At 46.2% G+C, this 72,089-nt stretch overlaps 1 protein-coding gene, 1 non-coding gene and 1 pseudogene across 2 annotated transcripts; 2 read left to right on the top strand and 1 right to left on the bottom strand.

Moving 5' to 3' along the window:
- Window positions 1-12,002: 12,002 nt before the first annotated feature.
- Window positions 12,003-38,663, top strand: LOC137302352 (CD209 antigen-like protein E). The gene is made up of 6 exons (XM_067971986.1): window positions 12,003-12,201; window positions 22,945-23,040; window positions 24,058-24,186; window positions 24,769-24,920; window positions 31,883-31,989; window positions 37,925-38,663. The coding sequence occupies exons 1-6, from the start codon at window positions 12,114-12,116 to the stop codon at window positions 38,079-38,081; spliced, it is 729 nt and encodes a 242-aa protein (XP_067828087.1). The 5' UTR covers window positions 12,003-12,113; the 3' UTR covers window positions 38,082-38,663.
- A 4,671-nt stretch (window positions 38,664-43,334) lies between these two features.
- On the bottom strand, window positions 43,335-43,407 carry trnaf-gaa (transfer RNA phenylalanine (anticodon GAA)). Its single transcript has one exon. It is a non-coding gene; the product is annotated as a tRNA-Phe (tRNA).
- Window positions 43,408-62,294: 18,887 nt separating this feature from the next.
- LOC137302603 (U2 spliceosomal RNA) lies at window positions 62,295-62,466 on the top strand (annotated as a pseudogene).
- The last annotated feature ends 9,623 nt before the right edge of the window (window positions 62,467-72,089 follow it).

The raw sequence follows: 72,089 nt of genomic DNA, 5'->3' as shown, positions 1-72,089 counted from the left end.
CACCGGATTTGAAACAATCTGTTGGAAAATACTTGAGGCCGACTGGAAGCCTCTTTGGATGTTCACACGGCCGGGAGGCACCAAGACAATTCGATGAGACTGTGAAAGATGTCAAGTGAAATCAGGGACATGGCGAGCAACGGTGTGAAGGTAACTGGGGGATCCCCGGGGTAATGCCCAGTCTGTTCAGGTGGGCCGTTTAAAAGGAAATGGAACAGTGCAGGGGAGAAAGTTGTCTGGGGACCGGAAACAGAGGGTCCGGGTTAATGGGAGTTGCTGAGATTGGAGAAGGGTTGGAAGTGGTTCCCCCAGGGGTCAGTGCTGGGCCCACTTTTATTCTCCTTATTTATGGACCATTTAGAATTACATAGAATTTACAGCACAGAAACAGGCCATTCGGCTCAACTGGTCTGTGCTGGTGTTTATGCTTCACACGAGCCTCCTCACACCTCTCTTCATCTGTCCCTATCTGTATATCCTTCTGTTCCTTTCTCCCTCATGTACTTACTGAGCTTCCCCTTAAAAGCATCTGTGCTATTTGCCTCAACAACTCCATGTGATAGCAAGTTCCACATTCTAACCACTCTCTGGGTAAATAATTTCCTTCTGAATTCCTTACTGGATTTATTAGTGACTATTTTATTTTCATGGCCCCAAGTTCTGGTCTCCCCCACAAGTGGAAACTTCTTCTCCACCTCTACCCTATCAAACCCTTTCATAATCTTAAAAACCTCTATCAAGTGCACCCCCCCCGCATCAGCCTTCTCCTTTGTCGAGAAAAGAGCCCCAGTCTGTTCACTTTTTCCTGATAGGTTTAACCTCTCGGTTCTGGTATCATCCTAGTAAATCTTTTTTGCACCTTCTCCGGTGCCTCTGTATCATTTTTATATGAACCCAAGTGCCTTGTTTGCTTTTTTAATGCCTTATTAACCTGCTTTGCTACTTTTAATTATTTATGTCCCTGTACCCCTAAATTCCTTTGCTCCTCTACCCCATTTAGACTCTTATTATCCAAGCAGTATGCGGCCTCCTTATTCTTCCGACCAAAATGTACCACCTCACACTGATCTACATTGAAATTCATTTGCCAATTACACGTCCATTTTGCAAATTTATTAATGGTTTCCTGTATTTTGTCGCAGTCCTCTTCAGCATTAACTATACCTCCCAATTGGGTGTCGTCAGCAAATTTTGAAATTGTACTCCCGATTCCTGAGTCCAAATCATTTATGCAAATGGTGAACAACAGTGTTCCCAGCACCGATCCCTGTGGAACACCACTTCCCACCTTTTGCCAATCTGAGTAACTACCTTTAATCCCTACTGTCTGTTTTCTGTTTTGTAGCCAGCTTGCTATCCATTCTGCTACCTGTCCCCTGACTCCACAAGCTCTGACCTTGGTCATGAGTCCACTATGCGATACCTTATCGAAGGCCTTTCAAGGTTTTCTTTTACAGATATTTATTCACTTCCTTTTTAAATTCTGCTTCCCTCGGTGTTTCTGGTCAGACATTCCATTGTCCGAACAACCCTCTGCATCAAAAAGAAAACCAACCTCTCACTTCATTCTTTTGGTCTTAATTTGATGCCCTCCAGTTACCGACTCACAAACTGGTGGAAATAGATTTCCCTCATTTACTTTATCAAAACCCCCTCATAATTTTGATCCCCACTCTCAGATCTTATTTAAACTTCTCTGCTCTCATGAAAAGTTATGTGAAGACTCTCATCCTTGGGATCATCTTAGTGAATCTCTTCTGCCCCTCTCCATGGCCGCGACATTCTTACGAAAGTAATGCACCAAAAACTGGACACAATATTCTGACTGTGGCCTAACCAATGATTTGTCCAGGTGTAACATTAACTCTTTCCTTTTATACTCTATGCCCCTATTTATAAATCCTCGGATCCCATGGGGGTTTTTGTAAAACAGCTTTATCAACTTGTCCTCCCACTTTTAAAGATTTGTGTATCTGAATCACTAAATCTCTCTGCTCCTCTACTCCTTTTACAGTTTTACAGTATAGTGTCTATTTCCTCTCCTTATTCTTCTCACCTCACATCTCTCCCCATTAAATTCCATCTCACATCTACCTGCCCAATCTGCTCACCTGTCTGCCTCCTCCTGAAGTTGTTGACAATCCTCTTCATGGTTAATCTCACTCCTTATCTTTGTGGCAGCTGTGAAGGTCCAGATCATTTCTATCCACAGATATTGAGAAAAGCAATGGTGCCAACACTGACCCCGGGGATCACCACGGTTTGAACCCTTCCAGTGCAAGAAACATCTGTAAACCACAACTCCCAATTTTCTGTCCTTTACCCATCCCCTCTCTCTCATTTCTCCTCTCCAGCTTCTCATATTTCTATCCATCAGTTCTCATACACAAACAGACTCTCTTCCCCTTTCCTCTCTTTCATACACACAGACTGTTTCTCTCCCTTGTCTCCTGTATCCTCTCTTTTCCTTTCTCACTCTTATATACAAACACCATGGGGTCAATTTTAGGATGGCCGATCGGGTGCGTTCATGGCGTGGGGGGTTCCTAAAATTGGGGAACCCCGGAGCGGGTCCGGAGCCCGGCTCCAACCTGCCCACTTCTGGTTTCCCCAATGACGCGAATCGGTGCGTGCGCAGCCCCCGCGTGCGGGCCTCCCACCGCCAATTAAAGCCGGCGGGATGACAGTTTAGATAGTTAGGGAGGTACTTGAGGTCGTTGACACACCTCATTGGGAAGAGATTTTAGCAGGGATGTGATTTTGGACTCTCCTCAGCGTGTTTCCCATGCTGTGGGAAATACTCCCTGTTGTTGCAGACGTGTTTCAGTCAGCAGCCATTGGGAGATGCAGAGGATTCCTTGACAGTTGTGGGGAATACCTCATTCATTGCAGCAGGGCACTCTGTCACCTCAGACAAAGTTTTGTCTGCCACACCGTTGTCTCCACACTCAAAATTATTACATCATCCCCTAAACTCTGCTGTCCAAACACATTTGCCGACTTTGCGGACCCCCTCACACTCACAGCGTCAGGATGGGGGTGGGGGGTTCCATAGCTGCATTCATCACTCCATTGGAGGACGAGCAACATCACCAGCCTCGCCAGGCACGCCGTCCACCTCTGCCACATGGAGCGACACAACACAGTGCTGCGCAACAGGCACCTGCACAAAGTAGTCATGCAACTACACAGACACCCACTGTAGGGTGACCGAATGGGTGGCATCAAGGGTGTTCATGGAGAACCTCATGAAAGGGCCTTATTGGACAAGCCAGTCAGGAATGGCCAAGATGTAGCAGTAGTGATGACAATATAATATGTAATGTGAGTTGATCAGAAATCAAATATAAGTAAAAACCATGACAAACCCTCAAACACCCTTGTGCATCCCCTTCATGCTCACGACACGTTTGCCTTATGCTTCCAACTACACATACGTGATACATGCCCTGTAGCTGCAGCACAGGTAGTGGCAGGTGGGGAGAGACTGACCGTGAAAGAGATGCATGAGAGGGTGAGTATGAGACAGAGCCATGAGATTGTTTACAGATTGGGTTGAGTGGTAGTGGTGAGATAAATACTGGGGAAATGAGGAAGTGCATGTAAGATGAGGATGAGGGTTCAGTGGGTGTGAGGAGTGATGTGATTGAGAAGTGTTGGCAGTACAGAAGGAGATGTGGGGTGGGGGCGGTGATGTGGCAGACGGAGTGTCGGGGAATGAGTAAGAGTACTCACTTCGGCTGACCTGGTTAGGTCACTGAAGCGCCTCCTGCACTGTGTGCAGGTGGGCGATATGTTGGTGGTGCTGGTCACCTCCTCTGCTACCTTGAGCCAGGCCTTCGTGGTGGCAGAGGCAGGCCACTTCCTCCTGTCCGCCGGGTGGAAGATCTCCCTCCTCCTCCTCCTCCTCACCCCATCCAGTAAGACCTGGAGTGAGGCATCATTAAACCTGGGAGCAACCTTCCCCCTGGACTGCTCCATGCTGTAATTTTGCCTATTTTCTGCAGCATCAGTCAGTGGAGGATTGCCCCTTTTAAATCGGGCTCCTCCAGCTGACAGCCTATGATGCGGGTGTGCAGTCCACCCACTGTGCAGCTTTCCAGCATGAAACCCAGAAGCCAAGGTAAGTTGCTTCAATTTACTTACGACCACGTGCCAAACCCACATATTTCACTGGGTGGGTTACCCACGCGCCCAGTCGACCCCCCACTGCCAACCCTCCTCCCTCCTAATAGCGGGCCCCATATCTCCCTTATCCACCTCCAGACTCTCTGAGAATCTGTCTCACAGACTCACTCCCTCATACACAGACTCTCTGAGACTCACTCCCTCATACACAGACTCTGAGACTCACTCCCTCATACACAGCCTCTCTGAGACTCACTCCCTCATACACAGCCTCTCTGAGACTCACTCCCTCATACACAGACTCTCTGAGACTCACTCCCTCATACACAGACTCTCTGAGACTCACTCCCTCATACACAGACTCTCTGAGACTCACTCCCTCATACACAGACTCTGAGACTCACTCCCTCATACACAGACTCTGAGACTCACTCCCTCATACACAGACTCTCTGAGACTCACTCCCTCATACACAGACTCTGAGACTCACTCCCTCATACACAGACTCTCTGAGACTCACTCCCTCATACACAGACTCTGAGACTCACTCCCTCATACACAGACTCTCTGAGACTCACTCCCTCATACACAGACTCTGAGACTCACTCCCTCATACACAGACTCTCTGAGACTCACTCCCTCATACACAGACTCTGAGACTCACTCCCTCATACACAGACTCTCTGAGACTCACTCCCTCATACACAGACTCTGAGACTCACTCCCTCATACACAGACTCTCTGAGACTCACTCCCTCATACACAGACTCTGAGACTCACTCCCTCATACACAGACTCTCTGAGACTCACTCCCTCATACACAGACTCTCTGAGACTCACTCCCTCATACACAGACTCTCTGAGACTCACTATCTCACACTGTTGTACTCAGGTCCTCGGTCTCCTCTTTTAGACACAGATTCTCTCTCCCATGTCTTGCACAGACACCTCGGGGGATGATTTTAAACCCCAAGAATCGGCCGGTTGGGGATTGGTGGGAGTTGAAAATAGTTGTTTTTTTGGGTCGCAACCGCAACATTTTCGGACTTTGCATCCCCAATGGGAAGCCTGTACTTTTACACGCCGGCGCTCAACCCGGAAATAAAGCCGAGTTGCGGTCACGACCCAAAAAACTACTTTCAACTCCCACCCGCCCCCAACCCACCCGTTCTTGGGGTTTAAAATCAACCCCCTGCTTTCAACCTCCTTTCATACACCCTGACTTGTTCTCCCCTTCGCTCTGACACACAAGCTCTCTGTCCCTTCTTTCACTCATACACTGTCTCCCCTTCTCTCTCAGATTCTGCCTCCTCTTTTCTCTCTCTCTCACACACAGACTCTCTCTCCACCAATTCCATTATACACACAGACTCTCTCTCCACCAATTCCATTATACACACAGACTCTCTCTCTCCACCAATTCCATTATACACACAGACTCTCTCTCTCCACCAATTCCATTATACACACAGACTCTCTCTCCACCAATTCCATTATACACACAGACTCTCTCTCTCCACCAATTCCATTATACACACAGACTCTCTCTCCACCAATTCCATTATACACACAGACTCTCTCTCCACCAATTCCATTATACACACAGACTCTCTCTCTCTCTCCACCAATTCCATTATACACACAGACTCTCTCCACCAATTCCATTATACACACAGACTCTCTCCACCAATTCCATTATACACACAGACTCTCTCTCTCCACCAATTCCATTATACACACAGACTCTCTCTCCACCAATTCCATTATACACACAGACTCTCTCCACCAATTCCATTATACACACAGACTCTCTCCACCAATTCCATTATACACACAGACTCTCTCTCCACCAATTCCATTATACACACAGACTCTCTCTCCACCAATTCCATTACACACACAGACTCTCTCTCCACCAATTCCATTATACACACAGACTCTCTCTCCACCAATTCCATTATACACACAGACTCTCTCTCCACCAATTACATTATACACACAGACTCTCTCTCCACCAATTCCATTATACACACAGACTCTCTCTCTCCACCAATTCCATTAAACACACAGACTCTCTCTCCACCAATTCCATTATACACACAGACTCTCTCTCCACCAATTCCATTAAACACACAGACTCTCTCTCCACCAATTCCATTATACACACAGACTCTCTCTCCACCAATTCCATTAAACACACAGACTCTCTCTCCACCAATTCCATTATACACACAGACTCTCTCTCTCCACCAATTCCATTATACACACAGACTCTCTCTCTCCACCAATTCCATTATACACACAGACTCTCTCTCCACCAATTCCATTAAACACACAGACTCTCTCTCCACCAATTCCATTACACACACAGACTCTCTCTCTCCACCAATTCCATTACACACACAGACTCTCTCCACCAATTCCATTATACACACAGACTCTCTCTCCACCAATTCCATTAAACACACAGACTCTCTCTCCACGAATTCCATTATACACACAGACTCTCTCTCTCCACCAATTCCATTAGACACACAGACTCTCTCTCCACCAATTCCATTATACACACAGACTCTCTCTCTCCACCAATTCCATTATACACACAGACTCTCTCTCTCCACCAATTCCATTATACACACAGACTCTCTCTCCACCAATTCCATTATACACACAGACTCTCTCTCCACCAATTCCATTATACACACAGACTCTCTCTCCACCAATTCCATTATACACACAGACTCTCTCTCTCCACCAATTCCATTATACACACAGACTCTCTCTCCACCAATTCCATTATACACACAGACTCTCTCTCCACCAATTCCATTGTACACACAGACTCTCTCTCCACCAATTCCATTAAACACACAGACTCTCTCTCTCCACCAATTCCATTATACACACAGACTCTCTCTCCATCTTTTCTGTTACCTGTGCCCATCTCTCCCACAACCCCAGGACCCGATGGTTTCCATCCCAGTGTAGGTGAGGAAATTGTTGATGCTTCAAGATCTTCCAAAACTCTCTTGATTCAGGAATTGTTCCCTTGGATTGGAAAACTGCCAATATAACTCCATTGTTTAAGGGTAGGGGAAATAAACTGGGAAGTTACAGACCTATTGGTCCAACGTCAGTAGTGGGGAAGTTACTAGAATCTCTTGTTAGGGACAGAGTGACTGAGCATTTGAACAAGTATGAGCTGATCAGAGAAAGCCAGCATGGATTTGTAAAGGGTAAGTCATGTTTAATGAACCGAGTTGAGTTTTATGAGGCGGTAACAAAAGTGGTAGATAAAGGAGTCTCTGTTGATATTTAAATAGACTTCCAGAAGGCAATAGACAAGGTTCCACATAAGAGAAAGTTAACTAAAGTGAGAGCGCGTGGGATTGGTGGCAACTCATTGGCTTGGACAGGGAATTGGTCAGGAGGTAGCAGACAGAGTAGGGATAATGGGTATGTGCTCAAATTGTCAAGATGTGACTAGTGCTGTCACCCAGGGATCTGTCCTGGGGCCGCAGCTTTTCATTGTATTTATAAATGACTTGGATGAAGGAATAGAGAGCCGTATATCTAAGTTTGCTGACGACACTAAGTTAGGTCGCACTAAATAGTGCAGATGGGAACAGAAAGTTGCAAAAGGGTATTGATAGATTAAGTGAGTGGGCAAAACAGTGGCAGATGGAGTTCAACGTGGGAAAGTGCAGGGTCATCAATTTTGGCCCTAAGAAAGATAGATCAGAGTATTATCTAAATGGTGAGAAGCTCGGAACTGGATTGGCAGAGAGATTTAGGGATCCAAGTACGAACATCACTAAAATCTTGCGGACAGGTATTACAAATAATTTAAATGTTTGCCTTTATCTCAAGAGGGCTGGAATTCAAAGGGTTGGAAGTTATGTTCTAGCTGTCGAGTGCTATGGTTGGACCCCATCTGGAGGACTGCATTCAGCTCTGGGCAGTGCACCTCAGGAAGGATGTATTGACCTTGGAGGGGGTGCAGTGCAGATTCACCAGAATGATACCGGACCTAAAAGGGTTAATATTGAGGACAGGTTATATAGATTAGGCCTGTATTCTCTTAAGTATAGAAGATTATGGGGTGATCTAATTGGGGTGTTTAAGATGATCAAAGGAGTTGATAGGGTAGAGAGAGAGAAAGTATTTCCTCTGGTGGGGAGCGGGGCAGGCGGGGAGTCCAAAACAAGGGGGCATAACCTTTAAATTAGAGCTAGGCCATTTAGGGCTGATGTCAGAAAGCATTTCTTCACATAAAGGGCAGTGGAAATTGGGAAATCTCTCCCCCAAAAAGCTGTTGAGGCTGGGGGTCAATTGAAAATGTCAAAACTGAGAGTGATAGATTTTTGTTAGGAAAGAATATTAAGGATTATGGAACTGATGCGTGTTTTTTTTTATTCGTTCAAGGGATGAGCAATAAATGCCTGGCGAGGCCGGCATTTATTGCCCATCCTGAATTGCCCTTTAGAAGGTGGTGGTGAGCCGCCTTCTTAAACCGCTGCAATCCGTGTGGTGAAGGTTCTCCCACAGTGCTGTTAGGAAGGGAGTTCCAGGATTTTGACCCAGCGATGATGAAGGAACGGCGATATATTTCCAAGTCGGGATGGTGTGTGACTTGGAGGGGAACGTGCAGGTGGTGGTGTTCCCATGTGCCTGCTGCTCTTGTCCTTCTAGGTGGTAGAGGTCGCGGGTTTGGGAGGTGCTGTCGAAGAAGCCTTGGCGAGTTGCTTCAGTGCATCCTGTGGATGGTACACACTGCAGCCACATGCGCCGGCGGTGAAGGGAGTGAATGTTTAGGGTGGTGGATGGGGTGCCAATCAAGCGGGCTGCTTTGTCCTGTATTGGTGTCGAGCTTCTTGAGTGTTGTTGGAGCTGCACTCGTCCAGGCAAGTGGAGAGTATTCCATCACACTCCTGACTTGTGCCTTGTAGATGGTGGAAAGGCTTTCGGGAGTCAGGAGGTGAGTCACTCGCCGCAGAATACCCAGCCTCTGACCTGCTCTTGTAGCCATGGTATTTATATGGCTGGTCCAGTTAAGTGCCTGGTCAATGGTGACCCCCAGGATGTTGATGGTGGGGGATTCGGCGATGGTAATGCCGTTGAATGTCAAGGGGAAGTGGTTAGACTCTCTCTTGTTGGAGATGGTCATTGCCTGGTAGATGGAGTTAAGATACAGGTCAGCCATGATCTAATTGAATGCTGGAACAGGCTTGAGGGGCTGAATGGCCTACTCCTGTTACTATGTTTAAACCCCTCCAATCAGGTTTCCACTCCTGCCGCAGCACTGAAACGGCCCTCACAAAGTCACAAATGACATCCTATGTGAGTGTGACCATGGTGAACTATCCCTACTCATCCTTCTCGACCTGTCTGCAGCCTTTGACACGGTTGACCACACCATCCTCCACCAATGCCTCTCCTCCATTGTCTAGCTGGGTGGGACTGCCATTTTCTGGTTCCATTCCTATCTATCCAGTCATAGCCAGAGAATCGCCTGCAGTGGCTTCTCTTCCCACTCCCGAACCATTACCTCTGGAGTCCCCCAAAGATCTATCCTTGGCCCCCTCCTGTTTCTCATCCATATGCTGCCCCTCGGTGACATCAACCGAAAACACAATGCCGATTCTTCACGTAAACTGACAACACCCACCTCTACCCCTAAACTTTGAAGGGTAGTGAACAGTGAGGAGGATAGTGATAGACTTCAAGAGGATATAGACAGGCTCGTGGCGTGGGCGGACACGTGGCAGATGAAATTTAACGTGGAAAAATGCGAAGTGATACATTTCAGTAGGAAGAACGAGGAGAGGCAGTATAAACTAGAGGGCACAATTCTAAAAGGGGTACAGGAACAGAGGGATCTGGGGGTTTATGTGCAAAAATTGTTGAAGGTGGCAGGGCCAGTTGAGAAAGCGGTTAAAAAAGCATACGGGATCCTGTGCTTTGTAAGTAGAGGCATAGAGTACAAAAACAAGGAAGTCATGATGAACCTTTTATAAAACACTGGTTCGGCCACAACTGGAGTATTGTGTCCAGTTCTGGGCACCGCACTTTAGGAAAGATGTGAAGGCCTTAGGGAGGGTGCAGAAGAGATTTACTGGAATGATTCCAGGGATGAGGGACTTTAGTTACTTGGATAGACTGGAGAAGCTGGTGCTCCTTGGAACAGAGAAGGTTGAGAGGAGATTTGATCGAGGTATTCAAAATCATGAAGGGTTTAGACAGAGTAGATACAGAGAAACTGTTGCCAATGGCAGAAGGGTCAAGAACCAGAGGACATAGATTTAAGGTGATTGGCAAAAGAACCAAAGGTGACATGAGGAAAAGCTTTTTTACACAGCGAGTGGTTATGATCTGGACTGCACTGCCCGAGGGGGTGGTGGAGACAGATTCAATCATGGCCTTCAAAAAGGAACTGGATCAGTACTTGAAAGGAAAAAAAAATTCAGGGCTACGGGGATAGGGCGGGTGAGTGGGACTAGCTGGATTGCTCTTGCATAGAGCCGGCGTGGAATCAATGGGCTGAACGGCCTCCTTCCGTGCTGTAACCTTTCTATGATTTGATGACACCTCATAGAATCACAGAATCATAGAATGGTTACAGCGCAGAGGAGGCAATTTGGCCCATCGAGCCAGTGCCGGGTCTTTGTAAGAGCAATCCAGTTAGTCCCATTCCCCCGCTCTTTCCCCGTCACCCTGCAATTTTTTTTACCTTCAAGTATTTATCCAATTCCTTTTTGAAAGCCACGATTGAATTTGCTTCCAACACCCTTTCAGGCAGTGCATTCCTGATCATAATCACTCGCTGCATTAAAAAAAAGATTTTCCTCATGTCGCCTTTGGTTCTTATGCCAATCACCTGATATCTGTGTGCACTGGTCTCGACCCTTCCGCCAATGGGAACAATTTCTCTTTATCTAAACTTTTCATGATTTTGAACACTCCTATCAAATCTCCTCTCAACCGTCTCCGTTCTAAGGAGAACAACCCCAGCTTCTCCAGTCTATCTACGTAACAGAAGGCCCTCATCCCTGGAACCATTCCAGTAAATCTTTTCTGCACCCTCTCGAAGGCCTTCACACCTTTCCTAAAGTGCGGTGCCCAGAATTGGACACAATACTCCAGTTGTGGTCGAAGCAGTGTTTTATAAAGATGCATTATGACTTTGTTGCTTTTGTACTCCTAATGTATAAATAGAGGCATAATGAGGATTCTCGCCTCTCCATGTTGGGCTAATCGAACACCACTAAACCCACCACTGTGAAACCGATGACAGGCGCGTACGCAGCGGGGTGGGGTCACGTTCCCTGTTATTTCATTTTTAATCCCCCCCCACCGTCGTGACGGGGGCGGGGGGGGGGTTCGGGGCGTGGGTGGCTCTGGATGGGGGGGAGGCGTTTGGGGTTAATATCGAGGGGGGACGTGGGGGTGTTAATATCGAGGGGGGAGGTGGGGGCGTAATATTGGGGGGTTGAGGCCGTGGCGGGGGTTTAATATCGGGGGGGGGGGCAGGCGGGGGTTAATATCGGTGGGTGGGGGTTAATATCGAGGGGGTAGGTGGGGTAGTTTATGTCGGGGGGGTGGTCGGCCGTGGTGGGGGTTAATATCGGGGGCTGGGGGTTAAAATCGTGGCCGATGGAACTGTACGTGTGGCGGGGCCTGGAACCGCTGGTTTTGAGCCACCGCTCGAGTGAATTTCTCCCCCCATGATGTTTATAATGAAGTAAAATCTAATAATTATAACCGTGTTCTGTTACATTTCAATGAAACAAAACTGGTCTCTGCTGCAACAAATGTTCGAGACACTTGTAAAACCTCCAAAAACCCGTCACATCTTCAGCATAGGAGAGAAAAGTAGAAATAGTGAAACCCGCCTCTGACTAACGTCCCATCCTGTCTGACACTGTTCACTATCACACCGCCCCTCAACAATACAGCTTCACAGATGCTGCAGGCTGATCGGCGGAATGGAAGCTGATATCACTTATGCAGAACTGAAGTTCTCTCAATCTTCTCTGAAGCAACAACTTCCAGCACCTTCTCCCAGTAATGCAGGTACCTGACCCACCTGTTCAGTCAATAGTAACGTAGCTTTAATGTGACCAGGCTGTTATTTTAGTTTCACTGTGATGCTCTGCGGACAGGAATGTCCCATTTTATTTCTCATCTTTTGAACTCGTGCCAGTTTATCTCTGAGATTCTTGAGAGTGTCGGAGTGGCACCGAAGTCACAAAGGGCCACGGAGGTTCCAGGTAGGAAGCCTGTTCTGCTCAGAGTTTGCTGATCCGGGACACGGTCCTGACAGCGAAATATTAAGGATCGGAGGGCTCTTGTTTTAGGGAGGAGGGTGAGCGAGGATTGGAGCTGCGGGTTTGCCATCCAGTTACTCTGGCGGGACACAGTGGGTGAGAGGCCCTAATGGGAGCTGCATTGGACGGGATTCCCTCAGGCTTAAATATTCAGACAACGCTCACTGACTGGCTCCTACAGGAAGAATGACCGCTCGGGCCAGCGACCAGAAACATCACCGATGTCAATAAAACAATGTTCAGATCTGATTGAGCTGAGGGTAAAGGAGGGTTTTTGGGTGGTGGTATTTTAAGTATTTTAAATATATATGTTTGTGTGTAAATAGTAACTCAATCTGGCACTATATTTCAAGCAGTTATTATTCTCAGTGAGACAAAATATAATGCTGTCCTGTTGCAGTTCACCATGACCTTTGTTAATTTCTGCACTGGAACAAAAGAACACGGCAACATTGGAAACAGGAGTAGGCCATTCAGCCCCTCAAGCCTGCTCCGCCATTCAATTAGATCATGGCTGATCTGCACCTCCACTCCATTTACCTGCCTTTGATCCATGTGCCTTGATACCCTTACCGAACAAAAATGTCAGTCTTCAAATCCCCGTTTGTCCGAGCATCAACAGCCTTTTGGGGGAGAGAGTTCCAGATTTCTACCACCCTTTGTGTTAAAAGGTGCTTCCTGATTTCACTCCTGAATTGCCTAGCTCTAATTTTAAGATTGTCTCCTTGTTCTTGATTTCCCCCATCAGAGTAAATAGTTCCCCCGTATCTACCCTATCAAATCCCCTTAATATTTTAAACACCTCGATCTGATCACCCCTCAATCTTCTATACTCCAGGGAATACAAGCCTAGTTGATACAACCTGTCGTCGTAATTTAACCCTCTAAACCCCGGTATCATTTTGAGCCTCAGTATCATTCACTGCCAGGAAGAGTAGCCACAGCCTTTTGTGACTGAAGTGAACCTTATCTTGTTGAAGATCTTGTTTTGGACGTTAATTTTGTACAGAACCAGGAACTTGCGGTAATCGTTGTTTCCCCTAACTCTCTTGTGGGCTGCAGTGACTTCCTGATTTAATTGTATGTTCATGGTTTAAAACAGAAGTTTCCTGGGACACAGCAGAACAAAGGGAAGTTGCAACATATTTACTATAAACATTTTATAATTTGCTTACCAACTGCTCATTATTTCACAACTGCTTTAGAAAAAGAATCCTAATTTGCAAATAGAATCATAGAATGGTTACAACACAGAAGGAGGCCATTTGGCCTGTCGAGCCCATGTGGCTCTCTGCACGAGCAGTCCAGCTCGCCCCACACCACTGCCCTTTCCCCGTAGCCCCGAGATTCTTTTTCCTACAAGTACTTATCCAATTCCCTTTTGAAAGCCATGATTGAATCCGCCTCCACCACCCATTCAGGCAGTGTATTCCAGATCATAACCAGTTGCTACGTAGAAAAGTTTTTCCGAATGTTGCCTTTGGTTCTTTTGACAATTACCTTAAATCTGTGTCCTCTGGTTCTCGACCCTTCTGTCAATGGGAACAGCTTCTCTCTGTCTACACTGTCTAGACCCCTCATGATTTTGAACACCTCCATCAAACCTCCTCTCAACCTTCACTGCTCTAAAGAGAACAACCCCAGCTTCTCCAATCTACCCACGTAACTGAAGTCCCTCATAAGATCATAAGAAATAGGAGCAGGAGTCGGCCATACGGTCCCTCAAGCCTGCTCCGCCGTTCAATCAGATCATGGCTGATCTTCGACCTCAACTCCACTTTCTCACCCGATCCCCATATCCCTTGATGCCCTTCGAGTCCAAAAATCTATCCATCTGAGCGTGACTATATTCATTTACTCAGCATCCACAGCCACTCGGGGGTCACGTAACTATTTAGCATGGAGGAGTCTCGTTCATTGTCGGAATGAACAAGACAAATCGCTCCACCAACTAAGAACGGCCATGCACCACCAAGAGCTGTCAATCCTTTCCAAATCTGGGCCGGGTGAGGTACCCCGTGTTTTTTTTTCCTGTGATTCATCCCTAGAACCATTCTGGTAAATCTTTTCTGCACCCTCACTGAGGCCTTCACATCCTTCCTAAGGTCCGGTGCTCAGAATTGGATACAATACTCCAGTTGTGGCCGAACCAATGTTTTATAAAGGTTCATCATAACTTCCTCGCTTTTGTACTCTATGCCTCTATTCATAAAGCCAAGGATCCCAGATGGTTTTTTAACCACTTTTTCAACGTGCCCTGCCACCTTCAGCGATTTGTGCACATATACCCCTGGGTCTCTCTGTTCCTGCAACCCCTTTAGAATTGTACCTTTTAGTTTATATTGCCTCTCCTCGTTCTTCTTACCAAAATGTATCACTTCGCACTTCTCTGCGTTAAATTTCATCTGCCATGTGTCGGCCCATTCCACCAGTCTGTCTATGTCCTCTTGAAATCTATCTCTATCCTCCTTACGTTTCAGTACCCTTCCAAGTTTTGTGTCATCTGCAAATTTTGAAATTGTGCCCTGCACACCCAAGTCCAAGCCAGTAAGATATATCAAGTAAAGCAGTGATCCTAGTACCGACCCCTGGTGAACACCGCTTTATACCTTCCTCCAGTCCGAAAAACAACCGTTCACCACTCCTATCTGTTTCCTGTCACTTAGCCAATTTCGTATGCATGCTGCCACCGCCCCTTTTATTCCATGGCCTTCAACTTTGCTGACAAGCCTATTATGTAGCACTTTATGAAGTGCCTTTTGGAAGTCCATATACACCACATCAACTGCATTGCCCTCATCAAAAAACTCAATCAAGTTAGTTAAACACAATTTGCCTTTAACAAATCCATGCTGGTTTTCCTTGATTAATCCACGCTTGTCCAAGTGACTGTTAATTTTGTGCCAGATTTTGTGCCAGATTATCGTTTCTAAAAGTTTCCCCACTGGTTAAACTGACTGGCCTGTGGTTGCTGGGTTTATCCTTACACCCTTAATTGAACAAGGGTGTAACATTTGCAAATCTCCAGTCCTCTGGCACCATCCCTGTTTGTCAGGATGATTGGAAGATTATGGCCAGTACCTCCGCAATTTCCACCCTTACTTCCCTCAGCAACCTAGGATGCATCCCATCTGGACCAGATGATTAATCTACTTTAAGTACAGCTAGCCTTTCTAGCATCTCCTCTTGATCAATTTTTAGCCCATGGACTATCTCAACTACCTCTTTTGCTGTGACTTTGGCAGCATCTTCTTCCTTGGCAAAGACAAATGCAAAGTATCTATTTAGTACCTCAGCCATGCCCTCTGCCTCCATAAGCAGGTCTCCTTTTTGGTCCCTAATCAGCCCCACCCCTCCTCTGACGACCCGTTTACTATTTACATGCCTATAGAAGACTTTTGGATTCCCTTTTATGTTAGTTGCCAGTCTATTCTCATACTCCCTCTTTGCCCCTCATATTTTCTTTTTCACTTCCCCTCTGAACTTTGTATATTCAGCCTGGTTCTCACTTGTATTATCAACCTGACATCTGACATACTCCCTCTTTTTCTGCTTCATCTTACTCTCTATCTCTTTTGTCATCCAGAGAGCTCTGGCTTTAGTTGCCCTACCTTTCCCCCCATTGTGGGAATGTACCTGGACTGCATCTGAACCATCTCCTCCTTAAAGGCCACCCATTGTTAGACGACAGTTTTGCCTGCCAATCTTTGATTCCAATTTACCCGGGCCAGATCCGTTCTCAACCCACTGAAATTGGCCATCCTCTAATTGGGTATTTTTACTCTAGGTTGCTCCTTGTCCTTTTCCATAGCTAATCTAAACCATATGATACTATGATCACTGTTCCCCTCCCGACACTTGCTTCACTCGACCCACCTCATTCCACAGAATCAGATCCAGCAATGCCTCCTGCCTCATTGGGCCAGAAACGCACTGATCAAGAAAGTTCTCCTGAACACACTTAAGAAATTCTTCCCCCCTCTCTGCCCTTCACACTGTTACTATCCCAGACTATATTAGGATAATTGAAGTCACCCATTGTCACTACTCTATGGTTCTTGCACCTCTCTGTAATTTCCCTGCAAATTTGCTCCTCTCTATCCTTCCCACTAGTTGGTGGCCTATAGAATACATCCAGTAGTGTAATGACACCTCTATTGTTTCTTAACTCTAACCAAATGGAGGTCATCCTCTCTCTCCAGCACTGCAAGATTCTCTTTAATTGATACTGCCACGCCCCTTCTTTCTTTCCTGAACACTTTGTATCCCGGAGTATTTAGTACCCAATCCTGCCCTTTTTTGAGCCAGGTCTCCGTTATTGTCGCTACAACATATTCCCATGTGACTATTTGCGCCTGTAGCTCACCAACCTCATTTACCAAGCTTTGTGTGTTTACACACATGCACTGTGAACCTATCTTAGACCTTCTTGTATTCTCTCTTTGTCTGATCCCATCTATTACTGTACTATTTCTAAACCTAGTGCGATCTGTCGCTCCCAATCCTTTGTGCACCTTGTTTCTCCTTTCCAGTTCTACATCCTGGTGCCCATCCCCCTGCCAAGTAAAAACAAAAATGCTGCTGCCCGCTAATCAATCAGTTAAAGCCCTGTCTGATGTGACACAGAAAAATACAGGTTACAGGATGAACGACACAGGATCGAAAGGGAACGAGACAGCTCAGCAAGTGCTGAGATAGATGAGAAGGTGTACGAGACAGGTGAGAAGGTAAACTAGGCACGAGAGGCTGAAATGAAGGTGAGGAAGAAAAGGGAATAGGTGAAGTTAACAGGTAGGAAGGTAAATTAGACGTGACACAGTGACCCAGACAGGTGAGAGCTGTTTGATTCAGGTGAGGCAGTGAACAAGACAATTGAGAGATTAACGATTCAGCTGACAGGGTCATCTGGACAGGTGAGACTTAATGATTCTATGACCTAGACAAGTAACATGGTGACAGAGACAGGTGAAATGGTGAACCAGGCAGGTGATAAGGTGAAAACATTGAACTAGACAGGTGAGAAGGTGAACTAACCAGTTTAGTGTGAGGCCTATTCCGGTGAGAAGGTGAACTAACCAGTTTAGTGTGAGGCCTATTCCGGTGAGAAGGTGAACTAACCAGTTTAGTGTGAGGCCTATTCCGGTGAGAAGGTGAACTAACCAGTTTAGTGTGAGGCCTATTCCGGTGAGAAGGTGAACTAACCAGTTTAGTGTGAGGCCTATTCCGGTGAGAAGGTGAACTAACCAGTTTAGTGTGAGGCCTATTCCGGTGAGAAGGTGAACTAACCAGTTTAGTGTGAGGCCTATTCCGGTGAGAAGGTGAACTAACCAGTTTAGTGTGAGGCCAATTCCGGTGAGAAGGTGAACGAACCAGTTCAGTGTGAGGCCTATTCCGGTGAGAAGGTGAACTAACCAGTTTAGTGTGAGGCCTATTCCGGTGAGAAGGTGATTGATACAGATGAGCAGATGAACTTGAATAGTGAGAAGGTGAGCTAGAAAAGTGAGAAAGTGAACAAGACAGAACAGAAGGTGAACTAGATTAAGTGAGAAGGTGAAAATTGTCTGGTGAATAGGTGAATGACACAGCTGAGATGGTGATCGAGACAAATGTAGACGGTGAGCATGATGACGATTGCAGAAGGCTCCTCAGGGCATTGCTTGCTGAACTATTCAACTCCATCTATCACGGGCCGCGGCTCTCCTCATGGTGGAGAAGATCCCTGTATTCTGGATCCTGAGGTAAACCAAGTGCTTCTTCCAGGGGGGCCTTTCCGGGTCTTCAGAGGACAGGCTGAGTTTCCTCAAGGTGTCGCGTGCCGTCAAACCTGGACATATGCCAAACAGCGATTAACGCCTTATGACACCTCGGGAAGGTCATATTACTGACCTGACTATTTGTGACATGTTCACACCACCGATTATGCCACTGGCCCACTGCATCAATGTTTGCCTGGTGGGCTTGTGAAACGGTTCAAGTCTCTGATGTATACAGGAGAACTGGTGTGATGCAGATTTGATACAGGCCAAGCTTTGTTGGAAGCGGAAGATGTGATGACCATATTTTCTTGACCATGTCCACCATCACCTGGCGCATCAGAGCAGTTCTGCATCGTATTTGATCTAATAGAGGTCTTTAAAATTATGAAGGGGTTTGATATGGTGGTCGTAGAGAAGATGTTTCCACTTGTGGGGACCATAAATATAAGATAGTCTCTAATAAATCCAATAAAGAATTCAGGAGAAACTTCTTTACCCAGAGAGTGGTTAGAATGTGGAACTTACCACCACATGGGATAGTTGAGGCGAATAGCATAGATGCATTTCAGCGGAAGCTAGATAAATACATGAGGGAGAAAGGACTAGAAGGACGTGCTGATAAGGTTAGATGAAATAGGGTGTGAGAGGGGGTCGTGTGGAGCATAAATTCCAGCACAGACCAGTTAGGCCAAATGGCCAGTTTCTGTTTTGTAAATTCTATGTAATATTTCTGGGATGCTTCAACATGACTCGTGGATCAGTGATCCTGGATACAGGAATCGCTCCACCCAATCCACAGTCTTACCTGAAATCTCTAGATTAGGTGGAGGTGGGAGAAAGTGGCTGAGTGACTGGATCTGTGTCATCATCCAGTTAACTTGTAAGCCCAAGGAGCCAGTTATAAAGTCAACTGGAGAATGAGAAGTTGAACAAGGCAAGTGAGAAAGTGAACTAGCCAGGTAAGAAGGTGAACTAGACAAGAGATAGGATTGAATAGGCTGATGATCTAAGCAAGTGAGAAGGTGAATTAACAGGTGAGTATGTGAACTGTTCAGGTGAGTCGATAAACTGTACAGTAAAAAGGTGAATTAGCAGGTGAGAAGGTGAAGAAGACGAGTACGATGGTGAACAGGGCAGTTGAGAAGGTAAACGGGAGCCCAGTGGTTGTGGTTCTGAGCTAGAAACCTAGAGACCAGAAATTGAAATCTCACCAGGACAAACTGTTCAAATTCAATTCAATCAATCTTGGAATTTGTGCAACAGGCCCAAATAGCCAGAAAAGCTTCCAGATTGTCTTAAAAAAAACAATCATTTCACAGAAGGACCCTGCCCACAAATCAGTCTGGTCTACACGTGAGATATTGAATTAGTAAAGTTAGAAGGTGAAATAGACAACGTGAAGGTGAAACAGACGAGGGAGGAGGAGGCCTATGCAGGTGGGATGTTGAACTGCACAAGTGAGAAGGTGAATTTGAGAGTCTGGAATCTGAACTGGTGATGAGGTGAATTCGACAGATGGGCAGGAGAACAAAGCAAGTGAGGAGGTGAACTGGATAGATGAGAAGGTGAGGCATAAATGTTCAGAAGGTGAACTAGACAAGAGAGAATGTGCACCTGACAGGGGAGAGGGCGCACTGGACAGGGGAGAGGGCGCACTGGACATCCCTGAAGGGCGATTATTACAAGAGAGAAAGTAACCTAGTTATGAGATGAACTGGGAAAGTGACAATGTTCCTTGGTGGGTGAGAAGCAGATCTAGATGAATGAGTTGGTGTAGTAGACAGATGTGAAGATAAGCCAGATGAGTGAGAATATGATGTGCACAGCTGGGAAGATGAACCAGACAAGGGAGAGCGTGAACTTGGCTTTTGAGAAATTGCAATAGAAAGGTAATGGTCCAGAATTTACTGCCCAAATAACGGTGAGGCTAATGACGCTCACCATTATTTATGCATTTTTTTTATTCGTTCATGGGATGTGGGCATTGCTGGCGAGGCCGGCATTTATTGCCCGTCCCTAATTGCCCTTGAGAAGGTGGTGGTGAGCCGCCTTCTTGAACTGCTGCAGTCCGTGTGGCGAAGGTTCTCCCACAGTGCTGTTAGGTTGGGAGTTCCAGGATTTTGACCCAGCGACGATGAAGGAACGGCAATATATTTCCAAGTCGGGATGGTGTGTGACTTGGAGGGGAATGTGCAGGTGGTGTTGTTCCCATGTGCCTGCTGCCCTTGTCCTTCTAGGTGGTAGAGGTTGTGGGTTTGGGTGGTGTTGTCGAAGAAGCCTTGGCGAGTTGCTGCAGTGCATCCTGTGGATGGTACACACTGCAGCCACTGTGCGCCGATGGTGGAGGGAGTGAATGTTTAAGGTGGTGTATGGGTTGCCAATCAAATGGGCTGCTTTGTCCTGGATTGTGTCGAGCTCCTTGAGTATTGTTGGAGCTGCACTCATCCAGGCAAGTGGAGAGTATTCCACCACACTCCTGACTTGTGCTTTGGAGATGGTGGAAAGGCTTTGGGGAGTCAGGAGGTGAGTCACTCGCCACAGAATACCCAGCCTCTGACCTGCTCTTGTAGCCACAGTATTTATGTGGCTGGTCCAGTTAAGTTTCTGGTCAATGGTGACCCCCAGAATGTTGATGGTGGGGGATTCGGCGATGGTAATGCCGTTGAATGTCAAGGGGAGGTGGTTAGACTCTCTCTTGTTGGAGATGGTCATTGCCTGGCACTTGTCTGGCGCGAATGTTATTTGCCACTTATCAGCCCAAGCCTGGATGTTGTCCAGGTCTTGCTGCATGCGGGCACGGACTGCTTCATCATTTGAGGGGTTACGAATGGAACTGAACACTGTGCAATCATCAGCGAACATCCCCATTTCTCACCTTATGATGGAGGGAAGGTCATTGATGAAGCAGCTGAAGATGGTTGGGCCGAGGACACTGCCCTGAAGAACTCCTGCAGCGAAGTCCTGGGGCTGATTGGCCTCCAACAACCACTGCCATCTTCCTTTGTGCTAGGTATGACTCCAGGCACTGGAGATTTTTCCCCCGATTCTCATTGACATCAATTTTACTGGGGCGCCTTGGTGCCACACTCGGTCAAATGCTGCCTTGATGTCAAGGGCAGTCACTCTCACCTCACCTCTGGAATTCAGCTCTTTTGTCCATGTTTGGTCCAAGGCTGTAATGAGGTCTGGAGCCGAGTGGTCCTGGCGGAACCCAAACTGAGCATCGGTGAGCAGGTTATTGGTGAGTAAGTGCCGCTTGATAGCACTGTCGACGACACCTTCCATCACTCATCCATAAATCACACGGCAACTTCAAGCGAGGGGCAGATGCGTGGTGAAATGGGAAAATCGGGAAGTTGCTGTCCGAGATGCGCCGCTCCACCGTTGACTTCGCGAAACAGCATCTCGCTGTCTGACTCACCATTCAAATACATTGAACAGCGTGAAGTTCCTGTATTTGTGTGGGTGATAGGAACTAAACTCACCACAGAAAGTTAGGGCTTGTCCATTTCAGTCTAAGTACCAATTTTAATGGCGTGATAAATCTTAATTACTGCCGAACAATCTCTCTGGCACTGAAAATTAACTTTCACCAGTGTGGAGTCTCAGTCCTTCAGCTTGTAATTGTTGGAGATTTCTTTTAAAAAAGTTAAACTGAAACTTTTTGTTTTAATTTTTCTTTCTGTCTGTTTTTTCTCTCTCTTAATTCATTCTTTCATTTCCCTCTCTTGATTTCGCTTTCTGTACCTGATTTGACATTGAATTCACTATTCTCACTCACATTTCCTGGTTCAGACTCTGCACTGTTCATTAACGATGCTTCAATTTGATTGATGAAGGAGAAACACAGTTGCTTGTCCTGTTCATAGAAGTCCCAGATGCCCTGTAGAGGGCGCTGCGCTCTTTGGATCTCTCACTCACAGCAACTTGCTGTTCAAAAGCTCATGGAAACTGAACGGGCACAGGCAAGTCTAACGAACGATGGGCGCCGTTTGTTCGCTGGCTACAGTGAATTGTGGCCCATTACGGTGAACTGGGAAGGGGAGAAGGTGACTGAGGCAGGTAAAGAGGTTAAGCAGAGAGGACAGAAGGTGAACTACGCCGGGTGGGGTGGGTTAAAATCGCCCCTTTTCAACTTGCTGCCCGAGCATAAAACTGGGATTGTGAATCGGCACCAATTATAGAAACCTCCTGATTTCCATTTCCACCGATTTCAGATTTATCCCCGAGGGGCAAATTGAAAATGTCCCTCAATATCTCGAAGTCTGGGGGGTCATTTTAAATTTCAGCGATGATGTAAAATGGGCGGGAGTATAATAGGCGGTGGATCTGATATCACCCGTTTTACACCATCGCTAAAAGTTAAAATTACCCCCTGGGATTTACTTTCCAAACAGAACAAGCTCAGTATCCCCGGCATTCCCAAAAAACATAAACTGCTCATACACAAATACTACAACTGTCCTTCATCAAATTCTCTGTCTCTCAACACGGGACAAAACATTTCCTGATTACCAAATCCATGGCCTTAAAATGATCAATTCAGTGCTCCTTTCTTCCTTTATATAAATGTTTTGTGATTTGTGTCATCAACAAATTAAATTTGTTGCTCATTATTTTTTGGCTCTTGAAAGTTTCCTGAACTCCTCTGATTTAAATGATCAGCCCAGAGCCGTGTACATTCCAGTGCTTTTGTTCCATTTTTTCATTCGCCAAATCATTTCTCATTTTAGATACCAAGAAACCTGCCTCCTGGAAGGTGCCGGCGATAGTCCTTCTGGTCATCTGCTTTGTTCTAATTGCAGCAATTGTTTCACAAATAACAGCTGGTTAGTAAAATTAATGTTATTATTTTTCTCTTCATCACTTATTCCGAACTTGTCCTGGTTTACGTTGGTGACCCAACGGGGGAGGAGGGGTCATTAGAGCTGTCTCTGTCCCATCAAAATAATCCCAGGAAATGTACAACACAGGTTAGATACAGAGTAAAGCTCCCTCTATACTGTCCCATCAAACACTCACAGGGGCAGATACAGCACGGGTTAGATACAGAGTAAAGCTCCCTCTATACTGTCCCATCAAACACTCACAGGGGCAGATACAGCACGGGTTAGATACAGAGTAAAGCTCCCTCTATACTGTCCCATCAAACACTCCACAGGGGCAGATACAGCACGGGTTAGATACAGAGTAAAGCTCCCTCTATACTGTCCCATCAAACACTCCACAGGGGCAGATACAGCACGGGTTAGATACAGAGTAAAGCTCCCTCTATACTGTCCATTGAACACTCCCAGGGCAGGTACAGCACGGGTTAGATACAGAGTAAAGCTCCCTCTATACTGTCCATTGAACACTCCCAGGGCAGGTACAGCACGGGTTAGATACAGAGTAAAGCTCCCTCTACACTGTCCCATCAAACACTCCTAGCTCAGCTGCAGCATACATTCAATCCAGACGGTTTCCCTGTGAAATACGACCCGGACTGATACACTTCAGATTTAATATGGAATAAATTTCCTCAACAATCGTTCCTAATCAGGTAGAGCAGGGATTAAATGCAGATTATCATCTTCATTACAGTGTCCCAAAAAGCAGGTTGGAAGCAATGTAAAGTCTCGAGATACAGTTTCTCCCCAGAATATTTCACAACTCTTGCTATCGTTTTATTGAAGTCCACAGATGCCTGTCAGTATTTGTAGTTTTATATAATTTCAAAGGATTTCAGAAGCAGTGAAACAATATATCACCAGCCGTGTTTTATAGTTTATCCCAGGTTACTTGTTTATTTCACATTAATTGTGTGTTATTCTTTTCACATTGTAAAGAGTTTCTCTTATTTTAAGGATATCTCACCCGCAAGGAACTTGAGACGACATTTACGACCCTGGAGAAACTGAACCACAATTTTACACACCTCCAGGAAAAATATACACAACTTTGGATGAGGTTTTGTGATCAGAATCGTGCTCCGGGTATGTATAATAATTATTCATATTTCAGGAATCTATTCATCCATCCACCTATTCACATAACCACCCACTCATCCATGTCCCCACCGATTCATTCCATTATCCATACATACACACCCATCCATCCATTTGGTTATTTACTTATCTGTATATCTATCTACAACAACAATTTGCATTTAAAAAACACCTTTAATGTAGTAAAATGTCCCAAGGTGTTTAGTTCCACCCTCGGAGGTGAAATTAAACTTCAGTTTGTGCAGATAAACAGGCCGTAGAGGATTGGCCGCCCGCCCCCTATTGAAGTCCACAGAAGGGAAATCGGGCGTGTGTATAACGGGCGGTCGATCCGCTCCCGTCAGTCGCACCCCCCGCCCTGGTTTAATTTTACCCTCTATGTATCCATTCTCTGTCTCTCTCATATCCTTTTATCTATCCAACTAGCAATCCATCAATTTGTCTATTGATTCATCTCTCTGTTTATGTTTCTATCTGCCCATCTATTTCTCTCTCTATCCATCCCTCTATATAATCCAATTATTTCTCTATCTCTGGTGAAATATGCCAACAAGATCTGTTGTCTTGCAGAGTGTGATGAGATCTTTTGTCCGAAGGAATGGAAGTTTTTTAATGGAAGTTGTTACTTTTTTTCAACTGAACGACGAAATTGGACTGAAAGTGCGAAGTATTGCAGTGGGAACAAATCCCATCTTGTGGTGATCACTAGTCAAGAGGAACAGGTGAGAGTTCATCGTACCGTGAGAATATAATATCACTTTAATTAGACCAATGATTATGGGGTAGACATTTTGAGCCTGCTCTCGTCAGCCTGCGATGTTTGATATCATTAAATAAATGGATGAAGAACTGTGTGCAGAGGAGCAAAGAAGTGGAATTTCCCCGCTGGGGAGATTTTGTCTTCACCACCTGAGGGGTATGGGGCGGTGTCTATAACGGGCGCTCGATCTGCAATGCCAATTCTGTGGGACTGGCGGCAGGTCAAATATCACCCCGTAGACTCCCCCGGCATGGTGAGGTATAAATTCGGCGCAGCAGTAGCGCAAAACGGGCGAGAGAGAATCGGCCGCCCATTTTATACTCCACCTGATTTTCATTTTCATTGACTTCAATGGCGGGGGATGGAACGGGTGGTGGGGGGCGGGGGGGTGAAATGGGCGGCCGATTTACGATCACTCGGTTTATGCCACAGCACAAGATGAATTTATACCCCATATTTCCATACTCCCAACAGATTAGCTATCAGATTTCCTGTAGGAATCAGACAATGCTGGAATGCTGGAAATACTGAGCAAGTCAGGCAACATCTGTGGAGAAAGAAACAGAGATCGTTCCAGGTCAAAGACCTTTCCTGTAGGACTGTACAAAACGAAGTTAAGAGTTCCAGTGTTACACACAGTCGCCACACTCTCATTCAGACACACACAGGTCAGACACACACAGGTCAGACACACACTCCACTTTCCAACAAACCAATGAGAGGATACTAGCAGGAGCCCATTCTCTTCTAAAGAGAAGACCATTCCGATGTGCACTCTAACTGCCACTGTCTCTATTTCTACCTCCTTTTCTATCTCTGCCTCTCTCTGAGTTGTAACCATTCTTTTGTCTTCTATTGTTACAATATATTTACAGTTATTCATCTCTTCTTCCTCTTACCTCGATGCCCCGTACATTCTCCCCACCCCGCTCTATGAATCCGCTCTGCATTTAAATCCAGGGTCATCACCTCCTTGTGGTCACGCTCATTAACCCCAAGATCTAAAACCATGGACTTCTCAGCTCTCTCCATATTTTAGGTTCCAGCCTTAGCTCAGAGTTAGCACAATCACCTTGGAGTCGAAAGGTCATGGGTTTAAGTCCCACTCCAGAGATGTGAGCACGGAATCCAGTCTGATACTCCAGTACAGTACTGAGGGAGTGCTGCACTGTCAGAGGTAACGGCTTTCGGATGAGACGTTAAACCAGAGGAGAACTGAAAATGGCCATAAGAGGGGCAAAGAGAGTGTATGAGAATAGATTAGCGGGAAACAAAAAGGAACTCAAAAGTCTTTTATAAACATATAGATACTAAAAGGGCAGTCAAAGGAAAGGTAGGGCCGATTAGGGACCAAAAAGTAGATCCTCTTGTGGAGGCAAAGGGCATGGCTGAGGTACGAAGTTGATACTTTGTGTCTGTCTTCACTAAAGAAGATGCTGCTGCCAATGTCACGGTAAAGGAGAAAGTAGTAGAGAAATCGGATAGGATAAAAATAGATAAAGAGGAGGTGCTAAAAAGGTTGGCAGCGCTGAAAGTAGGAAAGTCACCCGGTCCGGATGGGACGCATCCTAAATTGCTGAGAGAAGTAAGGGTAGAGAAGCTGAGGCTTTGGCCACAATCTTCCAATCCTCCTTAGATATAAGAGTGGTGTCAGAGGACTGGAGGATTGCAAATGTTACACGTCTGTTCAAAAGAGGGGCGAGGGATAATCCTGGTAACTACAGCCAGTCAGCCTAACGACAGTGGTGGGTAAACCTTTAAAGACAATAATCCGAGAAAAAATTAACAGTCACTTGGAAAAATATGGGTTAATAAATGACAGCCAGCGTGGATTTGGTAAAGATAAATCGTGTTTGACTCACTTGATTGAGTTCTTTGATGAAGTAACGGAGAGGGTTGATGAAGGTAGTGCGGTTGATATTGTGTAAATGGACTTTCAAATGCTGTTTGTTAAGTACCACATGATAGACTTGTTAACAAAATTGAAGTCCATGGGATTAAAGGGGCAGTGGCTGCGCAGATACAAAATTGGCTAGGGGACAGAAGGCAGAGAGTCGTGGATAACGGTTGTTTTTCAGACTGGCGGGAAGTATACAGTGGTGTACCCTTGGCCAGGAAAATTCTATCGATCTCAGATTTAAAATTATTCATTGAGCTAGCATCTACTGCTTTTTGTGGGAGAGAGTTCCACACTTCTCCACCCTTTCTATGATGAAGTGTTTCTAACTTCTCTCCTGAATGGCCGTGCTCTGATTTTAAGGTTATGTCCCCTTGTCCTAGACTCCCACCAGCGGATAAAGTTTCTCTCTATCTACCCTATCCTTTCAAATCCTAAAAACCTCAATCACATCACCCTTTAACCTTCTATATTCCAGGAATACAAGCCTAGTGTCTGTAATCTCTCCTCATAATGTAATCCTTGGAGCCCTGGTAACATTCTGGTGAATCTGCGCTGCACCCCTTCCAAGGCCAATATATTCTTTCTTAGATGTGGTGCCCAGAACTGTGCACAGTGCTCCAGATGTGGTCTAACCAGGGCTTTTATAGCTGTAGCAAAACTTCCTCCCTTTTATATTCTAGCCATCCAGTTATAAAGGCCAACATTCCATTATCATTTATGATTTTTTTTTACCTGACCGCTACATTTTAGTGATCTGTGCACATGGACACCTGAATCTCTTTGAACCTCCACTGTTCCTAGATTTTCACCATTTTAAAAAATACTCGGATCAATCCTTTCTTGGTCCAAAATGGATGACCTCACATTTTCCTGCGTTGAAATCCATCTGCCACAGTTTTGCCCACTCACTTAATCAATCAATGTCTTTGTAATTTTAAGCTTCCCTCTACACTAATTACGATGCCACCAATCTTTGTGTCATCGGCAAACTTGGATGTATGGCTCTCTATTGTGTTGTCCAAGTCATTAATAAAATAGTGAATATTTGAGGCCCCAGCACAGATCCTTGTGGGACACCACGAGTCACTTTCTTCCAATTCTAGTACATACCCATTATCCCTACACTCTGTCTTCTACTGCCTAACCAATCCCCTAACCAGGTCAATTATTTGCCTTCAATTCCATGAATTTTAATTTTAGCTAACAGTCTCTTATGTGGAACCTTATCAAATGCCTTCTGGAAGTCCATATAACCCACATCCATAGACATTCCCTTGTCTCCTACTTCAGTTACTTCCTCAACAAATTCAATTACCTTTATTACACATGAGCTACCCTTTATAAATTCATGTTGGCTCTCCCTAATCAGCTCAAATTTCTCTATGTGTTCAATCTGTCATTACTTAATTATATATTCCAATAACTTCCCCACAACAGATGTTAGACTAACAGGTCTATTATTTCCTGATTTCTCTCTCTCTTACCTTTCTTAAATAATGCAGCTACACATGCAATTTTTCAATCTAAAGGGACAATTCCTGAATTGAGAGAGTTTTGGGAGATCACGGCTAAAGCATCTGCAATTTCCTCACCTACTTCCTTTAAAACCCTGGGGTGGAAACCATCAGAACTTGGGGATTTGTCAGCCTTTATGCCATTATATTTTCCAATACTGTTTTCTTGCTTATGTTAACTTTAGTGAGTTCCAGTCCTTGACTTATTATTAGTTTCCCTGGAATGTCAGGTATATTATCCTCTTCCTCTACTGTGAAGACTGACACAAAGTAACCATTTAACAAATCTGCCATTTCCTTATTTTCATTTGCAATATTACCCACATCTGTTTTTAAAGGACTCACATTACCCTTGACTACCCTTTTTCTTGTAATATAGTTGTAAAATCTTTTTGTGTTAATCTTGTTACCCTTAAAGTTTCTTTTCGTCTTCCATTTTTACGGCTCTTACTATCTTTTTTGTCTTCCTTTGCTGTTCTTTATATCTCTCCCAGTCCCCTGGATCGACACAATTGTTTACACTTTTGTACGCTAAATCCTTTAGAATTATCTTATCTCTCACCTCTTTTGTCCACCATGGCTGTTTTATTTGGGAAGTCGAGCTCTTGCCCCTTATGGGTATACTCTACTTGTGTATTAAGCGAAATTATTTTTTGAACAACTCCCACTGTTCATCAATAGTTTTACCTGATAATACTTTCGACAAGTTTTCTGCCGTCAGTCTCCGTCTCATCCCTTTGAAGTTAGCAAAATCTAGAATCTTAGTAATTGTGTTACATTTCTCCTTCTCAAACGTAACATTGAATTTGATCATATTATGATCCCCCATCAGATAAATTTTCCATTACTGTTAGATTATTAACCAAGTCTGGCTCATTGCTCATTACTAAATCTAGTATATCCTGCCCTCTAGAACACATTGTTCCAGAAAACTCTCTTGAATGCACTCTAAAAATTCATGACCTTTCTGACTTGAGCTACTCTGCTCTTCCCAATCAATATGAAAATTAAAGTCTCCCATTAAAACAACTCTGCTTTTGCGACATGCCTCTCTAATCTCTGAATTAATACATTCTACCACTTCATTGCCGCTGTCAGGATGCCTGTAGACAACTCCCATTATAGTTTTAAGTCCTCTCTTATTCCTCAATCCTTTTTGAGACTGGGATTTTTCTCCTCAGAGCAGAGAAGGTTAAGGGGAGATTTAATAGAAGTGTTCAAAATTATGCAGGGTTTTAATACAGTAAACAAGGAGAAACTGTTTCCAGTGGCAGAAGTGTTGGTAACAAGATTTAAAGTAATTGGCAAAAGAGCCACAGGGGAGATGAGGAGAAATTGTTTTAAACAGCGAGTTGTTATGATCTGGAATGCACTGCCTGAAAGGGTGGTGGAAGCAGACTCAATAATAACTTTCAAAAGAGAGTTGGATAAATACTTGAAGGGGAAAAATTTGCAGAGCGATGGGGAAAGGGCAGGGGAATGGGACGAATTGGATAGCTCTTTCAAAGGCACAATGGACCAAATGGCCTTCTTCTGTGCTGTATCTTTCTATGATTCTATGATGCTATGAAACCAAGGCTCTATCTGCCCTCTCAGGTGGGTGTAAAAGATCCCATGGCACTATTCGAAGAAGAGCAGGGGAGATCTTCCGGCATCCTGGCTATTACTTATTCTCAACCAACATCACTAAACCAGTTGATCTGGTCATTATCTAATTACTGTGGTGTCCTGCTGTGCTCAAACTAGCTGCTGCGTTTCCCCTCATTTCAAAAGTCACTAATCTTTAAATGTACTTAATTGGCTGTGAAATGTTTTGGTGCGTCCTGAGGTCGTGAAAGGCGTTGTATAAATGCAAGGTCTTTCTTTATTTAGGAACATAAGAACATAACAATAAGGAGCAGGAGTAGGCCATACGGCCCCTCGAGCCTGCTCCGTCATTCAATCAGATCATGGCTGATCATTGACCTCAACTCCTCTTTCCTGCCCAATCCCCATATCCCTTGATTCCGCCAAATTGCAAAAATCTATCTCTCTCAGCCTTGAATACACTCAATGACACAGCATCCACAGCCCTCTGTGGCAGAGAATTTCAAAGATTCACAACTCTGAGTGAAGAAATTCCTCCTCATCTCGGTCTTAAATGGCCGACCACTTATCCTGAGACCATGCCCCCTAGTTCTAGAATCTCCAGCCAGGGGAAACAACCCCTCAGCATCTACCCTGTCAAACCCCCTCAGAATCTTATATGTTTCACTGAGATCACCTCTCATTCTTCTAAACTCCAGAGAATATAGGCCCATTCTACTCAATCTCTCCTCATAGAACATCCCTCTCATCCCAGGAATCAATCTAGTGAACCTTCGTTGCGCTGCCTTTAAGGCAAGTATATCCTTCCTTAGATAAGGAGACCAAAACTGTACACAGTACTCCAGGTGTGGTCCCACCAAAGCCCTACACAATTGCAGTAAGACTTCCCTACTCTTGTACTCCAGCTCCCTTGCAATAAAGGCCAACATGCCATTTGCCTTCCTAATTGCTTGTTGTACCTGCATGTTAACTTGGTGTTTCTTGTACGAGGACACCTAAATCTCTCTGAACACCAACATTTAATAGTATCTCACCATTTAAAAAATATTCTGTTGTTCTATTCTTCCGACCAAAGTGAATAACCTCACATTTCCCCACGTTATACTCCATCTGCCACCTTCTTGCCCGCTCATTTAACCTGTCTATATCCCTTTCCTCCTCACCGCTTACTTTCCCACCAGCTTTGTATCGTCAGCAAACCTGGATACATTACGCTCGATCCCTTCATTTAAGTCATTAATATAGTTTGTAAATAGCTGAGGCCCAAAACTGATCCTTGTGGCACCTCATTAATTACAGCCTGCCAATCTGAAAATGACCCGTTTATCCCTACTCTGTTTTCTGTCCATTAACCAATCCTTTATCCTTGCTAATATATTACCCCCAACCCCATGAGCCCTGACCTTGCGTGAGAACCTTTTATGTGGCACCTTATCAAATGTCTTTTGAAAATCCAAATATACTACATGCACTGGTTCCCCTTTATCGACCCTGCCAGTTACATCCTCAAAAAACTCTAATAGATTTCTCAAACATGATTTCCCTTTCATAAAACCATGTTGACTCTGCCTAATCATCTAATGATTTTCTCAGTGCCCTGTTACCACTTCCTTAATAATGGATTCCAGCATTTTCCCGATGACTGATGTCAGTCTAACTGGCCTGTAGTTCCCTGTTTTCTCTCTCCCTCCTTTCTTGAACAGCGGGGTTACTTTCCTTTCTTTCTTTTTTCTCTTCCTCCTACAATCAACACATTTTTTTAAAAGTTGAACGTCACATACTCACTGTTATTTAATTGCCTTGTCTCCTTCCTTATTGTCTATAACCATTGAGCAGTGTTACACAATAAGCACTGACCCTGCTCCTAGTTTTTCAATTAATAATAATCTTACAAGCTGTGTAATATTTTCACATTCCCTGAAGGATTTTGTTAAGGGCGGATATTATGCACATTGGATTGGATTGACGGACGAGGAAAAGGAAGGCACCTGGCAATGGGTGGATGGTGCAGGCCCGCTCTCTGAACCTGAGTGAGTACTGAGAGGTGTGAGTGAATGGAGGGGACGCAGAACAATATTCCCGGGAAACTGGGTGGTGCAGTGACCTCGGCTCAGTGATCTTCGGAGCTCGACCTCAAATCCAATCAGATTCCCGGAATAAAATCCCGTGTGTTTGTCGGTTCCAATGTTCACTGTGTGATTAGTCTGCACAGTCTGACTGTACAAGGAACAGTCTGGGCTTCATTTTAACTTCAGGCGATAGTGTAAAACGGGCGATATCGGATCGGCCGCCCGTTCTACACCTCCCACCATTTTCCTTTCCAATTGTCTTTGTGAAAATGTTAAAATTAGCCCCTGGGCCAGGGGTGGGGCCTGAAAAACCATTCTGGGCTGAATGTTCACTTTTACCGTCGGGATAAAACGGGCGGGAGCGAATCGGCCGGTGGTTTTACATTCTGTACGATTTTAATCTCCACTCACTTCGATGGGAACGACTATCGAGCGGAATGTCAGCCGGGCGGCCGATCTCCTGTCACCCGTTTACCGTCGGGCGGGAAGAATGAAAATGAACCGCACGGCGTGTAGTTCCCGACTGAATTATCAACTGCAGTAGGAAATGATAAAAGGATATTTAACTCTTCACTACCGAACACTATAACCCGTGCACTATTTTACCTGTAACACCTGCACTACCGCAGCCCGCGCACTACCGTACCCCCACGGCCCGCGCTCTACCGTACCCCCACGGCCCGCGCTCTACCGTACCCCCGCGGCCCGCGCTCTACCGTACCCCCGCGGCCCGCGCTCCACCGTACCCCCGCGGCCCGCGCTCCACCGTACCCCCGCGGCCCGCGCTCTACCGTACCCCCGCGGCCCGCGCTCCACCACGCCCCCGCGGCCCGCGCACTACCGTACCCCCGCGGCCCGCGCACTACCGTGCCCCCACGGCCCGCGCTCTACCGCGGCCCGCGCTCCACCGCGCCCCCGCGGCCCGCGCTCCACCGCGCCCCCGCGGCCCGCGCTCCGCCGCGCCCCCGCTCCACCGTACCCCCGCGGCCCGCGCTCTACCGCGCCCCCGCGGCCCGCGCTCCACCGTACCCCCGCGGCCCGCGCTCTACCGCGCCCCCACGGCCCGCGCTCTACCGCGCCCCCGCGGCCCGCGCTCCACCGTACCCCCGCGGCCCGCGCTCCACCGTACCCCCGCGGCCCGCGCTCCACCGTACCCCCGCGGCCCGCGCTCTACCGTACCCCCACGGCCCGCGCTCTACCGTACCCCCACGGCCCGCGCTCTACCGTACCCCCGCGGCCCGCGCTCTACCGTACCCCAGCGGCCCGCGCTCTACCGTACCCCAGCGGCCCGCGCTCTACCATATTCTATAACCACTGTAACTTATAAGTTGAGTAGCGTGGGAGAGGGGACCTGAGCGGGAGGCCCAGGAAACGCTCCCTATTAAAGGCTGAAATCAAAACCAAAAACTAATGGAGGAGTGAGGCCACGGGACAGCGGGCAGGTGGTTGGTTGGTGAGTGTTGCCGCTTTTTTTGCTCTCTGATCTCGGGCAGTCGTTCAAACCAAGAGCTGGGAAACTATAACTCGCTGTTATTTTATTAAATTCATAACTTAAACTAGATAAACTAACTTTTAATAGAACTAAAAATATCGAGTGAATAAAGACTTTATCTAATTAACGATATAAATCAAGGTTAGAGAGAGATGGCAGGACAGGTGGTGGTTTGTCGTCACTGCAGTATGTGGGAGTTGGTGGAGACCAGCAAGATCCTGAGCAACTACATCTGCAGTAAGTGTTCACAACTCGAGGAACTTCGGCTCAGAGTTGATGAGCTGGAGTCTGAGCTGCAAACATTGCGATGCATCAGGGAGGGGGAGAGTTATCTGGACACTTTGATCCAGGAGGCAGTCACACCCCTTAGTTTAGATCGTAGTTTAGATTTGGTCAGTGGTCAGGGATAGGAGGATGTGACTGTGAGTCAGGCAGGTATGGGGACCCAGGGTGTAGTGAGGGAGGAGCCTCAGCCCTTGACCTTGTCCATGAGGTGCGAGATACTTGCTACCTGTGTGAATGAGAAGAAAGACTGTGGGGAGGATGGGCAAACTGACCACGGCACCGTGGTACAGGAGGCCATTCAAGCGGGGGGAGTAAAAAGGAATGTGGTAGTGGTGGGGATTAGTATAGTCAGGGGGATGGCGACTGTTCTCTGCAGCCGCGACCGGGAGCCCGAAGGCTGAGCTGTCCACCCGGTGCCAGGGTTAAGGATATCTCCTCGTGTCTGGAGAAGAACTTGGAGCATGAGGGGAGGATCCAGCTGTTGTGGTCCACGTAGGAACCAACAACATAGGTAGGACTAGGAATGAGGTTCTGCTGAGGGAGTTTGAGGAGCTAGGGTCCAAATTAATAAGCAGAAGCTCAAAGGTAATAATCTCTGGATTACTACCTGAGCCACACGCAAATTGGCAGTAGGTCGAACAATTCAGAGAGTTAAATGCGTGGCTCAAAGAGTGATGTGGGAGACAGGGGTTTCAATTCATGGGGCACTGGCACCAGTACTGGGAACAGAGGGAGCTGTTCCATTGGAATGGGCTCCACTTAAACCGGGCTGGGACCAGTGTCCTGGCGAATCGAATAACTAGGGCGGTAGATAGGGCTTTAAACTAAAAAGTTGCAGGGGGGCGGGATGGTTTCAGGAAAGGGTAAATTTATAAATCTAAAGAGAAAAGTCAGATGTAGCAATTTGGCTAAAGATAAGCAGAGTGTGTCAGGAAGAGACAGAGAGTTTTGAGGTAATAATGCGTCAGTGAATAAGGTCACATCAGAGTAAAAATGTTAAAAAGTTAAAATTAAAGACGATTCATTTGAATGCATGAAGCATTCGTAACAAGATAGACGAATTAATGGCACAAATAGAGATAAATGGGTTTGATAATGGCCATTACTGAGACGTGATTGCAAGGTGACCCAGGTTGGGAAATGAATATTCCGGGTACTTGACTTTTGGAAAAGAGAAACAAAATGGAAAAGTTGGGGGGTGGGGTAGCCCTGATAATAAAGGACGACATTAAGATAGCAGTGAGAAAGGATCTTGGCTCGGAAAATCAGGAAGTAGAATCAGTATGGGTGGAGATAAGAAATAACAAGCTGCAGAAAATATTGGTGGGAGTTGTTTATAGGCCGCGCTACAGTAGTTATACTGTTGGACAAAATATTAACCAAGAAATGAGAGGAGCTTGTAACAAAGGTAATGCAATAATCGGGGGGACTTTATCATCTCAATGTGGATTGGGCAAATCAAATTGGCAAAAGTAATTTGGAGGACTAGCTCATAGAATGCATTCGAGACGGTTTCCTAGAACAATACATAAGAACATAAGAAATAGGAGCAGGAGTAGGCCAATCGGCCCCTCGAGCCTGCTCCGCCATTCAATAAGATCATGGCTGATCTGATCCTAACCTCAAATCTAAATTCATGTCCAATTTCCTGCCCGCTCCCCGTAACCCCTAATTCCCTTTACTTCTCGGAAACTGTTGATTTCTGTTTTAAATTTATTTAATGATGTAGCTTCCACAGCTTCCTGGGGCAGCAAATTCCACAGACCTACTACCCTCTGAGTGAAGAAGTTTCTCCTCATCTCAGTTTTGAAAGAGCAGCCCCTTATGCTAAGATTGTGCCCCCTCATTCTAGTTTCACCCATCCTTGGGAACATCCTTACCGCATCCACCCGATCAAGCCCCTTCACAATCTTATATGTTTCAATAAAATCGCCTCTCATTCTTCTGAACTCCAATGAGTAGAGTCCCAATCTACTCAACCTCTCCTCATATGTCCGCCCCCTCATCCCCGGGATTAACCGAGTGAACCTTCTTTGTACTGCCTCGAGAGCAAGTATGTCTTTTCTTAAGTATGGAGACCAAAACTGTATGCAGTATTCCAGGTGCGGTCTCACCAATACCTTATATAACTGCAGCAATACCTCCCTGTTTTTATATTCTATCCCCCTAGCAATAAAAGCCAACATTCCGTTGGCCTTCTTGATCACCTGCTGCACCTGCATACTAACTTTTTGATTTTCTTGCACTTGGACCCCCAGATCCCTTTGTACTGCAGTACTTTCCAGTTTCTCGCCATTAAGATAGCCCTGATACGTGGTGGAATCAACCAGGGAACAGGCCATTTTAGATCTTGTCTTGTGTAATGGACCAGGGTTAATTAGTAATCTCATTGTAAGGGATCCTCAGCGGCAGGGTGATCATAATATGATAGAATTTCACACTTAATTCCAGAGTGATGAACTCAAGTCCGAAACTGAAGTCTTAAACTTAAACAAAGCCATTTAAATAGGTATGAGGGGTGAGTTGCCTCAGGTTACTTGGGAAATTAGATTAAAAGATATGATGGGACATCAACAATGGTGAACATTTAAAGAAATATTTCATAATTCTCAACAAATATACATTCTATTGAGGAATAAAAACTCCATGGGAAAAGTGATCTGTTCATGGCTAACTAAAGTTAAGGATAGTAGTAGATTAAAAGAAGAAGCTTATAATGTTGCGAAGAAGCGTAGTAAGCCTGAGGATTGGGAGAGTTATAGAAATCAGCAAAGGATGAGCAAAAAAATTGATAGAGGGAGAAAATCTTATTTGAGAGTAAATTAGCAAGTAATATAAAAACAATTGTAAGAGCTTCGACAAGTATATAAAAAGTAGGAATAAACGGATCATTTTCAGGTTGGCAGGCTGTAACTAGTGCTGCATAATCACTAACAAACCATTAACTCCCATACTTCAGTACCCTAGAACCCCTACATTACCGTACTCTTATAACCACTACAAGGCCATACCCTATAACCTCTGCACTAACATATACAGGTTATAGGGTACCTACAGAACCGTACCCTATAACCCCTACACTACCGTACCCTATCAACCTATATCCTCTAAACTACTGTACCATATAACCCCTAAACTACTGTACCCTATAATCCAGACACTACCATACCCTATAACCCTTAATCCTGGGTACCCTATAACCCTTAATTCCCCTTACCCTATAACCCTCAATCCCCCGTACTCTATAACCCCTACACCAAGCCCTATAATCCCTACATTACCGTTCCCTATCATCACTGCACCAGTGTATCCTTTAACCCCTACACTAACATCCCCTATAAACCCTGTACTTCTGTACCAATGAGAAATGCTCGTTACTATTGGCCAGTAATTCCCTTTGTGGTTCTCCCCATTGGCCGACAGTAACCTCGGAGAAGATCCGCAGAAACCCCCAGATATTCGGTAATTCCTCGGACCTGCTCCCAATTCACTACCGCCCGTTTTGTGCCACGGCCCATGGTGAATTCACCCCCAATGAGCTTTGACAGGCTCTGTCCGTAGGACCCAGCAGAGCAGATCCTTCCCTCTCCTGTACTGATGGCCCTAAGACGTGTGGGGCTGAATTTCCTCCGGACTCTCCCACTCTGCTGCTGTAACTTTGCCTGACGTCCATTTAGACACGTGAATGGGGTTTCCGCCGAAATCCCACCAAAGTTACGGCAGCGCAGTCGGAGAACCTCAAACATTCACCTCATTGGTTTGCAGCCGAGGCCACTGGGCAGCGATTGGGATTGGGTCAGGGGTCTGAATCCACCCTGTGCTCAGGGATGACTGAGGATAAATCCATCACCCACCACCAACCTTTCCAATCAGCTGACTCCAGACAAGCCAGCACTGGAACCCAGGGCCTTCTGTTCCTGTGCAGCACATTAGCCCCTGGAAAGGGGACTGAGCCCCTGAGACACCTACAGTGCCGAGTGATTGAGGTTATGAGGAGGTCAATTTCTATAACTGAGGAACTGGATTCCAATCGGAGACAACTAAATATTCACTTCCATTTAACTAAAAGGAATATTTCCCCCGCACTTATTTGTGTGGATCTTTGATTGGTCCCTACAGATTTTGGCGCAGAGGTGAACCGAACAACCACAAGAGCGCACACTGTGAGGATGAGAACTGCGCCACCACCGATTACTGGGGCTGGAACGACGATTGCTGCGTCACGCGTTGGAAATGGATTTGTGAACGAAAATCAACCGCTCTTGTACAGCGTTAGTTTTGTGGATGTCGCTGTGAGTTGAACAGAATCAGACAAAGAGACGAACAGCGGAAGTGCCCGACTCGCCTGATGATTTCTGTCCTTTTTTCATTAAAACCCGAGAATGCCAGAAATGTACAGCAGGTCAATCAGAGAGCTGAATGTTCCTGGAGAGCCCCTTCCACAATATCCTGAGTCGGGCACTTTCTCCTGCAGGCACTGACTGATCAGCTCCACATTCCCAAGACACTTGCTCTATTTCAAGATTGCACAATTTAAAAACTTTCCCTTTGGTTATTTTAGTCTCTATAAACTTTCGGGTTTATTGAACCAGATTGACCCAAATCAGAGCCCCTCTCTGTATTAGTGAGGCTCGGTTGGATGCAGGCTGATTGTGAAGGATTTATGGAGAGTGTTGTCTACACAACCGTTTGGATAACTGATGTCGACTGACTCCACTTTGATGATCAACGGCTGCTCCTGAAAGTGTCTCAGATTCACTTATTTTGGAGATTTAAGTGATATTGTCACCAAACACCTTCCACATTAACACATCACTGGCAGAATTCAAATAAATCAATTTTGTTAATGTCAAGAAAATTGAGAAGTTTTTATATTCAAGAAAAATAATTTGTGTTGAGCTGTCCAATAAAGTCTTGGTTACTTTCTGCAAACACCGTATAAGGATGTCCTAAATACCCGTCAATGTTCTCCTGTAAATGGTTCATCCGTCAAATTACCAGAGAATATTTAAGACAGAATCTGCTTTATTAATGTTTCTGATGGTGAATGTGTGTACTTGATGCAGCGAGTGACGCAGAGAGACAGTGGATGAGGGATTTGGAGATGCACAACTGAGTCGAGTGGGTGATATAGAGAGACACCAACAGAGGGAGAGAGTGAGTCATAACCGACAATAATGAGTGATACAGAGAGAGGCAGCAGGAGATGGAGGTAGAGAGGGATGACTGAGAATAATGAGTGACACAGAGAGACACTGCGAGAGAGGTCGGCAGAGTGATGGAGAGAGGGGTGACTGAGAATAATGAGTGACACAGAGAGGGGCCGGCAGAGTGATAGAGAGAGGGGTGACTGAGAATAATGAGTGACACAGAGAGGGGCCGGCAGAGTGATAGAGAGAGGGGTGACTGAGAATAATGAGTGAAACGGAGAAACACCAACAGTGGGAGAGAGAAAGGTGCAACTGAGTTGTAACTTGAATTAGAGCCACTTTTAACCACAGATCTTTCTATTACACTTTTGCAACCTTTCAACAAGCGGGAATTCTGCTTCAGCTTCTGAGTTCCTGTACGAACACGGCCATTTACACAGTGACCCAGAGTAAGTTCAGAGAGGAGCTGCTCAATGCGATTAAATATCCGTTTACTCTAATTGGTAAATTAGTCAAAAGAGGAAAACGGCTGCCGTGGAGCTGGAACTGACTTCCCAACATCACAATTCAATTCAATCTGAAGTCACCGCCTAAATTTGCTCATCGTACGTTATGGAAATTCATTGATGATCACAGGTCCGGGTAGATGAACAGTTTTAATCCCCTGCGTAAAACTGGCGTTCTGGATCCACTATTCATTATAGAAACTGCTCAATTTCCCATTTCAATTTCGATCAGAGGGAATGAAAATCCGGCAATTTCTCGGAGGGGCGGCGGATCCGTAACGCCAGTTTTACACCCGGGCAAATTGAAAATCCAAGACCTCGCCCGAGTCTCCTTTCTATTGAAGTGAATGAAAAGGAAAGTGAGGCGGGTGTAGAACGGGCGGCCATTCCCATAGAGCCCGTTTTATACAATTGCCGAAAGTTAAAATGACCCCAAGAAAATAAATGGCAGAATGTAAAATGGCTGCAATTGCTCTAACGCCCGTTTTGTTCTAATGCTCGATTTGAGCTACCGCCTGCTTAGCTCTAACGCCCGTTTTGCGCTACCGCCTGCTTAGCTCTAACGCCCGTTTTGCACTAACGCCTGCTTAGCTCTAACGCCCGTTTTGCACTAACGCCTGCTTAGCTCTAACGCCCGTTTTGCGCTACCGCCTGCTTAGCTCTAACGCCCGTTTTGCACTAACGCCTGCTTAGCTCTAACGCCCGTTTTGCAATAACGCCTGCTTTGCTCTAACGCCCGTTTTGCACTAACGCCTGCTTAGCTCGAACGCCCGTTTTGCTCCAACGCCCGTTTTGCACTAACGCCTGCTTTGCTCGAACGCCCGTTTTGCTCCAACGCCCGTTTTGCACTAACGCCTGCTTTGCTCGAACGCCCGTTTTGCTCCAACGCCCGTTTTGCACTAACGCCTGCTTTGCTCTAACGCCCGTTTTGCACGAACGCTTTCCTCCCTCTCCTCTGGATTTCCCCGACAACTGCCACCAACCACAATCTCCTGTCGCACTTCTCGAAGGGAAAGTTCCGAGCGTCAGTTTTCAAACAAAATAACGCCCGTCTCTTCAGCCAGCGACAGCCGGGAGAGATTCTCAGTTTCAGCTCCCACTTGCCCCAAATCCTCCTTAAATACCATGAAAAAAGTGTTAATCAAGAAGCCGAAATTGAAGGTGTCTGACGGGAGCACTGGTGTCAGAGAACGTGTCCGGTCCCCGTCAGCAAACAAAAATAAACAGAGAATAAGACAGACACTCAATCAGACGGATCGACCGGGAGACAGACAGACAGACAGTGAAGCGGGCAGGGACTCAGCCCTGTAGATAAGCAGACTGTATCCTTTGCCTTTGACCCTGATTTGTCAGTAATAATTTAAAACCGCTTCTGGTTCGGTCCCTTCCTTTAATCCTGTACAGCAGCAGTGACAAAAACTTTGTGGATTTGAGGGTTGAGCCGAATCCGAGTCAGTTCCCCGATCCCCGGGAGAAATTCTCCAATTCCTGGGCACTTTGTATCAAGCAGCAGTTAGCAGCAAAAAGTGTTATTAATGGGAGTAGTGGGACTGAGAAATACTTAAACAGCCGACACCCTGTAAAACAGAGCTCCAAGTATCGGTTTAAATAAAGTCCTGAACTGACAGAGCGGAGGGCAGATGAGGATTGAATTAAATCCCAATTCACTGAATCTAAACAAGGTTTAAAGAAGTGAATCTGTCCGGAGTGGGATTCCTGGGCCTGTGTGTGAGCTGCACCTGGATCGGTCCCGTTCAGTAATGAGAGACCGGCAGGCGGCTCCCAGACACGGCTCAGGCCGGGACCGGCAGCTCTCGGCCGGCAGCGGCTGGATTAGAGAGCGGGGATCCTGAGCTGTTGTTGAGGCGGTCTGGCTGCTGCTGCTTCCGCCTCTCGCCCTCCGAGAGTCACGGCGGCGGTCGGTACCGATCTCCCTCTTACGGACCCGGCTTTAACTCGTGCCAAAACCGATAGCGTCTGATTCCCGATCAGAAAGCTGCGAGTTCGAATCAGGTCGGGATCACAGCATTTTCACAGCGGCTCAGGGTCCTGGGACTGGTTTTATATCAGTGTTTGAGGGATGGGCTGTTCAGGTTTTATGCGATAATAATGATCAGAATTAAGTTTGATGGATTAAAATGTTTTTTTTCTGTTCCTTTCTATTTACACACTCACCAGTTTCAGACAGAAACGGGTAACAATGTTTAAGGGATGTGATGTGCAGCCTCATCTCCCATCCTTTAAGACCAAGGTCGCAGACTTGAACGTTTATGGCGGACAACTGGTTCAGCCATTCATCGCCAGATCTGGCGGGAACACTTAAAGCTCCATCAGGTCCTACTCTCTGCCAAATCTGCTCATTATTCCAGGATCATCCTGGAATGTAAAGATAACCCCGGCTTCTCTTCACGACAAACCATCTTCTTAAACCCCTCTCCTCTGCCCCCTCCACCCTCACCTCCAACAACAAGTGCGAGGAGCTCATGGATTTCTTTGTCACTAAGACTGAGACCATCCGTTCAGCTGCCTCTGCTGCTTCTCTCCCTTTCCCCAGCCCACAAGCCAAACTTCCCCTAAGGTTCCCCCTGCCCCAGCCCTGAACTCACATCTTTCTCTAGTTTCTCTCCGCGCTCATCTTGACCATGAGACCCACCCCCTACTCCTTCGACCTGATTCATACAAAACTGCTGACCCCCCAACTTCCCTTCTTGGCCAGCATGTAAGCCCAATATTGTGAACGGTTCCCTCTCCTCAGGTACTGTCCCCCTCCCCTTCAAATCTGGCGTCATCACACCCTCCTCAAAAAACTCACCCTTGACCCCTCGGTCCTTGCAAACTACCGCCCCCATCTCCAACTGAGTTGAAAAGTGGGATCATTATATCAAATCGAGCTACTTATCACCTCCCCCTCCAAATATTCAAACCACCGTTCAGGAGGAGAACCCCTCTGCTCGCTGACCTACATTGGCTCCCAGTCCACCAACATCTCAAATTTTAAATTCTCATCTTCGTGTTCAAATCCCTCCATGACCTCGTCCCTCCCGATCTCTGAAACCTCCTCCACCCCTACAACCCTCCGAGATCTCTGAGCTCCTCCAATTCAGGCCTCTTGCGCATCCACGATTTTCATCGCTCCACCATTGGCGGCCGTGCCTTCAACCGACTGGGCCCAAAGCTCTGGATTTCCCTCCCTAAACCTCCCCGCCTCTCTACCTCTCTCTCCTCCCTTAAGACACTTAAAACCGACCTCACCTGTCCCTATATCTCCTTATGTGGCTCCGTGTCACATTTTGTTTGATAATCGCTCCTGTGAAGCGCCTTGGGACGTTTTACTCCGTTAAAGGCGCGATATAAATGCAAGTTGTTGTTGTTGTTGGGGTGGAGAAAGGGTTTTCTTTCTTTTTATGACTCTTTTCTATCTCTCTATTTCTTTCCTTTCTCGGACTCTGTTTTCCGGGTCTGTTTACTGACACACATTACAAGCTGTGTCACTCGGTGTCTAACAATGTGAGGCAATGTGTTTTATTCCCGCTGTGTTATCTCTCTGGCGGTTTGCTGATAAATGTTTAACTCGCGGCCTGTTCCTGTTAATGGTCACAAGCAGTAACAGACAGACAGAGCGTGTCTGACCGCCCTGAGATGTGGAAAAGGCATCAGTTTAGGACAAATGCATCAAATCAAATGTTCATCGGGCACCGAGAGAGACAAAAACCAGAGAGAAAGGCAGAAGGAAATAGAGAAATAAAAGCGAAATACAGACATCCTTGATGTCTCTCTATTCCATCCCCAACCGTTCAGTGTCGGGTAAAAATGTCAGTGTGAATAAATGTTCGAGAATCGGCCCAAAGAAGAAGAAACAAAATAACCCAAAACTGCCGAAACCCGGGATCGAACCAGGGACCTTTAGATCTTCAGTCTAACGCTCTCCCAACTGAGCTATTTCGGCCCCACTGCAAACTGATCTTTTGGGTCAGCCTCTTGGAATAAAATCTAACCCCGGGTGGAATTGTCCCTCCCGCTCATTCCTCACTTCGGGAGAATGAGACCGACCATCAAGGAGAGATTTTCTGATCCTGTAGTTGAATCTCATTTATATTAAACATTCCTTGAACTCTCTGCCGGGGGGATTCAGAGCTGGGGTTCGCCATGAACCAGCTTCCCCTCAATTCCCAGCTTTATCAGTGAATCGAACAACAAACGCTCGACAGAGCTCAGGTCATATTAATAATAAAAACAGAAAATGCGGGAAACACTCAGCAGGTCAGGCAGCATCTGTGGAGAGAGAAACATCCTTTCAGGTCGATGACCTTTCATCAGAACTCTCTCCACAGATGCTGCCTGACCTGCTGAGTATTTCCAGCATTTTCTGTTTTTACTTCAGATTTCCAGCACCTGCAGTATTTTGCTTTTGTTTTACAGCTTGTATTAATGTTCTGCTGATGATATCTTAATATTATCTTGTTTTTGGGCCACTTTAATCAGGTTCATGGACAAATCCTTCCATCATCCCTTCTCCCACATCGCTTCTCTCTCTCATTCATTCTTTTCTCCTTTCAATCCAGAAGAGGGCGGGAATCAGAGCTCACCCCCCGAACCCTCCGCACACAGACCCCCGTCTACCACTCCGTGTGATCCAAGAGACAATTCAATACATTACACTCTGTCTGAATACAGGGGAGATCACACTGTTCTGGACACGGAGTGAAATAAACTGGTGTGTTTATAAGAAGTTACAGATCACAACCCGTGTCTCTCTCTCTCTCCAACATCCCGGCCTGTGCTGAGTGAGCTGATCTCAACTGGTGTGGTACTGAGTCCCACACAGAGCAGGATGGGCACATGTTCAATCTCCAGCCTGTACTGAGTTAGCTGATCTCACGAGGTGTGCTACTGAGCCCCGGAGCAAGAAAAGCCGAGGCTCAGTCCTCGGCCTGAGCTGAGTTACCTGGATTCACCCGTGTGGTACTGAGCCCCACAGGGCAAGTTGGATCCCCGGCCTGTGATATGTTAGTTCATCTCACTATAATTTATTAAGGAGGTCAAGGTCTTGGAGAGGATGGAGAGGAGATTTTCAGAATTATACCAGGGATGGGGTTTAGTTGTGTGGAGAGACTCGAGAACCTGGGATTGTTCTGCTTGGAGCAATGAAGGTTAAGGGTAGAAGTAATCCACGTGTTCAAAATTAAGAGGGGTTTTGATAGAGTAAATAAGGAGAAACTTCACCCACTGGCTAAGGTGCCTGTCTACCTCATACATTGCAGGAAAGGATGCCCCGGAGCATGGTACATTGGCGGGACCATGCAGACACTGTGACAACGGATGAACGGACACCGCACAACAATCGCCAGACAGGAGGGTTCCCTCCCAGTCGGGGAACACTTAGCAGTCAAGGACATTCAGACTCCGATCTTCGGGTAAGCGTTCTCCAAGGCGGCCTTCGAGACACACGACAATGCAAAATCGTCGAGAAGAAATTGATAGCCAAGTTCCGCACCCATGAGGATGGCCTCAACCGGGATCTTGGGTTCATGTCGCGCTACATGTAACCCCACCGCGGCGGGGGGGGGGAAGAGAAAAAAAAAAGTTATCTGTTTTTAATACAACTGGCCATTCTTTGTCTCTCTCTCTGTCTCTTTTTTTCCCCGGGATGAGGGGGCGGACATATGAGGAGAGGTTGAGTAGATTGGGACTCTACTCATTGGAGTTCAGAAGAATGAGAGGCGATCTTATTGAAACATATAAGATTGTGAAGGGGCTTGATCGGGTGGATGCGGTAGGGATGTTCCCAAGGATGGGTGAAACTAGAACGAGGGGGCACAATCTTAGCATCAGGGGCTGCTCTTTCAAAACTGAGATGAGGAGAAACTTCTTCACTCAGAGGGTAGTAGGTCTGTGGAATTTGCTGCCCCAGGAAGCTGTGGAAGCTACATCATTAAATAAATTTAAAACAGAAATAGAGAGTTTCCTAGAAGTAAAGGGAATTAGGGGTTATGGGGAGCAGACAGGAAATTGGATATGAATTCAGATTTGAGGTTAGGATCAGATCAGCCATGATCTTATTGAATGGCGGAGCAGGCTCGAGGGGCCGATTGGCCTACTCCTGCTCCTATTTCTTATGTTCTTATGTCTTTGTAATCTGACCGCTTGCGTATTCAGTGGTCTTGGGTGTAATGTTCCCCTGTCTGAACACCATCCATGCAGAGGTGTGATAACAGGCAGTTGGAAAGATTATCTGTAATCGCCAGGCATTGTTCTGTTACTATACATGCAGAGCTTTTATGGAAACCTTCACACACCTGACGAAGGAGGAAAGCTCCGAAAGCTTGTGATTTTCAATTAAAACTGTTGGACTATAACCTGGTGTTGTAAGATTCCTTACATTTGTCCACCCCAGTCCATCACTGGCATCTCCACATCATATATTCTTTCAGTTCTGGTATCATACTTGTGAATCTTTTTTGCATCCTCTCCAATGCCTCTATATCCTTTCTATAATATGGAGACCAGAACTGTGACCAGTACTCCATGTGTTCTATAAGCGTTTAACATAACTTCTCAGCTTTTGAATTCTTTCCCTCTAGAGATGAACCCCAGTGCTTGATTTGCCTTTTTATGGCCTTATTAATCTGCGTCACTACTTTTAGTCATTTGTGTATCTGTACCCCTAGACCATTTGGTCCTCCATCCAATTTGGACTTTTATTATCCAAGTAGTGTGAGGCCTCCTTATTCTTCCTACTGGTAGATGCCAGTGTTGTCGATGTAGTGGAACAGCTTGGCTGGTTCTGCAACACGTTTTCAGCTGGGATGTTGTTGGGGCACATAGTTTTACTGTGCCCAGTGCGTTCATCCGTGACTTGATATCTTGTTGAGTGAATCGAATTGGCTGAAGACTGGCATTTGTGATGGTGGGGACCTCAGGAGGAGGCTGAGAAGGATCATCCCTTTGGTGCTTCTTGCTGAAGATGGCTGCGAACACTTCAGCCTTGTCTTTTGCACTCACATACTGCGCTCCACCACCTTTGAGGATGGGGATGTTCAGGGAGCCTCTGCGTCCCGTTAATTTCTTAATTCTCCGCCACCATTTTTGACTGGATATGGCAGGACTGCAGAATTTGGACCAGATACGTTGGTTATGGGATCATTTAGCTCTGTCTATCGCCTACTGATTCCGCTGTTTAGCATGTAGTCCTGTGTTGAAGCTTCACCAGGTTGACATCTCATTTTCAGCTACACCTGATGCTGATCCAGAGATGCACTTCTACACTACTCATTGAACCAGGGTTGGCTTGATGGTGATGGAGGAGTGAGAGATATGCCGGGACATGAGGTTACGGATTGTGGTGGATTAAAATTCTGCTGCTGCCAATGGCAAAACAGTGCCTCGTGAATGCCCAGTTATGAGCTGCTAGATCTGTTCTTAATCTTTCCTATTTAGCAAGTTGAGAATGTCACATGACACGATGGAGGGCTTCCTCGTTGGGACCTGGTCTCCACAAGGACTGTGCGGTGGTCACTCCCACCAATACTGTCATGAACAGATGCATTGGTGACAGGTGGATTGGTGAGGACGGTGTCAAGCAGATTGTTACCTTATGTTGTTTCTGTCACTAACTGTCACAAGCCCAGTCTAGTAGCTATATCCTTCAGGATTCTGCCAGCTCTGTCAATGGTGGTTTTACTGAGCCACTTTTGTTGACTGACATTGAAATCCCCACCCAAAGTATATTCTGTGCTTCCTCCAAGTGGTGTTCAACATGGAGGAGAACTGATTCATCAGTTGAGGCGAGGTGATAGGTGATAGTCAGCAAGAGGTTTTCTTGCCCATGTTTGACCTGAGGCCTTGAGACTTCATGTGGTCCAGACTCAATGTTGAAGAATTCCAGGGTCACTCGCACCACACTGTATATCCACTTCTGGTGGGTCAGACCTGCCGGTGGGAGAGGATGTACCCAAGGATGATGATGGGACTTTTGCTGATAGCTTTGATTCTGTAAGATTGACTAGAATGTGGGACTGCTGTCCCAACTTTGGCGCCAGTCCCCAGATGTTGGAAGAGTTTTCATGGTTGACTGGGCTGGGTGTGCCTTTGTCATGTCCGAATTCGATGCTTGGGAGGCAGCCAAGTGGTCCGTCCGATTTTATTCTTCTCAGCCTTTTTTTGTAGCGGTTTGATTCAACTGAGTGTCTTGCTTGGCCATTTCAGAGGGCAGTTCATCATCACGTATAGGCCAGACCGGTAAGCACGGCAGGTTTCCTGCCCTAAACGACAATAGTGAACCACTTAGGATAACCTGACAGCTTCGTAGTCACTTTTTGTTCCAGGTTAATTTTGTTTTTTTCCATTTAAACTGAATTACAATTCACAAACTACCAGTGGCGATAGAGGGAATAGTCGGACCAGGCTGGCAATGGGAGAACAGAAAATTCAAGGAGAACTTTCACATTGGTGAACTGAGTTTCGATATTTTTTGCACGGTGTGCTTGTGGTTTCAATCTTCATTTAATATATTTAACTTAGAAATTGTGGCTCTGCCTTTGTACAATTCACTGTTCCAAAAGGTTACTCAGCTGGTCGATGTGTAATGTTCCGTCACCTTAATGAGTGTGATAGTCAAAGGTCAGATGGGACCAAAACCTGTTTGTTCAAGAGTCTGTAAGTAATATCAGCAGATATGCGATTTAATTGTCTCATGAGAGGTTTACTTAAACTATAAGTATCTCGCTGCTTTAACTTCGTTACCTGACATTGAAGTCCGCATACCTCTTTACAGCATCGAAATTAATCGTCTCCACAGAGAAATGCATGTGCCTGCAATTGCGGAGACAGAAGCAGTTTATTACCCTATTCTCGCAGCAATTGGGTTACCTGGTAGGTCATTATCAGCACGTATGGTGTAAGTTACAGAACATTGAACTATTTCAACGCTGAGTCTGGTAAACATGGAATGTTATTTTGCAAAGTTTTGTGATACAGCGAAAACTTTCATTCTTATCCCATTGGTCAATGCACCGAGTAACTCACCCTCGCTCTGTGCTGAACTGTCGAGTCTGGGGTCTAAATGTGTCCTTGGTGCTCCCTGGCCAGGCAGGGGTAAAACAGGCAGGGCGCACAGTCCTGAGTGTAATCCACTGCCTCCTGGTGAAAGCGCGCCTGTTGTGGAGATCGGGTGAGGAAGGACCGGGTGAGATTGTCGTGTTTCCCGAGGACCGATCGCCTGGGGTTCCGGAGAGCAGATTGCGGCTGTGTATCCCGGCATGAGTCAGTGTCTTCAGGATAGAAGGACAGGGAACAAACGGAATACGCATCAGATAAATAAAACATGTGACAGAAACTGTCCTCCTGAGTTGAAGGTACAATCTTGTATTCCCATCAAATGTTCCTCTCAGATCGTAATTATATTCCTGCAATGACTTTACAGGATTTTTATGCATTTGATGTTTAAAGTATTGTAAGGGCTAGTTGAAAAAAGGTGACTGTAGGAATAAACGGATCATTCTCAGGTTAGCAGGCTGTAACTTGTAGGGTGTCACAAGGATCAGTGCTTGGGCCACAGCTATTTTCAATCTATATGAATGACTTAGATAAGGGACCGAGTGTAATGTATCCAAGTTTGCTGTCGATACAAAGCTCGGTGGGAAAGTAAGCTGTGAGGAGGACACAAAGAGTGAGCAAAGGGAGATGGATAGGTTAAGTGAGTGGGCAAGAAGGTGGCAGATGGAGTATAATGTGGGGAAATGTGAGGTTATTCACTTTGGTAGGAAGAATAGAAAAACAGATTTTTTTTTAAATGATAAAAAACTATTAAATGTAGATGTTCGGAGGGATTTGTGTGTCCTTGTACACAAAACACAGAAAGTTAACATGCAGTTACAGCAAGCAATTGGGAAGGCAAATGGAATGTTGGTCTTTATTGCAAGGGGTTGGAGTTCAAGAGTAAGGAAGTCTTGCTGCAATTGTGCAGGGCTTTGGTGAGACCACACCTGGATACTGTGTACAGTTTTGGTCTCCTTACCGAAGGAAGGATATACTTGTCTTCGAGGGGATGCAATGAAGAAAAGAAAGAAAGTCTTGCATTTACCTAACGCCTTTCCCGACCTGCCAAAGCGCTTTACAACCAATAAAGTACTTTTGAAGTGTGGTTGCTGTTGTAATGTAGGAACCACAGCAGCTAATTTGCTCATAGCACAATCCCACAAATAGCCATGTGATAATCACCAAATGATTTGATTTTTTAGTGATGTTGGTTGAAAGACAGTATCTACCGACAGAGCAACACCCTCAGTCTGACACTGGAAGATCGGCCGAGATTGTTGGTGCAACTTTTGTGGAATGGGGCTTTGAACCCACCACCATTTGACTCAGAGGCGAGAGTGCAACCAACTGAATTACAGCTTATAAATAGAAGGTTCGCTCGATTAATTCCTGGGATGAGAGGGTTGTGAGGAGCGATTGAGTAGAATGGACCGATAATCTCTGGAGTTTAGAAGATTGAGAGGTGATCTCATTGAAATATGTAAGATTCTGAGAGGGCTTGACAGGGTCGAGGCTGAGAGGCTGTTTCCCCTGGCTGAAGAGTCTAGAACTGGAGAGCATTGTCTCAGGATAAGGAGTCAGATATTTAAGACTGAGATGAGGAGGAATTTCTTCACTCCAAGGGTTGTGAATCTTTGGAATTCTCTACCCCAGTAGGCTGTGGATGCTGAGTCATTGAATATATTCAAAACTGAGATCGATAGATTTTTAGATTCCAAGAAAATGAACCGGGCGGGAAAGTGGAGTTGAGGTCGAAGATCAGCCATGATCTTATTGAATGTCGGAGCAGGATCGAGGGGCTGGATGGCCTACTCCTGCTTCTATTGCTTATGTTCTTATGTACTTATGTACTAATGACTGCATGCTGCTGCCCATGTATGTTATTGTGGAAAGTGGGGGAAACCAGACTTGGCATGAATTCGAGAGGGGTTTAGCTGGAGAACATGAATGAGAGTTGGCGGTCATTTGTTCTTATATAGCGCGGCTTCTGGGATCCATCTCTTAGAATCATAGAGTAGTTACAGCACAGAGGAGGCCATTCGGCCCATCGAGCCGGTGCCGGCTCTTTGTCAGAGCAATCCAGTTAGTCCCATTTCCCCGCAGCCCTGCAATTTTCTTTCCTTTCAAGTATTTATCCAATTCCTTTTTGAAAGAATTGTGCACATATATCCCCAGATCTCTCCGTTCCTGCACCACCTTTAGAATTGTACCATTTAGCTTATATTTCCTCTCCTTATGCTTCCTGCCAAAATGTATCACTTCGCAATTCTCTGCATTAAATTTCATCTGCCATGTCCCGCCCATTCCACCTGCCTGTCTGCCTAATTTACGGGAAATTATCTTGTCGCATTTGCTTTCAAATTTGTTGACGTCCTGTCCCGTGGACCTCCCAGTGTCGGAATCGACTGAATAAACTTAATCTCAAGGATCACAAGTGAGGACTCAGCTGTCGGGTGAGGGATCCCGGGGCCACCGTCACCCGAAAGGAACCTCCCAGAATGAGCTGCCCCTTCGGAACAGGAGGCAGAAGCCAAGGGGAAAAACCAATAAATAAACACAATCATAGCCCATGTACATCGGTTAAACTGAGAGCTCATTGATCAGCCCGGTTGGTGATTTCACTGTTTCTGTTTCTCTCTTTCTCTCAGTGAACTTGCTGGCGATTGTGATCCTGTCCCGTGGAAAGTGCGGTCTCTCCAAATGTATCACTTGCTACCTGGTGGCCATGGCGACGGCGGATCTCCTGGTGATTGCCTGTAATGTGATCTTATATCGGATTGCTCATCTTTATTGGGGGGACACTTTCCTGCTCTACACTCCTGTTTGCAGATTCATTCTCTTCCTGGCTCCTACTGCCACAGACAGTTCTGTTTGGTTAACGGTCGCTTTTACCTTTGATCGTTTTGTAGCCATTAGTTGTCAGAAGCTGAAAACAAAATATTGCACCGAGAAAACTTCACTTGTGATTATCGTGACTTTGAGCGCGCTGTTCGGTTTAAAGAACATTCCCCGGCCCTTTGTGTATGTTCCGTATCCGTATGTAACAATTAACAATATACCGTGGGGTTGTCGTGTATCATCACAGTTTTATATTCGACCCGCATGGATCACATTTTCTTGGATTGAACAGCTGTTAACCCCGTTGCTTCCATTCTGTTTGATTTTATTGTTTAATGCTCTCACCGTCAGACGCATTTTAGTGGCCAGTCGGGCCCGAAGGAGCCTCCGGGACCTCAGCAATGGTGAGAATGACAAGGACCCTGAGATGAAGAACCGCAGAAGGTCCATCGTTTTACTTTTTGCCATATCCGGCAGTTTTATCCTGCTCTGGATGACAACGGTCGTATATTTTTTATATTATCGAATCAAAAGCATCTTTAACCGCAGATCTTTCCATAATCCTTTCGCAAACTTCGAACAAGCGGTAATTATGCTTCAGCTTCTGAGTTCCTGTACGAACACGGCCATTTACACAGTGACCCAGAGCAAGTTCAGAGAGGAGCTGCTCAATGCGATTAAATATCCGTTTACTCTAATTGATAAATTGGTCAAATGAGGAAAACGGTTGAAGTGAAGCAGGAATGGACTCCCAACATCACAACTCAATTCCAGATCACAATTATCACCTCAATTTACCAAAGGGACTCAGCATCAGGGCCATCGATATCTCCTTTAAAGACATTTGTTGTCAAAAGTTAGATCAAAGTTAAATTTGACAGCACCCGACATAAAATGAGCAAAAGCAACAGACAGTAACATTATCAAAACATGTTCCTGTATTCAGATCATTTTTTAAACACGTCCTCAGGGAGTCTGACCCGAAATGTAATTGTCCGGAGGAAGGGCTGTGAATTAGCGACTGGATATTAGTTTCCACCGGACCGGACTAATAATCGAGCCCCGCCTACAGCATCTGTGGGGTTAATTCTCTCTTTTAACTATTTCTGGGCCCCCTGAAAACATTCCTGTAACTCCGTGTCTGATATTTTAACAGCCGGTCGTCCTCAATGGTCTGGGAATGACTGGTGTTGATCACAGTGAAGGAATGTTTCCACATTCAGTCGCTGTTCTTTTTAAGGGGCACAACTAATTAAACCCAAATCGTACAAAGAAGGACAAAAGAAACTTATTTAATTGAATCATTAAGTTGTTGCTGATGTCGACTGTACGGTCCAGCCCCTGCGGTGCCCACCGGTCGCGGAAAGCCTCCAGCAACCGGCGGACACCGAGTGCTCCTTCTCCAGGGCCCCCTGGGGCGGACAAGGCCACGGAAGAGAGGCCGGCAGTCAGAGCTACCACCCCCTCGGGCCAGGTCAAACCTGGACCTGTGGATGGCCACCTTGGCCAGACCCAGGAGGAGATCCTCCGACTGACCCGCCCTCCTCCTCAGTCGGTGGCCAAAGACGAGGAGCGTGGGACTGAAGCGCAGCCAGAAGTTGAGGAGCAGCCCCTTTAAATAGTGGAACAGGGGCTGCAACCTCTCACACTCCTTGTAGACATGAAACACGGACTCATCCAGGTCGCAGAAGGTCCGTTGCTGTTTTAAAACGGCCGTTAAGTCTTTTAAACAAAATTATCAGGCTGATGACTCAGTTAGAATAGTCGATAGAGGAATTTCACAGGAGGAGATGCAGTTTCCATCAGTCAGTATATTTATTTTCTTTAAATGGGAGGAGAGAGGCTGCCAGGCGGAAGGGTTTAACAGAGAGTAAAGCCGGGTTAGCTGAAGGCACTGCCGCAGAAGGGGAGCCGAGGAATGAGTGAATGCACAGAAGGCCAATGTTGGAGGATCAAAGAGTGTGGGACATGGAGATGGAGGCGTTTGCAGAGGTCGGACAGGGCAAACCTTGGAGGGACTGATTTGTTTCCTGTCCCTCAACATATTACCTATGAGATCTGATAAATGGAGGAATGGGAGGGCGGGGTATGGAGACCGGCGGGGAGGTGATTGAAGAGGAGGAGTCCAGAGATAATGCTCAAAGGAAGAGAAGTTAACGAAGCAGGAAGGGGTGAGGCCAATGTGTGTTTGGAAGAGATCTATGGCAACACCACAGCGGTTAGGGGGAGAAGATGAATTGTACAGACAAGCAGTGAGGATTCAGAAAGTACTTTGTATGATAGTGTTACCATTCATCAGCCAAGTTTCAGTCAAAGAAAGAGACAGTGAAAGGGGAAAACGCCAAATACAGGGTCCGGGACGCACAGGGAGGCAGGGTCCGGGACGCACAGGGAGGCAGGGTCCGGGACGCACAGGGAGGCAGGGTCCGGGACGCACAGGGAGGCAGGGTCCGGGACGCACAGGGAGGCAGGGTCCGGGACGCACAGGGAGGCAGGGTCCGGGACGCACAGGGAGGCAGGGTCCGGGACGCACAGGGAGGCAGGGTCCGGGACGCACAGGGAGGCAGGGTCCGGGACGCACAGGGAGGCAGGGTCCGGGACGCACAGGGAGGCAGGGTCCGGGACGCACAGGGAGGCAGGGTCAGGGACGCACAGGGAGGCAGGGTCAGGGACGCACAGGGAGGCAGGGTCAGGGACGCACAGGGAGGCAGGGTCAGGGACGCACAGGGAGGCAGGGTCAGGGACGCACAGGGAGGCAGGGTCAGGGACGCACAGTGAGGCAGGGTCAGGGACGCACAGGGAGGCAGGGTCAGGGACGCACAGGGAGACAGGGTCAGGGACGCACAGGGAGACAAGGTCGGACACAGAATTTTAAAAGTAAACATGGCTCAAGTTAGCTCAGTTCCTGTAGACAGCAAGTTGTACACAGGGCGTCATCACTGATATATGAATAACCCTCTTTGTAACTAAGTGACAAATTTCAGGAGTTTGTTGGATCCCTTTTGTACAATGTGTGACTTTGCCAGTAAGGGGTTGGAATATGTAAGAAATCTCCATGTGCTGTGTTAATAAAACTCTGGTCCTGGTGTCACTGGGGACCTGCTCTCTCTTTACTGTAAGAAATCTCCATTAAATGAATAATCTGTGAATCTAAATAGCTGAGATCATCTTAAAGAATGGCTGACCTGCAGCATGAACACAGCTGTCCGTGGGCCTGTCTCTCTGTCTCCCACCTTCCCGTTCGTATCTCTCTCTCTCTCTCTTTGACACGGTCTGTATCTGTCTCCATCCCTCTCTATCTCCCATTGCCTATCTCACTATTCCTGTTCCCCTGCGTATTTGCCTCCAACTCCTTGCACACTAGTGTATCTCCCTCCCTCCCTGTCCCTTTCACTCGATCCGCACCCCTCCCTACCTTGCTCCCCATCTCCTATTCTCTCCCAACCGAGTTCTCACCTCTGAGTCCACCTCACTGTTTCCCTACCCCTCACTCTTTCACTTCCTTTTCGTCCCTCTCTATCATCCCCATCAATCACTCTTTACCCGCTCTCTTCCCTCCCACTCTGTCCCGATCCACTTTCTCTCTGTGCCTGGCTCTGTTCTCTGCAATTTTACAGACCCGTTTTCTACACAATCCCCACATTTTGCCCCGTTCCTGGATCTCTCTGTCTGCCGTCCACCCCTCTCTGTTTAAGTCGCTCCCTTTCTTTATCCACCCTCCCTCTTTCTGAATTTTCTTTTCTCTCTCTCCACATCCCTCCCTCTCCCTACCCATCTCTCTCTATATATTCCATTTCTCTGCCTTTAACTGCAGCTGCCACCTATTTGTTCACTCCACTCCATGGTTGATGTTCAGAGATTATGAGGGTGATTTTAAAATGGGGGCGGGGGGTCAATTTGAGGTCAGGAAACCCATTAGTACAGGTTGCCCGGAGGTCCTTACGATTTTGACGTAAGGACGTCTTTTATATTTTTGGCGGTTTCCCGTCTGACTGATCGGTTGATTGACAGGCTGGTCTCAGTGGTACGGGAAACCAGCCAGGGAGAGGACGTCTTCAGGTAAGTCTGCAGGTAAGTCTTTGTTTGCATAGATGGGGGGGTGGCATGGGTAGGCACGGGGCATGGATGGGCATAGGTGGGCACAGGGGTCGCAAGTCATGTGGGGTGGGATCGGGAGTCAGTCATGGGGGGGCGGGATCAGGGATCATTGCAGGGGTGAGCGATCGGTGAGGTGGAGGGTCGGGGGGTCGGAGGGGGAGGATCGGGGTCGGAGGGGGAGGATCGGGGTTGGGGGTCATTGCAGGGGTCAGCGATCATTGAGGGGGAAGGGTCAGGGGTCAGAGGGGGAGGATCGGGGTTGGGGGTCAGCCATCGGCGAGGGGGTGGTGTCGGTGCAAGGAGGCTTGTTGGGCCTGGGGGAAGCACTCCTGCTCCTCAAGGCCCACAAGCTGTGCCTTTCTCGGCACCTACCTGTTACTCTCGGGCCTTCTCACCTCCTTTCACGAGGAGTAAAACAGAAGGCCCAGGAATCCGGCCCCTCCGGGGTTGAAATCGGGAACTAGTAAAAAAAATGGATGCCTGAAGCCTCCTTGAAAGGTTTAAAGGCCCGCCCCGCCCCCTGGGAGCGGGTTGATCGCCCACCCCTGTGAAAACGGGAAATGGGCGGGTTGGAGGCAGGAATGAAATGGTGGCAATTTTCAATGCACCCCCGCTCCCAACCCACCTGTTCTTTACTTTTAAAATCGAGCCCTATATTTTCAGGCTGGTGATACATCAACACAAGTTGCTCAGTTTCCGTTAAACTTTGTGGACAGTCAGTTGCAATTTTACTCGCAGGGCCTAGGTTCATTATTCACGAACTAAGCAAAGATATGCTCTGCATATTAGAAGATTAAATGAGTGAAGTTTTGTTCCTATTATTATTAATTCTAAGGAAGGTGATGCGGCCCCAACACCCCAATAGCACCGACATTTTCACCAGTTTGACACTGATTCACTTTTAACACCAGCCATGCTGTAGCCTATCTGACATAGAATGTCCGGCACAGAAATAGGCCATTCCCCACAACAGGTCCATGCCGGTGTTTATGCTCCACACAAGCCTCCTCCCTCCCTGCTTCATCGAACCCTATCAGCATATTCTTCTATTCTTCTCTCCCTCATCTGCTGATCTAGCTTCTCCTTAAATGCATCTCTGCTATTCGCCTCAACTACTCCTTGTGGCAGCGAGTTCCACATTCTAATCACTCTCTGGGTAAATAGGTTTCTCCTGAATTCCCGATTGGATTTATTAGTGACTATCTTATATTTATGGCCCCTAGTTCTGGTATCCCCCGCAAGTGGAAATATCTTCTCTATGACTCCTCTATCAAACCCTCTCATAATCTTAAAGATCTCCATCAGGTCACCTCTCAGTCTTCTCTTTTCGAGAGAAAAGAGCCCCAGCCTGTTCAATCTTTCCAGTTAAGCATAACCTCTCGGTTTTGGTATCATCCTCGTAAATCTTTTTTTCACCTACTCTATAAAGTGCCTCTATATTCTTTTTATAATATGGAGACCAGAACTGTTCACAGTACTCCAAGTGTGGTCTAATCAAGGTTCTATACAAGTTCTAACTTCTCTTTTTTTCCCAATTCTATCCCTCTAGAAATGAACCCCAGTGTTGGTTTGCTTTTTTTAATGGCCTTATTAACCTGTGTCGTTACTTTTAGTGATTTGTGTATCTGTACCCCGAGACGCCTCTGCTCCTTTACCCCATTATTGAAGCAGTGGCCCACTTATTCTTCCCATCATAATTTAAAACCTCACACTTATCTATATTGAGATTCATTTGCCAATTACACGCCCATTGTGCAAATTCATTTATGTCTTCCTGTATTGTGTCGCACTCCTCCTCAGTATTAACTATACCCCCCAGTTTGGTGTTGTCCGCAAATTTTGAAATTATACTTCCGATTCCCGAGTCCAAATCGTTTATATTAATGGTGAAGAACAGTGGTCCCAGCACCAATCCCTGTGATTCACCACTCAGACCTTTTGCCAGTCTGAGTAACAACCTTTAACACTTACTCTCTGTTTTCTGTTTTTTACCCAGCTTGCTATTAATTCTGCTCTTTGTCCTGACTCCACATGCTCTGATCTTATCTGAGTGAGATCATTAATTAAATACAATATTTGCGGTGGGCCCATTCCCAGTAAGTAATGGATTGATGCTGTCCAGACTGATTTAAAGTGGGATCCTTACAAGCAGCAGGTAGAACAGATTTACCTCCTGTCAGTGTGGGCTGTATTCAAACACACGCATTCGAGGCTGAAATTACCAACATCTAGCCCAAAGGAACTCACAGACACCTCCATAAGAATAGAAACTCGCACGGTAATAGTATAAAATACAACAAACTATTGGGGCACAGAAGTACGTGATGTGGATACAACATTAACAATCCTCAGTGTTCGATTGGAAGGATTTCCCCATTGTGTAGCGATGAGGTGTTCTGCTGAAGTCATTTGGCAGAACGCCTCATTGCCGGAGCTTTCAAGCAAGCACCAAGACGTAGCTTGGCTGGTGGTGAAAAGGGCCCTTCCCGCCAGATCCTTCATGCACTCCCGACCTCTCAGTGCCACGACACACTGTCCCCAAGGAAGCTGCGGTGGGGACGAGACCGTCACCCATCTCCTCCTGGAATGTCCCTTTGCAAAGACGATCTAGAGAGAGATGCAGTGGTATCTGTCCAGGTTCATACACACAAATTAAGAGCAGGAGTAGGCCATTCGGCCCCTCGAGCCCTGCTCTGCCATTTGATAAGCTCATGGTTGATCTGATTGTGACCTCAACCCTACTTTCCCGTTTACCTACGATAACCTTTGACTCCCTTGTTAATCAGGAATCTATCTAACTTAGCCTTAAAAATATTCAATGACCCTGCCTCCACTGCTCTCCGGGGAAGGGAGTTCCATGGACTCACGACCCTCAGAGAAAAAATTTCTCCTCATCTCCATCTTAAATGGGAGACCCCTTATTTTTAAACTGTGGCCCCTGGTTCTAATCTCTCCCTCAAGGGAGCAGTTCCGTAACACATGACTCTATGCTTTATGGGCTGTTCCCAGGGAAGCATTCCGAGACAGATATCAACTGCTACTGGAAGACCATCAACTCGGTGAAAGATGCCCTTTGGTCTGCCCGAAACTTGCTGGTCTTCCAGTGCAAGGAGCTGTCCTCGACCGAGTGTTTTGCAACTGCCACATTCCAAGGTCCAGGACGACGTGCTCAGGGATGCACTGAAGCTGGGTGTGGCTGCCGCAAAGGCTCTGTGGGGAAAGGCTATCGTTTGGAGCTTTCCCGCAATTGTATACCGAGGGACTGCAATCAGGGAAAACCCACCTCGGGCAGAATGTAAAATACAATTTTATGTAATGAATCGTAATGTAACTGTAATGAATCTGGAATCAATAAGCTTATTGATTGTAATGCAATAAGGCACCCTAGAGTGTCATGAACTGTAATTATGAACAATGTGTAACTGTATTGTTGGAATCATAATTGAACTGTACTTTATGTACGGTAGCATAGTGGTTATGTTACTGGGCTAGTAATCCAGAGGCCTGGACTAAAATCCAGAGTCATGAGTTCAAATCCCGCCACGGCAGCTGGCTAATTTAAATTCAATTAATTAATTAAATTCAATTAATTAAATAAAAAAAACTGGAATTAAAATACTAGTATCAGTAATGATGACCATGAAACTACCGGATTGTCGTAAAAACCCATCTGGTTCACTAATATCCTTTAGGGAAGGAAGCCTGCCGCCCTTTCCCGGTCTGGCCGATATGTGACTCCAGACCCACAGCAATGTGGTTGATTCTTAATTGCCCTCTGAAATGGCCTAGCAAGCCACTCAGTTGTAAAATCTCGCTACGAAAAGTCATGATAAAAATAAAACCGGACGGACCACCCGGCACCGGACACAACAACGGCAAAACACCAAGCCCAGTCGACCCTGCAAGGTCCTCCTTACTAACATCTGGGGACTTGTGCCAAAATTGGGAGAGCTGTCCCACAGACTAGTCAAGCAACAGCCTGACATAGCCATACTCACAGAATCATATCTTTCAGCCAACGTCCCAGACTCTTCCATCACCATCCCTGGGTATGTCCTGTCCCACCGGCAGGACAGACCCACCAGAGGTGGCGGTACAGTGATATACAGTCAGGAGGGAGTGGCCCTGGGAGTCCTCAACATTGACTCTGGACCCCATGAAATCTCATGGCATCAGGTCAAACATGGGCAAGGAAACCTCCTGCTGATTACCACCTACCGTCCTCCCTCAGCTGATGAATCAGTCCTCCTCCATGTTGAACACCACTTGGAGGAAGCACTGAGGGTAGCAAGGGCACAAAATGTACTCTGGGTGGGGGACTTCAATGTCCATCACCAAGAGTGGCTCGGTAGCACCACTACTGACCGAGCTGGCCGAGTCCTGAAGGACATAGCTGCTAGACTGGGCCTGCGGCAGGTGGTGAGCGAACCAACACGAGGGAAAAACTTACTTGACCTCGTCCTCACCAATCTACCTGTCGCAAATGCATCTGTCCATGACAGTATTGGTAGGAGTGACCACCGCACAGTCCTCGTGGAGATGAAGTCCCGTCTTCGCACTGAGGACACCATCCAACGTGTTGTGTGGCACTACCACCGTGCTAAATGGGATAGATTCAGAACAGATCTAGCAGCTCAAAACTGGGCATCCATGAGGCGCTGTGGGCCATCAGCAGCAGCAGAATTGTATTCCAGCACAATCTGTAACCTCATGGCCCGGCATATTCCTCACTCTACCATTACCAACAAGCCAGGGGATCAACCCTGGTTCAATGAGGAGTGTAGAAGAGCATGCCAGGAGCAGCACCAGGCATACCTAAAAATGAGGTGCCAACCTGGTGAAGCTGCAACTCAGGATTACATGCATGCTAAACAGCGGAAGCAACATGCTATAGACAGAGCTAAGCGATTCCATAACCAACGGATCAGATCAAAGCTCTGCAGTCCTGCCACATCCAGTCGTGAATGGTGGTGGACAATTAAACAACTAACGGGAGGAGGAGGCTCTGCAAACATCCCCATTCTCAATGATGGCGGAGTCCAGCACGTGAGTGCAAAAGACAAGGCTGAAGCGTTTGCAACCATCTTCAGCCAGAAGTGCCGAGTGGATAATCCATCTCAGCATCCTCCCGATATCCCCACCATCACGGAAGCCAGTCTTCGGCCAATTCGATTCACTCCACGTGATATCAAGAAACGGCTGAGTGCACTGGATACAGCAAAGGCTATGGGCCCCGACAACATCCCAGCTGTAGTGCTGAAGACTTGTGCTCCAGAACTAGCTGCGCCTCTTGCCAAGCTGTTCCAGTACAGCTACAACACTGGCATCCACCCGACAATGTGGAAAATTGCCCAGGTATGTCCTGTCCACAAAAAGCAGGACAAATCCAATCCGGCCAATTACCGCCCCATCAGTCGACTCTCAATCATCAGCAAAGTGATGGAAGGTGTCGTCGACAGTGCTATCAAGCGGCACTTACTCACCAATAACCTGCTCACCGATGCTCAGTTTGGGTTCCGCCAGGACCACTCGGCTCCAGACCTCATTACAGCCTTGGTCCAAACATGGACAAAAGAGCTGAATTCCAGAGGTGAGGTGAGAGTGACTGCCCTTGACATCAAGGCAGCATTTGACCGAGTGTGGCACCAAGGAGCCCTAGTAAAATTGAAGTCAATGGGAATCAGGGGGAAAACTCTCCAGTGGCTGGAGTCATACCTAGCACAAAGGAAGATGGTAGTGGTTGTTGGAGGCCAGTCATCTCAGCCCCAGGGCATTGCTGCAGGAGTTCCTCAGGGCAGTGTCCTAGGCCCAACCATCTTCAGCTGCTTCATCAATGACCTTCCCTCCATCATAAGGTCAGAAATGGGGATGTTCGCTGATGACTGCACAGTGTTCAGTTCCATTCGCAAACCCTCAGATAATGAAGCAGTCCGAGCCTGCATGCAGCAAGACCTGGACAACATCCAGGCTTGGGCTCATAAGTGGCAAGTAACATTCGCGCCAGATAAGTGCCAGGCAATGACCATCTCCAACAAGAGAGAGTCTAACCACCTCCCCTTGACATTCAACGGCATTACCATCGCCGAATCCCCCACCATCAACATCCTGGGGGTCACCATTGACCAGAAACTTAACTGGACCAGCCATATAAATACCGTGGCTATGAGAGCAGGTCAGAGGCTGGGTATTCTGCGGCGAGTGACTCACCTCCTCACTCCCCAAAGCCTTTCCACCATCTACAAGGCACAAGTCAGGAGTGTGATGGAATACTCTCCACTTGCCTGGATGAGTGCAGCTCCAACAACACTCAAGAAGCTCGACACCATCCAAGATAAAGCAGCCCGCTTGATTGGCACCCCATCCACCACCCTAAACATTCACTCCCTTCACCACCGGCGCACTGTGGCTGCAGTGTGTACCATCCACAGGATGCACTGCAGCAACTCGCCAAGGCTTCTTCGACAGCACCTCCCAAACCCGCGACCTCTACCACCTAGAAGGACAAGGGCAGCAGGCGCATGGGAACAACACCACCTGCACGTTCCCCTCCAAGTCACACACCATCCCGACTTGGAAATATATCGCCGTTCCTTCATTGTCGCTGGGTCAAAATCCTGGAACTCCCTTCCTAACAGCACTGTGGGAGAACCGTCACCACACGGACTGCAGCGGTTCAAGAAGGCGGCTCACCACCACCTTCTCGAGGGCAATTAGGGATGGGCAATAAATGCCGGCCTTGCCAGCGACGCCCACATCCTGTGAACGAATAATAAAAAAAATTGTATAATCTGTATTGTGTATGTTTGAAATGTGATATGACAACTGTATTGTATGTATTGTTACAAATTTTATGAATAAAGTATATTTTTTGAAAAAAAAATCTGTTCTTATCAGTTTAATATCTGATACATCCCCTATCTGGGGACCGTATATTAATTTGATTTTTGGAACAGGGAGATGGAATCGGGGCTTGCTCTGTCCACTCCACGCATCGACCCAGTATTGCAGTGTCTCTGGGAACGGTGCACCTCCCTGTGGGGAGATATTCAAAATGAAAAACAGGTTTTTCCAGTGTCTCTGTATGTATTATTATTGAGAATAAAGTTGATATTTTGCACTTAAAAAATGTGGAATAAATCCTCAATTAAAGCTGTGAAGATTAACTTAGATAAATATTGAGGTGGAAATGATATTGAAGATTTCAAAACTGGACCTGAAACCTTAACTGACCAGAATTACAAAGTGACCCAGAACCCCAATCTTCTGTAGACACTTGCACGACAAGGCAAACACACAATGATACAATCCAAAACTTACACTGAAGCAAAACTTGACCTAAATCCCCAAACGAACCCTTAATCAGACGCTGAACCATTTCCCCAAACTGAAGCAGAACCAGAGCGAGTCACAAACCGAAACTTAACCAGAACCCAACAATGACTCTGAACAAAACAAGCAACAACTCTCAATCTGATCCTCAAACCGAAACAACACGGAGCCCAACACTGGAAGACCCTAAACTCACATACAAACCTCAAATAAACCAGGAACTGTAAAATGACCCAGAGACACAACCCTACCTGAACCCAAACTAAACTGAACTGAACATGAACGCCCAAACTTCTGAACAACTTCAACCTGATCTGGAACTTAAAAGTGCCCTGGAATCCTGAACATACACAGAACTCTCTATGAACAAGAGCCCTTTGCCCTTCTTGAGACCCTCTGATCCAAAGTACTTTAGAGACCAAAGTACTTAAGTTGCACAAAACCCTAAATCAGCTCACGAACCCCAGTGACCCAGAAACTTAAACTGACCTGGAACCCTAAACTGATCCAGAATCCCAAAAGTGACAGGTACCCTAAACTGACCATCAACAGAATACTGAGTCAGAACCTTAAAATGACCCAGAATCTTGCACTCAACATAACTACAAAGTAACCCAGAATTCCAAACTCACATTAAGCCCCAAATGAATATGTAAATTGAAATGACTGGATACCCAAAACAACCCAAAACCCAGTGACCCAGAACCCTAAATCGACATAAAACCCTAAACCTGTACAGAAACCCAAACTGACCCAGACCCTCAAACTCACACTTTCTGTGGCCTAAATTGTTAAAGCTCCAATGGAACCCAAGTCAATCCAAGAGCTCCGGCCCTCTGGATTCCCCTCTCAGAGTGGAAGAACGTTAAACTGTTCCAGAATCCTAAACCGACCTGGAACCTGGAACCAAAGCAAAACTGCAACCAACTCAGAATCACAGGCTGATCTAAACCCTAATTGATCCACTATCCTAAACGGACTCTGAATGTTAAAGTACGGCAAACCCTAAACAGACCCAAAACACCAAGCAGACCTGGAAACCCGACCTGGCCCAGAACCCCAGCTGACTCCACTGGTTCACTTGTTGGTTCTGTAGTTTGTTTCAGGCTCTTCTGCTGTTTTTAGGTATGATGTAATGTTCGGGATCATTGAGATCAGTCTGTGAGGATCAGTCTTTGCCGGGGTCCTGTGGAATATTTTGCAGTGCTGGGTGTTTTGGATGCGTGGAGAATGTTAGTCTTGAGGGTCCTGAGTTAATTGGAGCTCTTGTGGTTAGTTTGAGTGCAGTATGTTACAATCAGATAATGAGCCAGAAACTCAAAACAACACAGAATCTCAAATTGACCAAACTGACCCAGAATATATAACTGAACTGGGACCCTGAACCAATCCCAATTCTAAAGTGACCAACTCATGTAAAATGAATTATAAACATAAAGAAAAGCCAAGAACCCAAATTTGTGTTGAAACTCAAAATAAGCTCAGAATCCAAGACTGAACCAAAGTCTTACACCGATTCATAAACCTCAAAATACTCAATGCACGAAACACATATCGAACCCAGAACAAAACTATATGACGAGGCTGACACCGAAGGCTGAGCGTCAGGGATTTCTACAATCCCTCAGTGTTGGCATCAGTCTGGGCGTGTTGAGTCATCAGAGATCGTTGTCTATGTTTGTTGTTCTGTGTCAGTTTATGGTGTTGTGGTTTGGGGTTTCTCTGCTCAGTATTGGGGTAATGTGCAATGTTTAAGGTCCGTTTACAGATGCTGTGGTTTGCTGTGACAGTGCAGTTATCATTTTACAGGAGGCAGAAGCCCAACGTGTGATGCCATGGTTAGCTTTGGGTGTTTGATCAATGTGTGGATGGTGAGGTAAGTGTGTGGGGGCTGGGTCAGTTTCTGGGTATTGTGTTTTTTTTGCGGATGATGTGATCGGTTTGGGGCGTATTGTGGACAGCTTTAGGATGCTGACTCATTTGGGGGGATAGTCAGTCATTGAACACTGCCTCAGTTATGGTCCCTGAACCCAGTTTGCAGTACCAGAGTCAGTTTCAGGGTGCTGTGGTCAGTTTCAGAGATACATGGTATTAGGTGGAGGTGCTGTATCAGTCTGAAGTGCTGGGCCAGTTGGAGGTACTGTACTACTGGGAAGAGCTAGGTTAGGTTAAGGTGCTGGACTAACTTGAGGTGCTCGGTTAGTTTAGGAACATAGGGACATAGGAACAGGAGGCGGCCAGTTAGCCCCTCGTGCTTGCTCCGCCATTGGATAAGATAATGGCTGATCTGTGATCTAACTCCATATACCCGCCTTTGGCCCATATCCCTTAATACCTTTGATTGCCAAAAAGCTATCTATCTCAGATTTAAATTTAGCAATTGAGCTAGTATCAATTGCCGTTTGCGGAAGAGAGTTCCAAACTTCTACCACCCTTTGTGTGTAGAAATGTTTTCTAATCTCGCTCCTGAAAGGTCTGGCTCTAATTTTTAGACTGTGCCCCCTTCTCCTAGAATCCCCAACCAGAGGAAATAGTTTCTCTCTATCCACCCTATCCGTTCCCCTTAATATCTTATAAACTTCGATCAGATCACCCCTTAACCTTCGAAACTCCAAAGAATAAAACCCCAATTTGTGTGAACTCTCCTTGTAACTTAACCCTTGAAGTCCGGGTATCATTCTAGTAAACCTACGCTGCACTCCCTCCAAGGCCAATATGTCCTTCCGAAGGTGCGGTGCCCAGAACTGCTCACAGTACTCCAGGTGCGGTCTAACCAGGGTTTTGTATAGCTTCAGCATAACTCCTGCCCCCTTGTACTCCAGTTCTCTAGATATGAAGGCCAGCATTCCATTAGCCTTATTTATTTTCTGCACCTGTTCATGACACTTCAATGATCGATGTACCTGAACCCCTCGGTCCCTTTGGACATCCACTGTTCTTAACTTTTTACCATTTAGAAAGTACCCTGTTCTATCCTTTTTTGATCCAAAGTGGATGATCTTACATTTGCCTACATTGAATTCCATTTGCCACAGTTTTGCCCATTCACCTAATCTATCAATAGCCCTTTGTAATTTTATGTTTTCATCCACACTACTTACAATGCCACCAATCTTTGTAAGCAGAGAGATCTGCAAACTTAGCTATGAGACTTTCTATGCCTTCATCTAAGTCGTTCATAAATATTGTGAATAATTGAGGCCCCAAGACAGATCCCTGCGGGACTCCACTGGTCACATCCTGTCAATGTGAGTACCTACCCATTATCCCTACTCTCTGTCGCCTTTCGCACAGCCAACTTCCTAACCAAGTCCGTACTTTTCCCTCGATTCCATGGGCTTCTATCTTAGCTAACAGTCTCTTATGTGGGACCTTATCAAATGCCTTCTGGAAGTCCATATAAATAACATCCATTGACATTCCTCTGTCCACTACTTTAGTCACCTCTTCAAAAAATTCAATCAGGTTTGTCAGGGGGCGACCTACCTTTCACAAATCCATGCTGGCTCTCTCTGATTAACTGAAAATTCTCGAGGTGTTCAGTCACCCTATCCTTAATTATAGACTCCAGCATTTTCCCCACAACAGATGTTAGGCTAACTGGTCTATAATTCCCTAGTTTCCCTCTCTCTCCTTTCTTAAAAAGCGGAGTGACATGTGCAATTTTCCAATCCAGAGGGACAGTTCCTGAATCTAGAGAACTTTGAAAGATTATAGTTCGGGCATCTGCAATGTGCTCACCTACTTAAAACCCTGGGATGGAAACCATCTGGTCCTGAGGATTTGTCACTCTTTCGTGCTATTATTTTCTTAATTACTGTTGCTTTACTTATATTAATTTTATCGAGTCCCTGTCCCTGATTAAATATTAGTTTTCTTGGGATTTCTGGCATGCTATCCTCTTTTTCCACTGTAAATACTGATACAAAGTAATTGTTCAACATGTCCGTCATTTCCCCATTGTCAATGACAATATCCCCACTTTCAGTTTTTAAGGGGCCAACACTGCTCCTGACCACCCTCTTTTTCCTAATATAACTATAAAAGTTCTTCGTATTGGTTTTGATTAGTTTGGAGGCTGTATTATTTTGAAGTGTTAGGTTATTTTGAGGTTCTGGGCTGGTCTGAGGTACTGCCTTTTTTGAGGTGCTGTTTTTGCTTGAGGTATTAGATTATGTTGAGGTGCTGGATTACTTACAGCGGCAGCTTTAGTTTAAGGTAATCTATTTACTGCAAGTGCAGTTTTAGCTAAGTTACTGGGTTAGTTGGAGGTGCTGTATTAGATTGAGCTGCTGGGATAGTTTAAGCTTTTGTAAATGTCTGAGGTTCTTGATCAGTATGTTTCCAGCCTAACGAGGAAGGAAGCAGTGCTGGATCTAGTTCTGGGGAATGAAGTGGGGCAAGTTTCAATGGGAGAGTGTTTTGGAAACAGTGAACACAATATGATTAGGTTTAGAGCAGTTATGGAAAAGTACAAGGACAATGAAAGTTGAAGATACTTAAATGGAAGAGGGTTAATTTCAGTGAGTTGAAAAGGGATCTGGCTTTTGTGGAATGGGAACAAAGATTATCAGGTAAAACAGTTAAAGAGCAAAGGGAGGCCTTCAAGGAGGAGCTAGATGTTTTTCTATAACATCTGTGAGTAAAGATTCCATTATCTTTCCTACTACCGAATTTAAGCTAACTGGCCTATAGTTCTTTATAATCGTTCTATTGTCTATTTTAAACAGGAACAACATTAGCAGTCCACCAGTCCTCTGGCACCATTCCCTTCGCTAATGAATTTTTATATATATGTAATAGTGCCTCTGCTATTTCTTACCTAACTTCTTTTAATATGTGTGGACGCAATCTACCTGGAGCAGGGGTTTTATCTTTTCTACGTTTGACCAGTTTATCAATTATCTCCCCTTTTCTATCATAAATGTCTTTTTATCTTTTTTGATTTCTGCTTCTAATGTCTTATCCATCTTGTTAGTGTCCCTGGTAAATATTGAGGCAAAGTAATGATTCAATATTTCTGCCATTACCTGTGAGTTTACCTTGTGCATCCGTTCGTGGCCCTACCCCTATCATGATTTTTGTTTTGTTATTTATGTGTATTGTGTGCAGTTTTGCTCTCCTTATCTGAGGAAGGATATCCTTGCCCTGGAGGGAATGCAACAAAGGTTTACCAGACTGATTCCTGGGATGGCAGGACTGACGTATGAGGAGAGATTGGGTCGACTAGGCCTATATTCACTACAGTTTAGAAGAATGAGAGGTGATCTCATTGAAACATATAAAATTCTAACAGGACAAGACAGACTAGATGCAGGGAGGATGTTCACAATGGCTGGGGAGTCCAGAACCAGGGATCACAGTCTCAGGATACGGGGCATGCCATTTAGAACCGAGATGAGGAGAAATTTCCTCACTCAGAGGGTGGCGATCCTGTGGAATTCTCTACCACAGAAGGCAGTGGAGGCCAAGTCATTAAATATATTCAAGAATGAGATCGATACATTTCTTAATGCTAAAGGAATCAAGGGTTATGGGGAAAAAGCTGGAACAGGGTACTGAGTTAGATGATCAGCCATGATCATTTTGAATGGCGGAGCAGGCCCGAAGGGCCGAATGGCCTACTCTTGCTCCTATTTTCTATGTTTCGACGTTTGCCTCAAAGAAGCAGTTCCAAGCGTAGAATCATAGAAAGGTTACAGCACGGAAGGAGGCTATTGAGCCCATCGAGTCCGCATCGGCTCCATGCAAGAGCAATCCAGCTAGTCCCACTTCCCCGCCCTATCATCGTAGCCCTGCAATTTTTTACCTCTCAAGTACTTATCCAGTTCCCTTTTGAAGGCCATGATTGAATCTGTCTCCACCACCCCCTCGGGCAGTGCATTCCAGATCATAACCACTTGCTGTGCAAAACAAACTTTTCCTCAAGTCACCTTTTGCCAATCACCTTAAATCTATGTCCTCTGGTTCTTGGCCCTTCCGCCAATGGGAACAGTTTCTCTCCATCTACTCTGTCTAGACTTTTCATGATTTTGAATACCTCTATCAAATCTCCTCTCCACCTTCTCTGTTCCAAGGAGAAAAAACCCCAGCTTCTCCAGTCTATCCACGTAACTGAAGTCCCTCATCCCTGGAATCATTCTAGTAAATCTCTTCTGCACCCTCTCTAAGGCCTTCACATCTTTCCTAAAGTGCAGTGCCCAGAACTGGACACAATACTCCAGTTGTGACTGAACCAGTGTTTTATAAAGGTCCATCATGACTTCTATACTTCTGTACTCTGTGCCTCCATTTATAAAGCCCAGGATCCCAAATGCTTTTTTATCGCTTTCTCAACCTGCCCTGCCACCTTCAACGATTTCTGCACATATATCCCGAGATCTCTCTGTTCCTGTACCCCTTTTAGAATTGTGCACTCTTGTTTGTATTGCCTCTCCAGTTCCAAGCATAATTTTCTTGTGCTCTTCGCAATGCAAGATCAGACTTTACTTTCCTACACACAGGCTTTAAAGTCTGCCGTTTACAAACACAGCATCCTGCGTCCCGGGTATTCAAAAGACCTTTCGCTCGTGGCCAAAAGTTCTGTAATCGTTAATTTTTTGCCAGTAGCCCTCGTCATTTCTGCTCTATTCTTTTCAATCGCACGCTTCAACTGACCGATTAGCTGCATTTGCTGAGATCACTGTGGTGCAAATAAACGAGAAGTGTATTCTCACCATCAGGAAGTGTGAGGACACTTTGCTTGGAATGCGTAATTTGATCCAGTGTGCTGTGGACTCATTCAAGTTCTTTACAACGTGTAATTTGGTCCAGTCATTGTCAGATAGGCTGCAGAGTTCAGACAAGGCACAATGCTGACATTACTGATTTTATAGAATGCACAGCGCCAACACCCTGGCGTTCAGAGAACGCACAGCGCCAACACCCTGGCGTTCAGAGAAGGCAACAACATTCATAGCTACACATATCCCAACTGGTTTAGGGCTGACCAAATGAACAAGCAGGTGAATTAAGTAGCTATGAGGACTGGCCAGTCTGGCAAGCCAGGCCCCACTCTATAGAGGGCTGCATGACAACAATTTGTGCCAGTCATTGTGAACCTGGAGTCACGCTTGGCACACTATCAGCTTGATCTGTGAAAGCTCCCACCAAACTCCCCTGTCTGCTGGAGGAGTGAGGCCTCCACATTGAGCAGCCTTCCACCTCGCTTTGACTCTGAAAACACTCCACACCAGGCCAACCTAGCAACTGACTTGTGGGCCCCTTCAAATATGGGGCCCCATGAATGGACGCTGCAAGATCACGCGGGGAGCTGGAACCATTTCTCTGGGGCTGAATTTGACAAATCTGACTATTTTACATAATTTGAGATGTATTAAGAGTTGGTTTAATGAGGCGCATTTCATTCAACCAGAACGGGTCATTCATTGGAAGTGAGGACACTAGTGGAGCCGTATCTTTAGCGTGAGCAGCGTGACGTCATCGGATGACCGCCGGGGGATGGGCAGGATGACGTCACGTGTCGTTCAAAAACCGGAAATAGTCACACGGTCACCAAACACTCTGGGAGAGAGCTGTGGTGACTGATGGGGCATTGTGAGTGGTTCATGGATTATTTTACTGTTTTTAGTTTTATTGTACCACAGTGAGAGTCAGTGTCCGTGGAACTGTATCCCAGCGAGTGTCAGTGTCCGTGGAACTGTATCCCAGCGAGTGTCAGTGTTCACGGAATAGTATTCGAGTGACAGACAAGGTCCACGGAACTGTGAGAGTAGATCCTCATAGAACTGTTCCCCAGTGAGAGTCAGGGTATACAGAACTGTAGCCCAGGGAGAGTCAGGGTGCATAGAACTGTACCCTAGTGAGAGTAGGTGCCCATGGAAATGTACCCAGTGAGAATCATCGCCCATGGAACTGTGCCCCAGTGACTGTTAGGGTCCATGGAACTGTACCCCTGTGAGTGTAGGCGCCCGTAGAACTGAATCAAGTGAGAGTAAAGGCCCATTGAACTGAACTCTCACCCTCATATCCCACTGCACTCTCACACCCACAGGAGCAGATCATTCATTCCCTCAATTCCGTTCTGCCATTCATTTAGATCATGGCTGATCTGTATCTTAACTCTTTTTACCCATGTTAGATGTAATGTATTTGGATTAGATGTAATATATTTGGATTAGATGTAATATATTTTGATTTCCAAAAGGCCTTCGATAAGGTATCGCATTGTAGGCTCATGGCTAAGGTCAGAGAATGTGGATTCGGGGGACAGGTAGGAGAATGGATAGCAAGCTGATTACAAAAAAGAAAACAGAGAGTAGAGGTTAATAGTAGCTAGTCAGACTGGCAAAAGGTGGGAAGTGGTGTTCCACAGGGATCGGTGCTGGGACCACTGTTGTTCACAATTTGGATGAACAATTTGGACTTGGGCACCGGAAGTACAATTTCAAAATTTGTGGACGACACCAAATTGGGGGCAGTAGATAATACAAAGGAAGAATGGGTCAAAGTGCAAGAGGACATTAATAAACGTGGAGAATGGGCGTGTAATTGGCAAATGAATTTCAATACAGACATGTGTGAGCTGGTGCATTTTGGTAGGAAGAATAAGGAGGCCACATACTGTTTGGATAATAAGAGTCTAAATGGGATAGAGGAGCAAAGGGATCGCAGGGTACAGACACACAAATCACTGAAAGTAGGGATGCAGGTTAATAAGGCCATAAAAAAAGGCAAACGAAACACTAGGGTTCATTTCTAGAGGGGTAGAATTGAAAAGCAGAGAAGTTATGTTAAACTATATAGGACCTTGTTTAGACCACACTTGGACTACTTTGCACAGTTCTGGTCTCCATCTTATAAACAGGATATGGAGGCATTGGTGAAGGTGCAAAAAAGATTCACAACGATGGTACCAGAACAGAAGGGATATACTTATCAGGGAAGAATGAACAGGCTGGAGCTCTTTTCTCCAAAAAAAGAGAAGGCTGAGGGGGACCTGATCGAAGACTTTAAGATAATAAAAGGGTTTGACAGAGTAGAGGTGGAGAAAATGTTTCCACTTGTGGGGGAGTCCAAAACTAGAGGTCATAAATATAAGATCGTCACTAAAAAATCCAATAGGGAATTCAGGAGAAACTTCTTTACCCAAAGAGTGGTAAGAATGTGGAACTCACTACCACGAGGAGTAATTGAGGCAAATAGCATAGATGCATTTCAAGGGAAGCTAGATAAGCACACGAGGGAGAAAGGAATAGAAGGATATGCTGATGGGGTTAGATGGATTAGGGAGGGAGGGGGCTAGTGTGGATCATAAACGCCAGCATA

The sequence above is a fragment of the Heptranchias perlo genome, chromosome 35, assembly GCF_035084215.1.
Source record: "Heptranchias perlo isolate sHepPer1 chromosome 35, sHepPer1.hap1, whole genome shotgun sequence".
NCBI lineage: Eukaryota > Metazoa > Chordata > Chondrichthyes > Hexanchiformes > Hexanchidae > Heptranchias > Heptranchias perlo.
The sequence above is the reverse complement of the archived record's forward strand: the minus strand, read 5'-3'. Positions and strand labels throughout refer to the sequence as shown.

Excerpts from the sequence above, each read along its gene's own strand:
- LOC137302352 (XM_067971986.1), top strand. The coding sequence starts at position 12,114 with ATGGAAGCTGATATCACTTATGCAGAACTGAAGTTCTCTCAATCTTCT. Across the intron at positions 23,041-24,057 it reads TGTTTCACAAATAACAGCTG|GATATCTCACCCGCAAGGAA; the intron begins GTTAGTAAAATT and ends TCTTATTTTAAG. Across the intron at positions 31,990-37,924 it reads GGCCCGCTCTCTGAACCTGA|ATTTTGGCGCAGAGGTGAAC; the intron begins GTGAGTACTGAG and ends TGGTCCCTACAG.